We start from the raw sequence: 72089 nt of genomic DNA, 5'->3' as shown, positions 1-72089 counted from the left end.
ACAAGGTAATCACAGAGGTAAAACATATATTAATATAACTGTGCTGGTTGGTTATGCAAAACTGGGGAATGGGTAAAAGCAAGTGAGAGTGCTATTGTGCACCTAGGGCTGTGAATGTTGCAGGGTCATGGGATGTGTACCCAGTCCAGTCTGAGAGTGCAGTCCCCTTCCGTGTTTTGTATATAGGGTGATTACATAAGCCTGTGCACCCTTCACTTGTTCCCAGTTTGATGGATTGAGAGCTTGCATTGTGTGGCTGTTTAGGGACTCAGGTTTTGGAAGAGACCTTGAGGTGGTACATGGGCTTGTCCCATTTGGCCAGATGCGGTAACTAACTCTTCTATTTTTGCTTTTAATCTTAGCTGAGAGCTTGTGAGTGAGTGCTGGACTTTTTCTGTGTGCTATACTAATTTGTTTTGTAATTTTCCCTATGGGCCTTGCACCCAGACCTGTCTGGGGTTAACTGCCTGTGACTCTGGGGACAGTGCAGCTTCCTGAGAGTGCTATTGTGCAGGGTCATAGGATGTGTACCCTGTCCGGTCTGAGAGTGCAGTCCCCTCCGTGTTTTGTATATAGGGTGATTACATAAGCCTGTGCACCCTTCACTTGTTCCTAGTTCGTTTGATTGAGAGCTTGCATTGTTTGGCTGTTTAGGGACTCAGGTTTTGCAGACCTTGATGTGGTACCTGAGCTTGTCCCATTTGGTCAGATGCGGTAACTAACTCTTCCATTTTTGCTTTTAATCTTAGCTGATAGCTTGTAAGTGAGTGCCGGACTTTCTCTGAGTGCTATATATATATATATATATATATATATATATATCTTTAGAATAAAGATGGCAGCTACAGTAATTGGCTTTTTTCACCTAAAGTACTATATTGTAACATCAAAATGGTTAATAATGCAGTGGTGCAAGAAATTATGTAACAGTAGATGAGGAATAGTAAACCACATTACCTAGAATATAAGTGGAGCTCAAAATATTTGCGATATTGAGTGTTAACCCCAGTCAAGTTAAATAACTATACTATTCTTGCATGCTACAAAAACCCTGTTCTAACTTTTGTTCTAGCGGTAACGTGAAGGTGTGCTAAGCCAAAGTGCGCTAAAGCTGAATGTGCGCTAAGAAATAGTTTAAAATGTTACTTTTATTTTAAATAAACAGTATATATATAAAATCCACAAGAGAGTGCACTCCCACCTCCAAATTCAGCTACTAGGGTGCAAGCAAAAAATAGTGTAATAAAAAAATAAATAGTATAAAACCCCAATTCCAAAAAAGTTGCGACAGTATGGAAAATGCAAAAAAAAAAAAAAAAAAGAAAAAGTAATTTGAAAATTCAATTCACCCAAAACACATTATTAACACATTATTTGATGTTTTACTTTGTGAATTTAATGTATTTTTAAAAATATACACTCATTTAAAATCTCATGAGTGCAACACACTCCAAAAATGTTGAGATAGACGACTGCTTACCACTGTGTAACATCACCTTTTCTATTAATAACACTTATTAAGCGTTTGAGCACTGAAAACACCAGCTAGTTTAGTTTTGCAAGTGGAAATTTCCCCCTTTCATCCATTATGCATCTCTTCAGAAGCGCAATTGTACGGGGCCTTTGTTGCCTTATTTTGAGCTTCATAATATGCCACAAATTCTCAATCGGAGACAGATCAAGACTGCAGGCAGGCCATGCTAGCACCTGCACTCTCTGCTTATGCAACTATGCTCTTATTAGCCGGGCAGAATGTGGTTTGGCGTTATCCTGCTGGAAAATGCAGGGAAGTCCCTGGAAAAGACACACCCATATACCATGACAGACTCTGGCTTTTGGACCTGACACTTATAACAGCTTGGATGGTCCTTTTTCTCTTTGACCCGGAGAACACGACAGCTGTTTTTTCCAAAGGCTATTTGAAATCTTTACTTGTTGAACCACAAAACACAATTCCACTGTGCTACTGTTCATCTCAAATGAGACCGAGCCCAGAGATGTAAGGCGCGCTTCTGGACAGTGTTGATGTAAGGCTTTTGCTTTCCATAGTAAAGCCTTAACTTGCATCTGTGGATGCAGAGGCGAATGGTGTTGACTGACAAAGGTTTATCAAAGCGTTCCTGAGCCCATGTCAGGATATCCATTACAGAGTCATGACGGTTTTCGAGACAGTGACGTCTTAAAAATAGAAGATCATTCAGAGGTAGTTTTCAGCCTTGCCCTTTACACACCAAGATTTAACCTGATTCCTTGAATCTTTTAATTTTATTGTGCACTGTAAAAGGTGAAATGCACAAAATCCTACAGATTTTCTTTGGGGAAATTTGTTCTCAAAGTGTTGGTTTATTCACTGATGCACCTGTTGGCAGATTGTGAGCCTCGACCCATCCTTGCTCTTGAAGGTCTTTTGTAGGCTCCTTATATACTATGATTAGACGATTGCTTCACCCATTTCAAATCGCCTTCTTATTTCAACTTGTTATTGCCACATTACTATTAGTCATAAATTGACCTTGTCCCAACTTTTTTGAAATGTGTTGCAGTCATCAGATATGAAATGAGTGTATATTTTCAAAAATACATTAAATTCACAAAGTAAAACATGAAATAATGTGTTAATATTCGGCTAGATTATGAGTTGTGCGTTAGGATTAAAAAACAGTGTTGGCCGGGCCCAACGCTGCTTTTTAATGCACGCTGGTATTACGAGTCTTGCAGGTACAGGTGTACCGCTCACTTTTTTGGCCAGACTTAGAAATACCACAAATCCACTTACGTAAATTGCGTATCCTATTTTTTCAACGGGACTTGCATAGCGCCGGTCTGACAAAAAGTGAGTGGTATACCCTCTCCTGTCATGACTGATACTGCATTTTAAAGTCAGTAGTTAAGAGTTTTACACTACAACGCCTTAGCATAAAACTCTTAACTAAAGTGCTAAAAAGTACACAAACACCCATAAACTACCTATTAACCCCTAAACCAAGGCCCCCCACATCACAAACACTAAAATACATTTTTTAACCCCTAATCTGCCAAATTGGATATCGCCGCCACTATAATAAATATATTAACCTCTAAACCGCCACACTCCCGCTTCCCGCAAACACTAGTTACATTTTATTAACCTCTAATCTGCCATTCCTAACATCGCCACAACCTACCTACATTTATTAACCCCTAATCTGCCGCCCCCAACGTCGCCGCCACTATATTAAAGTTATTAACCCCTAAATCTAAGTCTAACCCTAACCCCCTAACTTAAATATAATTTAAATACATCAAAATAAAATTACTATTATTACCTAAATTATTCCTATTTAAAACTAAATACTTACCTATAAAATAAACCCTAAGCTAGCTACAGTATAACTAATAGTTACATTGTAGCTAGCTTAGGGTTTATTTTTATTTTACAGGCAGTATTTGTATTTATTTTAACTAGGTAGAATAGTTATTAAATAGTCATTAACTATTTAATAACTACCCAGTTAAAATAAATACAAAAGTACCTGTAAAATAAAACCTAACCTAAGTTACAATTACACCTAACACTACACTATAATTAAATAAATTAAATACAATTAAATACAATTAAATAAAATTATCTAAAGTACAAAAACAAACAAACACTAAATTACAGAAAATAATAAACAAATTACAAGAATTTTAAACTAATTACACCTAATCTAATCCCCCTAACAAAATAAAAAAGCATCCTCTTCCTTCCGACGGCTAACACTGAATGAAGATTCCTTTAAATGACATCATCCAAGATGGTGTCCCTTCAATTCCGATTGACTGATAGAATTCTATCAGCCAATTGGAATTAAGGTAGAAAAATCCTATTGGCTGATGGGTTTTAGAGTAGGGTTGGTTGTGTGGGTGGTGGGTTTTAATGTTGGGGGGATTTGTAATTTTTTTTACAGGTAAAAGAGCTGATTATTTTGTGGCAATGCCCTGCAAAAGGCCCTTTTTAAGGGCTATTTGTAATATAGTGTAGGGTAGGGCTTTTTTATTTTGGCGGGGCTTTTTTATTTTGTTAGGGGGATTAGATTAGGTGTAATTAGTTTAAAAATCTTGTAATTTGTTTATTATTTTTTGTAATTTGTTTATTATTTTTTGTAATTTAGTGTTTTTTTGTACTTTAGATAATTTTATTTAATTGTATTTAATTTAGGAAATTAATTTAATTATAGTGTAGTGTTAGGTGTAATTGTAACTTAGGTTTTATTTTACAGGTACTTTTGTATTTATTTTAGCTAGGTAGTTTACTAAATAGTTAAAGGGACACTGTACCCAAATTTTTTCTTTTGTGATTCAGATTGAGCATGAAATTTTAAGCAACTTTCTAATTTACTCCTATTATCAAATTTTCTTCATTCTCTTGGTATCTTTATTTGAAATGCAAGAATGTAAGTTTAGATGCCGGCCCATTTTTAGTGAACAACCTGGGTTGTCCTTGCTGATTGGTGGATAAATTCATCCACCAATAAAAAAGTGCTGTCCAGAGTACTGAAACCCAAAAAAATTCTACCTAGTTAAAATAAATACAAACTTGCCAGTAAAATAAAAATAAACCTAAGATAGATACAATGTAACTATTAGTTATATTGTAGCTAGCTTAGGGTTTATTTTATAGGTAAGTATTTAGTTTTAAATAGGAATTATTTAGTTAATGACAGTTATATTTATTTAGATTTATTTTAAGTTAGGGGGTGTAAGGGTTAGGGTTAGACTTAAATTTAGGGGTTAATATGTTTATTATAGTTGCGGCGACATTGGTGCGGCAGATTAGGGGTTAATAAATGTAGGTCGTTTCGGTGATGTAAGGGACGGCAGATTAGAGGTTAAAAATATTTAACTAGTGTTTGCGATGTGGGAGTGCGGCTGTTTAGGGGTTAATATATTTATTATAGTGGTGGCGGTGTCCGGAGAGGCAGATTAGGGGTTAATAATTATAATGTAGGTGTCGGCGATGTCGGAGGCAGCAGATTAGGGGTTAATAAGTATAAGATTAGGGGTGTTTAGACTCGGGATTCATGTTAGGGTGTTAGGTATAGGCATACATTTTATTTCCCATAGGAATCAACAGGGCTGCGTTAAGAGCTAAACGCTGCTTTTTTGCAGGTGTTGGGTTTTTTTTCAGCCGGCTCTCCCCCATTGATTCCTATGGGGAAATCGTGCACCAGCTCACCGCTAACTTAAGCAGCGCTGGTATTAAGGTGAGATGTGGAGCAAAATTTTGCTCTACGCTCACTTTTTTGCGGTTAATGCCGGGTTTGTAAAAATCCGTAATACCAGCACTGTCTGTAAGTGAGCGGTGAGCATAAACTGCTCATTAGCACCGCACCCCTGTTAAGGCAAAACTTGTAATCTACCTGATTGTGTTTTCAATATAGTACAGAGTGAACTGAATTTTAAAATAACTCTTTTTGTTTGTTTTTTTGCATTTTTCATACTGTCCCAACTTTTTGGAATTGGGGTTGTATCTATCTATCTATCTATCTATCTATCTATCTATCTATCTATCTATCTATCTATCTATCATCTGTCTTTCTCTCTCTCTCTCTCTCTATATATATATATATATATATATTCCTGATACAATCTATTGAGTATCTGCTTACTCATAATTTTTTTATGTTTGAGGGGTATTACTATCTCCAAAGACGTGGAACGGCTATGGGGGGAAATTTTGTAACCTCATATGCAAACCTTTTTATGGGGTTTTGTGAATTGTTCCATGTCTTTGGGAAACGTAATCCCTTCCAGGAGAATATTATATTTTTTGGCAGATACATTGACAACCTGTTGGTGGTATGGAATGGAGGAGAGCAAACAGTAAATAATTTTCATGAATATATTGATTGCAACAATATGAATTTAAAATTTACTTTAGAATAGGATCCTAATAGGATACATTTTTTGGATATATCTTTACAAGTAAACAGTGATAAAAAAAGTTTGGAATTTGAGCTATTTAGGAAAGATACTGCAGGTAACACCATTTAAAGGTATGATTCGTGTCATCCAAAACACCTGTTGAAATCGATCCCTAAATGATAGTTTATAAGAGCTAAGAGAAATTGTACCCAAGATGATACCTGTATCAGACATCTTAAAGATACCAGTAATAGATTAAAACATAGGGGTTACACTCAACAGGTTTTGGACCTCAACTTAAATAAAGTTGATAATCTGTCCCGAGAATCACTCTTAAAGTACAAAACAATAAAAAGCACAAGAGTTTTAATTATAGGAGAAGACCATGTTTTGTAACAGGTTACAGTAGAGATTATAAGTTATTATTAAATTATTATTATTGATGATCTGTATATATATAAGTATTTAATTTCACTATTGATTATATGTAACTGAGTGTCAGCATAGTATAATATAATGTGCATTTAAGAGTTTTAAATATGTAGTCATTGTAATACGCCTTTAAGTGAAATAAGGGGTTAACATAGTCATACACCTTTAAAAGGTGCTCACTTGAGAGATTAGAATACAGATGGTGAGCAAGAGCTGGGAGGAGCCTGAAACGCGTACGGCTTGCTACAAGTGTTTGTTTTACTTGTCTTTCATTTTTTAGGGATCCTATGCTTTCAGATACTAGTCACTAAACATATCTATGATAGACATTGAAAAGTGCCTTTACGGTCTGTGTGTGTTCACAGAAAATATATATATGTATATGCTTATATACATATATATTTATGTGTTAATATATTTATATACATATATATTTACACTTTGCTGCCACAAAGTGTAAATATATATGTATCACTCATTGCGCTCAACTTGTAATACCAGCGCACATTAGCGTGCGCTGGTATTACTCAGTGGAGCACTAATATTGCTTTCTCTAAAGCGATATTTAGCACTCCACTTGTAATCTGGCCCTTAATTATCACTAATATGTTGTACATGATCGTTTGATCTATTATCACACTGTATGAGTCATGTGTCATTTGGATACTAAATACACAAAGAGATAAATCACTCACAGGAACAAAGAACCGGCTCAATAGCATTGCTATTCTGTTCTATGGCGATTTACCACCTGGGTGTGGCTTCTTTTAGCCTATTAATGCTTTTCACAGAGTAGAACTTTCCTGTAGTATATCAGTCTGATCCCGCCTATTACGGTCAGTCCAGCGCCGAAATATAAGGCAATTCCTCTCTTAACAAGAAACACAGCAACCCCAGACAATCATTTCGGCCTTCATCGTCCTCGTCAGTGAGTTGTAGCCATATTCCTCTAAGCACACTGAGCAAGGACTACAGGTCTGGTTGCCCCTTTTTCCCATAAGGAGACTAAATACTCACAGAGAGAAGCAACTCACAGGAGCGAACAACCATGTCATTTGACATATAGAGCCAGATTATAAGTGGCGCGCTATTTAGCGTTTTTGCTCAAGCATAAATTTTGCTATAAATTATGCTTTTACATATGCAGGCATAAACATATTCTCCCTATAGAACACAATGAAGAGCACAGAAGAAAAAAAACTTACACCTATTGATCGCACGCTAACCCAACAGGAGTTATTCATATTTCGCATTCTAATGTTCTTTACTTACAGAACTATGTTATTTTTATTGAAAATACACATTTCTTTATATATCTATATAGACCTGTACCTGTGTATCTATTTCTATAAATATAGATGTATAGACATCTATTTTACATTAACATTAACAGATATATATAGAAATATATATTTAATATTAAATATTAATTTTTTTCCCTATGCAAAGAACAAAGGAATGTAAAATATGCGTGACTCATTTTACATTTTGTAAATTTAAGTATAACGCTGTGTCTGGTTAACGCACATGAACAATTGCTAACCTCAATGTGAGTTATTGAATTATTATATAGCTGAGAATGTTAATGTAAAATAAATATCTATACCTATATATCTATATACCTATATCTCTATAGGGTAGTTAATCAGGTATAGGTATATACAGATATATCTATATATATATAAATATATATTTACAATAATTATTACATTATTTGTCATGTGAAATATGTACAGCATATATAAGTATGCATAACAAAACACATGTAACAAATACAGGGAGTGCAGAATTATTAGGCAAGTTGTATTTTTGAGGATTAATTTTATTATTGAACAACAACCATGTTCTCAATGAACCCAAAAAACTCATTAATATCAAAGCTGAATAGTTTTGGAAGTAGTTTTTAGTTTGTTTTTAGTTATAGCTATTTTAGGGGGATATCTGTGTGTGCAGGTGACTATTACTGTGCATAATTATTAGGCAACTTAACAAAAAACAAATATATACCCATTTCAATTAATTATTTTTACCAGTGAAACCAATATAACATCTCAACATTCACAAATATACATTTCTGACATTCAAAAACAAAACAAAAACAAATCAGTGACCAATATAGCCACCTTTCTTTGCAAGGACACTCAAAAGCCTGCCATCCATGGATTCTGTCAGTGTTTTGATCTGTTCACCATCAACATTGCGTGCAGCAGCAACCACAGCCTCCCAGACACTGTTCAGAGAGGTGTACTGTTTTCCCTCCTTGTAAATCTCACATTTGATGATGGACCACAGGTTCTCAATGGGGTTCAGATCAGGTGAACAAGGAGGCCATGTCATTAGATTTTCTTCTTTTATACCCTTTCTTGCCAGCCACGCTGTGGAGTACTTGGACGCGTGTGATGGAGCATTGTCCTGCATGAAAATCATGTTTTTCTTGAAGGATGCAGACTTCTTCCTGTACCACTGCTTGAAGAAGGTGTCTTCCAGAAACTGGCAGTAGGACTGGGAGTTGAGCTTGACTCCATCCTCAACCCGAAAAGGCCCCACAAGCTCATCTTTGATGATACCAGCCCAAACCAGTACTCCACCTCCACCTTGCTGGCGTCTGAGTCGGACTGGAGCTCTCTGCCCTTTACCAATCCAGCCACGGGCCCATCCATCTGGCCCATCAAGACTCACTCTCATTTCATCAGTCCATAAAACCTTAGAAAAATCAGTCTTGAGATATTTCTTGGCCCAGTCTTGACGTTTCAGCTTGTGTGTCTTGTTCAGTGGTGGTCGTCTTTCAGCCTTTCTTACCTTGGCCATGTCTCTGAGTATTGCACACCTTGTGCTTTTGGGCACTCCAGTGATGTTGCAGCTCTGAAATATGGCCAAACTGGTGGCAAGTGGCATCTTGGCAGCTGCACGCTTGACTTTTCTCAGTTCATGGGCAGTTATTTTGCTCCTTGGTTTTTCCACACGCTTCTTGCGACCCTGTTGACTATTTTGAATGAAACGCTTGATTGTTCGATGATCACGCTTCAGAAGCTTTGCAATTTTAAGAGTGCTGCATCCCTCTGCAAGATATCTCACTATTTTTGACTTTTCTGAGCCTGTCAAGTCCTTCTTTTGACCCATTTTGCCAAAGGAAAGTGTTGATGTCATTAGACCACACCCCTTCTCATTACAGAGATGCACATCACCAAATATGCTTAATTGGTAGTAGGCTTTCGAGCCTATACAGCTTGGAGTAAGACAACATGCATAAAGAGGATGATGTGGTCAAAATACTCATTTGCCTAATAATTCTGTACTCCCTGTACAATTAAAGCATTTCAGTCATTTATTTTATTTAAATACATTTTTTAACACTAAAGGGATATGGCACATGGCACGGTGCTGGGAAGGGCTCAAATGTGTCCGCCCAAAAGATTTGTTTTTGTATTTTTTCAAACGTTCAATTTACCTGAATTTCATCCATGCAGACATTTAGGGGCTTATTTATAAAGCTCTGTATGGAGCTTGATGCCCCTTGTTTCCTGAAGGCTCGCCGGAAACAGAAGGCATGATGCATAGTCTAAAGACCTTTGCTCCATAACTTTTCCACCTGCTCTGAGGTGGCAGACAGAAATCAATCCGGTCGAATACGATTGGGTTGATTGACACCACCCCTGCTAGTGGCCGCAAATCTTCAGGGGTGGCATTGCACCAGCAGTTCACAAGAACTGTTGGTGCAATGATAAATGCTGACAGTGTATGCTGTCGGCATTTATCGATGTGCAGCGGACATGATACGCTACTTCGTATCATGTCCACTCACACATTGATAAATATGTCCCTTAGTTTGGACAAACATTGGATTCAAATGTGTTACCCTCATTTCCAATGGGAACAGCAAATATAATCAATTAATATTGACAAATATCTTACATTATAGGATTAAAACAATTAGAAGAATGTATGTTTCAATTTTAAAAGAAATTACACCTCTGTGTGACTAAAATCCAGCATTTAGTTCCCGACCAGCTGTCCCTAACATCAGTCATTAGTAATACAGCATAGAGAGAAAGTCCAGCACTCACTTACAAGCTCTCAGCTAAGATTAAAAGCAAAAATGAGGTGCGGAGCCAACCGCCATAGCAGCTGGACGCATATCTGCAGAGCTCCTGACTGGTTTATTACCATTTATTACCATTCTCAAAAGTGCAGAAACTATCTCTAATTGGGCCAGATAATTTATTAAGGCTGTGGACACTGATGCACGAAACCAGAACTTTTCTAGCATTTTCAGATGCATATCTAGAGAGGGGCTGGTGTCACACAACAGAAGCGCGATTCGCCATCTTGGTTTTAAGCTGAGCTGTCGTACACGCAGTAAGCCTTTCTGCAATTTGTTGAAACCATCTAACCCAGACATAGCTACTTTTCAAGATCTACCCCCCCCCCCCGGTGTACCGGGGTAAGTAGCATTTATATAAGCTATCTGGTTCTCCTCCTAATATAGCTAACTTTAGGAAACCACCCAACTCAGCAAAGCAGCCATATACTCCATTGGGGTGTATAAAGCCGCACATACTGATCATGGAAGCAGTGAGCAGATGGGAGATTAGGATGGACCAACTCCAACAGAACCACTTTCAGAGCATGGAGGCTGAGATTAGTCAGCTCCTTCTCATAGCGCAATCTGCTAAGGAAACACTACAGACAAGAATAAAGGAACCGACTTCTAGGACATTGCCTACCGAAACAGGTCTGCCTAACATAAGGATCCTCCCTCCCCACAACCTGATGTCAGATGAGAGATCACTACTCAATAGGGAGCCCCAACCAGAGAGCTATATGACATCGAAAGTCCGGATTGACATGGAAGGAGAGATCATATTTGTAGGTGATCCCCAAGTAACATTTAAAGCTACAATTAAGTGGAGTCGGTTTCAGATTGGACATGCAACACTTGAACCTCCTAACATACATAGATACTACAGCTCTGTAGGAATGGACTGATCACAAGGAATTAACCCATGGGCCTGGCGCTCTACATATACAGGACTGTGTAATCAAGTGAACGCTCTTCCTGACGAAAGACATGGAGTGGGATAAGTAAGAAATGAGACTTAACACCTAGGTCTCATGAACAGAACTGTTAAGCTTTAATGCACTTTCATGATCATTGTAGGACACCCATGTAATACTAGAATTGAGTATATGTAGTAAAACTATTGTATAAATGATGTCCTCTTGACGGAAGCTGCATGAGACTCCTACAGCTATGTCCCAATGACTATATCCTAAATGCCTTGAGAGTTGAAGTTGGTTAGAACTCTCAGTATAGCCAGTGTTCACCGGAGTTTAATGTTTATCAAAATATGTTATTGATTTCTCTCCTTTAATATTTGTTATTTATCCTGTAGTAAGCTCATATAACAGTGCCTTGATATCCTTAGTTCACTTATTTGTTAATATAAAGGAAGCTAAACTCTAGACTGGCCAAGGTAAGATGCTTCACTTAGAAGAGATTATGGGAACCCTGGGTAGGATTCTTATCTCAAAAAACCACTATACTCTTTTCACCCCCTCCTGTATAAGAAACCTTAAGCTTGAATTTTTGTGCATAACTTATTGTTTTTTTTTCTGTTATTACATAATATTTCTCCACACTAGCCTGGTTACTCATTGGCCCCTCTGTCAGCGGCCGAGACAGTGGGGACCACTGTGACTAATGTTAAATACTCAATCCTGAACAGAAATTCACCTCTCACACAGTAAGTTAAATAAGGAGCAACCCCTTCATAAAGCTTGCATATTATCCACTATAAATGCTTCAATCCTATAGGGGACCCTGTTAGCAGTATTATACTCCTTTGCTATCATCCATAAGGGTGCAGTTGGGTAGTACTAGGGTATCTTCACTTTTTAGATCTCAACCAGACTCTTCATATGCTATTGCAAATTATTTTGCATCCAGTACAGAGAGTAGTGATCCGAGTTTAACATATGGAACACCTCAGGAAGCTATGGTTTATATTATAGTATTTGTGCAGTAGGAGTTTATTCCACATAATGTCAAATATTATACAGTTCTTATCTACTATACTCATGACTGTTCTTATTCTTGTCTTTGTAAACAATACATTGCCCTGGGGTAATAACACTATCTGTGGGTCACTTTATACTTGGACATGAGTTAAATAACTAAGATCAGATAGATACATCTTGCCCAGTCCAGAGCCATGATGACACCCAAAATATTGCAATATCCAAGTGGAAGGAAACTTCCTACTAGTCTTGATACCATAACCTCACGGTAATTTATATTACATAGCTCGCTACTCATTACGTTGCACATTGTGCTAATTTCTCCTTGGTAACCAAGCCCAAGTATGTCAACCTCATATACTAATTTTGATTATGTAATTTTTCTTGGGTCCAAGAGCAGCCTCCTATGTTAACGGAAGAAAGTGTTCCATACTGTGATATAGTTTAGAGGTTTCGGATGGCTATACATTTTGAATCATAGTTTTGACTTCTTTTATGTCTATAATTGTTTTTAAACTACAACCTTTGTGGATATGTATAATACTTTAAATGCTATTTAACGAATGTCTGGTTTGCTCAATCTTAGATCTATACCACCGTAATATATAATAGCCTACAATGTTCTTACCCTAAAGGAGATTTTAGTAAAGTGGACGCAGTATATAGACTTAATATAATTAACTCATAGTGCCCATACCTACCCGTAAATCCCTACCTTGGGGTAAAAACTTCCCCACTATTATTACTACATGCCCCTCCTTACTATGTTTGGTTATTATTGAAGGCTCCGCCCCCCTCATCTCTGATAAAAGCGGCATTAGTCTGCTGTATTTACTCCCCCCCATATACTATGGCCCAAGAGTGGCCAACTCATAAGCTCCCTCCCAGTGTACTAATTTCTTTAATTTACATGGGTCCAAGAGTGGCCCCTCTAACATTGTGGAGAGCATCTGTATTGTGACATATTATTTAAAAAAAAAAAAAAAGTCCCATCTTTCTTAGTCCAACCCATTTTTCACACAGTAACTACATTTGTCTGTCCTTCATGTTTATTTCATATGGTAGACTTTCATATACTTTCACAGATAATTGCATCATCAGCTATAGCTCTAAACACTATGGTGATGACCCCACCACTCGCCTAGCTAAATCATCTTGGTTAACAAAGGGAGCCTATGATAATGTCTGTAATATCTGTATGATACCAATGCATATCCTGTCCCTGTGTTATTGTGGCCTATGGGCCATATTTTGTAACCTGGTTCCATGACTTCAATAAAAAATTATAATAAAAAAAAAAAAGCAAAAATGTAAGAGTTAGTTACAGCATCTGGCCAAAATGGGATAAGCCCAGGTACCACGTCTCTTCCAAAACCTGAGTCCCTAAAACAGCCACACAATGCAAGCTCTCAATCCAACAAACTGGGAACAAGTAAAGGGTGCACAGGCTTATGTAATCAGTCATTAGTAATACTATATCAGCATTGTACAGGGGAAGTTGGACAAATGAATGGTCAGTCCCCTATACATTATTACAAAGTAGCTAATTAATTATACAATATACTGTAACTCCTTTCAACCATTCCTGCACCTTTTTTTGACGCCAAACGGCATGAGCGAATAAACAAATCTATTTTGTCAAGCAATCATTCAGCCCATTTTGTCCTGTAATGCATTTGACTGTTCTTATATCAAAAACTCAACAAATCATCGAAATTTGAATTTGGTGAATTTGCACTCACTGAAATGCACATCTTTAGTATGCATATAGGTCTGTGTTTGTAGGTATGTATACAGTGTTTTAAACATGCATTTCAATACAAAATTATCATTTAAAAGTTAGTGAAGAAAATCATGAATTGACCATTTGCTTAGCACACCTTCAGCTTAGCACCAGTTAAAGCCGATATACGTTTTTAATCCAACATCCAAATTTTAGCATGTTCTAGACTTGAGAGCTAATTAAAGTGCAAAATAAAAACACTTTTGATTTAACTTGAGCGGAGTTAGTGCACAATATTGCTAATATTTTTGTGCTGCATTTGTAATATACTCCATTATGTATATTGTTTTCAGCTATACCTAATCTTCATTGTCTCAAGGTGCTTAATACGATTAAAGAGAAGTTAAATTATTTTTTTTATATTAGTGCATAGTACATATCAGCAAATTGTCATAATCCGGTCTCTCACCATTCAGGAGATGGATCCTCGGGCCGGTGGTAGGGAGTTGGAGATACCATTCCTTGACCCAGGAATCAGGATCCTGGACATGAATTGTTGAGATTTTGTGATTCATAATTGCATGGAGTTATTTCAGGGTCCAGAAACTGGAAAACACATATATCCAACATATTCAGTCTCCTTAGAAAACAGGTTGTATTGATCATCAGAATACTTGACTGCAGACTTGAAAAACATAGTGAAAGATCCTGGCAACTGAGACATGCTGCAGGACACAGAGTGTACGCTATGGCCGAGGTGGAAGACTTTGAATAACAATAATTGTTGTAGCATTCAGAATGTATGTTATAGGTGTAGCAAATGACTGAATATGAACAGAAATACAAATTAGTAACTGCAGGATTCAGAGTACATGCAGTATCTAAAGAAAGTAGATGACGGAATGAACACAGCAATACAGACTTGTAACTGAGATTTGTTGCAGAGTTCAGAGCAGAATACTGTTCTAGCAGATGACTGAATGAACACAGCAATACAGACATGTAACTGAGATTTGTTGCAGAGTTAAGAGTATAATAAAGTTGTAGCAGATAACTGAATGAACACAGCAATACAGTCTTGTAACTGAGATTTGTTGCAGAGTTAAGAGTATAATAAAGTTGTAACAGATGACTGAATGAACATAGCAATACAGACTTGTAACTGAGATGTGTTGCAGAGTTCTGAGTATAATAAAGTTGTAGTAGATGACTGAATGAACACAGCAATATAGACTTGTAACTGAGATTTGTTGCAGACTTCTGAGTATACAAAATAGTTGTGTCTAGGAAACAAAGCAGAATATATATGGGTACTTGAGGTTAGTAGAAAACAGGCATAGATCATCACACAGGACTGAAAACTTGAAATCACAAAGAAAAGCACCATGGAACAGACTTCTGCTTTCAGAAACAACATCAATGCTGGTGTATTGAACTTAGGCCTGTGTATTTCCTAAATAGAGGCTGCAGGAATCAGGTGGAGGATCATTAATTATGCAGGTAAGTTCCAGCAGTAGAATGAATGAAGGCTACACCAAAAACAGCCTGTTTGAAAGGAGCAGAGAAGCAACAACATGCAGGAAGGCATGACACAAATAAGCAATGTTTTAAATGGCAGCTCATAGGGGGGGGAGCTTTGAACCAAGTGATGCCTGGGTTGAAGGTTGTGGGCATTTTTTTTTGTAAGGGGAGGTTTTGGATAGCAAGACCAAACTTTTACCATGGTATATTTACCTTTGGAATTTGGAATTATTAGTTTACAGTTACTTTCTAGTACATACTTGTTCTTTTGCTTTATAGGTGCTGATTAAAGTGCTAGAGAGAGTTCAGCTACTAAGCTTGATCTCATTGTTCATATACACCTAATCCCTCCTTGGTTACTGTGTTTAACTTGCAGTGTCCCAGTAAGGGTTTGTGGTGAGTTGGAACTTTCAGCCATTGATTCCATCTTGTTATATTCTTGGACAACAGCATTCCACCCGATGCTAGTGAAGACACAAGCCCTGTGACGTAGCATCTCTATATACTTGTATCTTACATAAAGATGGATTTGAGGCAGTAAAACATTTTTTAGATAAAGATGACTCAGTTAAACCACTCCAGAAATCATTTATTTTAGAGTGTATTAATTTCATATTAACACATAATTATTTCAGATACAACAATGAATTCTATATACAGAAATGTGGAACAGCAATAGGGACCAGATTTGCCCCAAGTTATGCAAACCTTTTTATGGGACTGTGGGAGAAACAATTTTTAAAATCCAGCAGTCTTGCGGCAAATCTGTTCCTCTACAGAAGCTATATCGATGATATAGTATTAATCTGGAAAGGAAGTCAATCAGAATTCACAGAATTTATAACAGAAATGAATACTAATAATAAAAATCTAAAATTTACTAGTGAAATCAGTAATGAGAAAATTTGTTTTTTGGATTTAGAATTATACATCTCCAACAACACTAACAATATTAGAACACACTTTAAGACCGTAGACGCCAATAACTATATACATCAGACCAGCTGCCACCATCAGAAGTGGAAAAATAATATACCTAAGGGACAGCTGTTACGAATTCGAAAAAATTGTAGTAGTGACCAGTAATTTGATATACAATCAGAAATTTTAATGGATACATTTCTAGCCAGAGGTTATAAAGAAACTGATATAATCTACATTAAAGAGGAAATAAAATTAAAGGGACAGTCTACACCTAATAAAACGTTATCCCATATGACTAATCGCAATCTTAGAATTCTAATGATACCCTGCATCCGTTTTTATTTTTATCGCATAACCAACATCGCTTTAATCAAAGTTTGTGTTCCCTGTTGTAAATATGGCCGTCTAACTCCTCCCAATAGCTTCCCCTCCTTTGGTATAGATACCTTCTCCTTCACTGTTACGCTCGTGCACGGAGCTCCCAGTGACATCATCGTTCAGAAATACGCATGCGCATTGAGATTCTCCTAAAAACCGGAAGTCTGTATTAGATTTGTAACGGAAGTCTGTATTCGCTATCACACTCTGCAAAAACCAACTTGTTACCTCTGTGTTTTAGTCGTCAGTGGAAGTAATAGCTTCACTGATTAATATAGTATCGGTAATATCTAAATTAAATATGTAATCTTTTCTATGTTTTCCAAACACATTTTGATCTTTAACATTGTATACTAATTCATATTTACGATTCGTTTTTTTTTTTTTATTGTAAAATGTTCAAATAAATTGTGCTTACGTTATAATTTATTTATTTGCAACATATTATTTTCATTTTTTTATAGGCAATCTGTACCCCAAATAAATAATTTTATATCATAAGTATTGCCGTTTTACCGTACTTTTAATCAAACTATCTGATTTGTTGGAGCTGTTCCTCTGCATTCCTGATTTTATGCTTGTGTTCATGCTCTTAAAATTACACGTACAATTGAACAATTATTAAATTGATGTTTATGAATCTATATTACAGTATACATCAGTGAGTATATGTCTATTTTCCAGCAGTGATTTATCTATATAAAGATACTGAATTAGCTTTGTTTATTTATTATAGCTGTATGTATAGTTTAATTATATACTGTGCTAACTCAATATTACATTAAACTAATTATGTCCCTATATGTATCTTATTGATAATACTAATTAAAAAAATTCTATAATTTTAACATATAAGTATTTTTTTTTCTTATCCTTTGTTGAAGGACGATTGAAGCTCTAATCATTTAAAAAAGAATAAATTTTGTAGACAACATCAACCTCTATATATCAATATGATGACAACAATCAGCAATTTAAATATATATTATCTGCTTCTCATGATCTTACGTCTAACAACATTTAAAGTAGTGTTTTTCCACCAGTGTGCCGTGGCACACTAGTGTGCCATGAGAGATAATCAGGTGTGCCACGGCAGACTGACAACAGTGCAGGGGTGTCCCTCTTTCAAATTATGCAATATTGGGAGCTATGTGACAGGCTCATCAGGCATCATTTACAACCATTATGATTGTTTGTGAATGAATGTCAATATGTGATGTATAGTTTGTAGGAGGCATGACATGACAGCATAGTACAGAGTGTATATATATATCCTGTATTTGGCCACAATGTGTGATTTTTTAAAATCTTGGGATGGTGGTGTGCCACAGGAATTTGTAATGTAAAAAAGTGTGCCATGGCCTTAAAAAGTTTGCAAATCACTGATTTAAAAGGAACAGTCTACACCTTGATAAAAACATTTTTTGGAAGATATATTACAGCTTTATTAGCCATATTACACATCCCACCATTTTGCATAACCAGCATAGTTATATAATTAAAATTCAGAAATATGTGATTAACTTGTATTTAAGTCTCTGCAAAAGTGCTCCTTTAGTGTATATAATCAGTACTTGCTCCCAGATAACTTCACGTGCACGAGCACATTTTTAGGTCCAGTAAATACATGGATAAACACCTGTCTCTTCCTCTCTCTCCCCCTCTCTCTTCCTCCCCCCCCCAAATCTCTCTATCTCTCCCTCTCTCTCTACCACTCTCATTCCCTCTCTCTCTCCCTCTCTTTCTCCCTCTCTTTCAACCTCTCTCTCTCTCTCTCTCTCTCTATGTCTTTCTCTATATGTCTCTCTCTCTATTTCTCTTGCTCTCTATCCCCCTCTTTCGATCACTCTCTCTCTCTCTCAACACCTCTCTCTCTCTTTCCACCTCTCTTTCTCCCTTTCTTTCTTTCTCTCTCCCTCTCTCTATACCTCTCTCTCTCTTTTTTTCTCTCTCTATCCCCCCTCTCTCCTCTCCCTCTCTCTATTTAACTATCTTTCCCTCTCTATATCTCATTCTGTCTCACGTACTCCCTGTTTTTCTCCCTCTATTTCTCGTTCAATTTCTCTCTTTACCCCCCTCTCTCCCTATCTCACCCTCTACTTCCTTCTCTTTCTATCCCCCTCCCTCTCTTTCTACCCCCTTTCTGACTCTCTCTTAACCTCTCTCTTTATCTTGCTTTATCTTTCCCCCTCTATCAATCTCTATCAATCTACCTCCCTCGCTTTTTTTTCTCTCCCTCTCTATCTCTCACTCTATCTCTCCCTGTCTCCCCACTCTATCCCTCACTCTCCCTCTCTAACCCCTCTATCCCTCCCTCTCTCTACCTCTATTTCTCTCTTGCTCACTTTTTCTTCTTCTCTTTCTCCCCCTCTCTCTCTCCCTATCTAACCCTCAATGTCCTTCTCTTTCTATCCAACCGTCTCTCTCTACACCCTATATGAATATCTCTATTTATCTATCTCTTTCTCTCTCTCTCCACCTTTATCCCTCTACCTCCCTCGCTTTTTCTCTCCCTTTCTCTCTATCTCTTTATCTCTATGTCTCCCTCTATCCCCACTCTAACTCTCCCTCTACAAGCCCTCTATCCCTCCCTCTCTCTCTATTTCTCTCTTCCTCTCTTTTTCATAATAAATCTTTCTCTCTCACTATCTGTCTCTCTATACCCCTCTCTCCCTCACTTTATCTTCTTCTCTTTCTCCCTCTCTCTCTCCTTCTATCTCTCTCCCTATCTCACCCTCTCCTTCCTTCTCTTTCTATTCCCTCCTCTCTCTCTACCCCCCTTTCTGAATGTTTGTGTTGGGATTGAGAAAGAGAAATAGAGAGAGAGGTAGATGGAGAATACGAAATAAATAACGTGGTTTATTTGAAAATTTCTTCTCTGATAAAGGCACATATTGAGCAAAAATAGGCTGCATCTATGGTGACAACAAGCCAAGATATTGTGCTCTTTTTATTGTTTGTTCTCCGGTTGAGTGCTTCTCTATTTTATAATTCATTTAATTTACATAATTATTCCAAATAAATGCCTATTAATTAAAGTTGTAACAATTTAAAATGAACATTCTTTAATATTTCATCAAATCTTAATATTTTATTATAATTGTAAAACAAATATACAAAATGCAAAATTGAATTAATGTATGTTAACTTAATCTTTCAGATTTGATAATGGCAGTATGCATTGTGAAAAGTTGTCCAAACTCTAATAGGAAGACCAAGCTAACAACATCTACTTCATTTCACAAATTTCCACCATATGGTGAACTTGTAAGGGAGTGGTTAATTCAAACAAAACAATTTGATGATGATATAGAAGCAATGGTACAGCGAGTTTTAGAAACCAATAAGTATGGCCGATATAGAATGTGTTCATTGCACTTCACACCAAGAGATTTTTTATTCAATTGGTCTGAAAATGTATCTTTATAAACATGCTGTTCCTACAATTTTTGGAGAAAATAAAAAAAAAAGAAAATTTTAGCTCTGCAACAAGTGTCCTCTACGATAACAGCTAACAGCTAACACAGAAGCAAGGAATGTTGTTGTAACATTACAAGAAGGTAATGTAACAGAAACAGTTATTGATCCTGTTCAGCATTCTGCTGCAATCGCTTCAGTTGGAGTATCATATGTTGTTAATTGCCCAACATGTGGTCATCATGTAAACAAAATCTATTTAGATGTTTCTACTATGACTGAGCCAAAAATGGAAGATCAACAAACACAATTTGATCGTTCCTATGGAACATTTCCGAAAAGTACACAAACATTACCCTCCTATGGTATGAAGAATACTTATACATCTACAGTTGGATTAATCACTACGAAAGAGGCTTATACTTGGACCATGGGCAATGTGGAAGTAAACCACCAAAAAATTCTGTTGCTACAAGTACAATCGATGATGGCATCATTGATTTAAATTTTTTGGAGAATAATGATGAAAGAATTATGTTAAATATTTCTCCAATTTATGCTGCGTCTGAAAACTATGAATCGGATCATGTAGACACTGAGTTAGCCGAAGAAATGGACACCATTAATGAAGCTTCAAGTTCCATAGTAGATACTGAACCATCTAATATAAAATACCCTGATTACTCTCCTGAGACTACTCAGCAAACATTGAACGATACCACTATTATTCCTGATCCCTCTTTTGATGATTATGTTAAAGAAAAAAAATTCATTGTATTTGAAAGTTGCCTAGACCAACTACTGAAAATATTGCCATGCAGTTCTATTGGGTGTACTTCACCAATAATAAGTATAAAAAAAATAATACTCGGAACTATCATAGCCATATCTGGGGAATGTTTGTCTGGACACGAAGATATACTATGGCGTAGTCAACCTACAATAGGACAAATGCCAATTGGTAATCTTATGTATTGTGCATCAATTCTGTTCAGTGGTAATCACTATGAAAAAATAAGTGAAATGTGTCAATTTATGGGACTATAAACAGTATGTAAACAAACCTTTTATAAAATCCAAAAAAGTGTCTTTTCCCGACTATACATAGACACTGGATTGAAGATAGAGAGAGGAATGTAAATTTAATGAGAGACAGGGCTATCACTTTGTGCGGCGATGGGCAATGTGATAGCCCTGGATACAGTGCTAAGTATTGCACATACACTATGATCGAGGATGAGTCAAAAAAGATAATTGAATTTAATGTTGTGCAGGTGACGGAGGCTACATCTTCTGTTGCTATGGAGTCTACGGCCTTTAGGAGAACGATGAACAAGATATTATGTGATTCACTTTATGTATTGCAAGTAGCAACTGATCGTCATATTAGTATAAGGAAAATAATCAGAGAGGAATATCCTTTAGTTAATCATCAGTTCGACATTTGGCACTATGGTAAAAACCTACGTAAAAAGCTGCTCTCAGCAAGTCGGAAGAAAAATTGTTGCACAATCTCTCCCTGGATTCAAGCTATAATCAATCATCTGTGGACGTCTAGCTTAAAGTCTAATGGCAATGCTGATTTGATGAAAGAGATCTGGCAATCTTTAATGTACCACATATGCAACATCCATTCATGGCCAGATGGGACATTGATTAAAGAATGTGGACATGAAGAAATCGATGAAGAAGAAGAACGTCAAAGACCCTGGATAGATAAAAAAAAGCGCAGCTTTTCTGGCCTTACATGATATCGTTTGCGATTCAAGGATGGATAAAGACTTTGAATGCCTTTCGCATTTTTGCCATACGGGCGCAATAGAAGTCTTTCACAGTCTAGTCTTAAAATACCGCCCGAAACGCATACATTTTCAGATGGACGCAATGGATGCACGGACCACACTTGCTGTATTAGCTCATAATAATAACACTGAAAGGATCCAGCAAACTATTCGAAGACAAACTATAAAAAGCGGAATTTTTGGCGAACTGAAATTTAAGGCAGTGTATCCAAAAAGCAAACAGGAATGGCAATTGCGTCCAATATATGAATCTATGAAAATGGATCACATTTACCCTATGTTAGGTGATGTACTTCGAATTTATTCTGGACTTTTAGAACATTTGTGGGAATCTAAGAACGCTTTGCTACCAGATAATACAGCCAAAGTTCCACGTCCTCCAAAAGAAACACTTTTGCAGAGCAAAAAATCTCGTTTTTTGTTGAAATAGATGTAATGCAAAAAACCTATTTCTTAAATATTTTTCTGTGATTTTGTAAAGTGGTAGACAGTAATTTTACATTTCACATATATATATATGTTCAATAAAATCAATTTCATTAATATAAGATCAAATCTATTGACATTCTAATTTTTATTTTTGGAAAAAAAAAAAATTTGAACGATTTTTTAAAGTTTTATTTTAAGTTCAATTTGAAGTATTAAAAAATATAGAATGAGATGTTCTAGATATTTATTTCAAAAAAATTGTTTAAAAAAGGTTAAAGCATTGTAAATTTGTTAATCAAACACTCCAATTTTTGGGTTGTGAATACAAAACTTAAGTAAAATTTTTTACATAATGTTAAATTACACTATTTTCAAACTTTATTTTAAATATGTGAAAACAAAATTTAAATAACATCTTTATATAATGTACCTAACAGTTGAAAACAGTTTCCAAAAAAATAAATAGAAGATATAAATGACAAAAATTTTGGAATAACCAACAACATAAGAATAACGTATAATGGAATTTTATAAAAATATAACTTTTAAAATTATTATATATGTTATATCATTTATTCCCATATTAATTCTGACGCTGGGCCATCGTCATCGGCGTATCGGAAACCACAGTAAAGATTATCTGCAGATGGGTAATGTTCTCTAATTTTGTTAACAACACATGAAGGGATTGGTACTCGTACTTTCGGTCCTAGATATCCATAAATTTTGTTTACAAAACGACGATAAGCCACTTTTCTGTAATCACTTTAAAATAATATATAAAGATAGAGTTTTAGAAAGTTTTATGATTTTCATAGAGATATTAAATAAGTAGACACAGATATTGATTTTAATATAGAATAAAAGGACAGTACATACTAGTTAGGACATAAGCAATTGATCATTTTTTTTTTAAAACATTGAACAACAACTATCATAGACGATTTTATTGTTGGTGATTATATGATCGATTGACCATCAACTACTGCTTTAATATATTAAAATAGTGTAAGTAATAATGTGCTTACTAATGACTAAATTTGTACCATATTTGATTATTTCATATATCCACTTACTAATAGAATAACGAAGGTATTGTTTTGCACAATAACATATGCAGGAGTTCATCGTATTAAAGAATCGGAAGCTGTAAAATTGACTGAATAATTGTCAAACACATATTTTGATATATTAAAAAAAAAAATTTAGGCTTACTCTTAGTGATCATTGTTTAGTGACATAGTAAATTAATTCATATTCTAAAATGTACATAGGATAAGTTTTAATTTAACAACAATATAGACAAATATCTCTCTCTCATTGCTCCTTGGCTGTTCTGAGTATTGGAATAAAAACGTATACCATACGCATAGAATTCCTCAAGTAGGGCTTGATTGGCTAATTCAACTGAAACATAGTTTTCATCTGCTATGCAAAAAGAAGAATCTGCTAATTGAGCTTTAACTTCTGTAACTTCATTGCAACAAATACTTTCCACTTCAGTTGGCATGCTTCTGCAATTGCCACAAGTGCACCATCTAATGTTGCCTGCTCGTTTATTTTCCTGATTAGCCTCAGAAACTGACCCTTCACTTTGTATTGAATTGCTATCTTGTGTACTGTCCCTTCTTGGATCCCACGAATGTGACATGTGTCCAATCAAACTTGCATGCCTGTTACGTCTCCTTTCATTCATTTCTTCTCTCTTTTTAAATAAATCATTATTTGGGATACATTATTTAAAAGTATTAATTAATTATATCAATAAAATTAATATTTATATATAATTTTTTGAAAAAATAGAGTAATAGACAATATTTCTTTTGTCTAACCATTATTTTGTTTACATATTTTAAATATTATGTTTGCTATTTTTTTTTTTTTTTTAAAAAGAGAAAAATAATTTTATTTTTATAATCTAGGACCACAAAAATTAAAATTATTAATACTTCAATAAAATTTAAATTTACATAGGCTTTACAATTTTAAATGTAGAGATAATTTAGAGATTATATACTTACCAGTCTTTCTATTTCTTGAATATCTAACTCATAAAGCGTAGGACGTTGATTTAAATCTTGACTGGACATAATACTTTATAAAGTTAAATATAAGAAATTGTTATTAGTGTATCTCTATCTATCTATATATATAACTATCTATCTAGCGATCAATCTACATATTTTATTCATAATAAATAAAGTATGAAATACATTACACTTACCAGTAGTAGAGGTAACTGTTATAGACTTTTTGAATCTTTAAATTGAATTTGGATAACTCAATACTTATTTTATATATTTTTTAATGGCGCATATTATGAAGAATTAAAGAGTGCTACGAAAATCTCATCTGCAGAAATACAGGGAGTGCAGAATTATTAGGCAAGTTGTATTTTTGAGGATTAATTTTATTATTGAACAACAACCATGTTCTCAATGAACCCAAAAAACTAATTAATATCAAAGCTGAATAGTTTTGGAAGTAGTTTTTAGTTTGTTTTTAGTTATAGCTATTTTAGGGGGATATCTGTGTGTGCAGGTGACTATTACTGTGCATAATTATTAGGCAACTTAACAAAAAACAAATATATACCCATTTCAATTATTTATTTTTACCAGTGAAACCAATATAACATCTCAACATTCACAAATATACATTTCTGACATTCAAAAACAAAACAAAAACAAATCAGTGACCAATATAGCCACCTTTATTTGCAAGGACACTCAAAAGCCTGCCATCCATGGATTCTGTCAGTGTTTTGATCTGTTCACCATGAACATTGCGTGCAGCAGCAACCACAGCCTCCCAGACACTGTTTAGAGAGGTGTACTGTTTTCCCTCCTTGTAAATCTCACATTTGATGATGGACCACAGGTTCTCAATGGGGTTCAGATCAGGTGAACAAGGAGGCCATGTCATTAGATTTTCTTCTTTTATACCCTTTCTTGCCAGCCACGCTGTGGAGTACTTGGACGCGTGTGATGGAGCATTGTCCTGCTTGAAAATCATGTTTTTCTTGAAGGATGCAGACTTCTTCCTGTACCACTGCTTGAAGAAGGTGTCTTCCAGAAACTGGCAGTAGGACTGGGAGTTGAGCTTGACTCCATCCTCAACCCGAAAAGTCCCCACAAGCTCATCTTTGATGATACCAACCCAAACCATTACTCCACCTCCACCTTGCTGGTGTCTGAGTCGGACTGGAGCTCTCTGCCCTTTACCAATCCAGCCACGGGCCCATCCATCTGGCCCATCAAGACTCACTCTCATTTCATGAGTCCATAAAACCTTAGAAAAATCAGTCTTGAGATATTTCTTGGCCCAGTCTTGACGTTTCAGCTTGTGTGTCTTGTTCAGTGGTGGTCATCTTTCAGCCTTTCTTACCTTGGCCATGTCTCTGAGTATTGCACACCTTGTGCTTTTGGGCATTCCAGTGATGTTGCAGCTCTGAAATATGGCCAAACTGGTGGCAAGTGGCATCTTGGCAGCTGCCCGCTTGACTTTTCTCAGTTCATGGGCAGTTATTTTGCGCCTTGGTTTTTCCACACGCTTCTTGCGACCCTGTTGACTATTTTGAATGAAACGCTTGATTGTTCGATGATCACGCTTCAGAAGCTTTGCAATTTTAAGAGTGCTGCATCCCTCTGCAAGATATCTCACTATTTTTTACTTTTCTGAGCCTGTCAAGTCCTTCTTTTGACCCATTTTGCCAAAGGAAAGGAAGTTGCCTAATAATTATGCACACCTGATATAGGGTTTTGATGTCATTAGACCACACCCCTTCTCATTACAGAGATGAACATCACCTAATATGCTTAATTGGTAGTAGGCTTTCGAGCCTATACAGCTTGGAGTAAGACAACATGCATAAAGAGGATGATGTGGTCAAAATACTCATTTGCCTAATAATTCTGCACTCCCTGTAAAATGAACAATTAGATTATATTATCACTATTATTATTATCTGTTGTTTGTAGAACACAATACAAATTCCACTGCGCTATTAACAAAGACATATTACAATAAACAGTTATAGGTATCCAATGGGTAGAGTGCCATGCCAAGAGTTGCACTTTTGTAGTCAGTTCTTGAGAAGGTGATCAACAAACAGATGGACTCTTAAGCTTACATGCTAGGGTGGTTCAGGGGATAGCAATGGAGGAGAGGAACTGGTATAAAGAAAGGTTAGCGTAGGTAGTATAAAACCGTGAACAGTAGAGTCTTTAGTGAGCACTTTCAAGCTTTTAAAAAATAGAAGATATTCTTGTGGAGCGAGCCATAGAGTTCAACAAGATGTGCGCCAGTCTAAAGAAGTCATGTAAATGGGAATGTGATGAGGTGACAAGAGAGGAGGAGAGTAGGAGGTATTGACCAGAGCAAAAGGGAACGGGAGGATAGAGTATCTGTAGACAAGGTCTGAGATATAGGGGGGATCAGTGCAGTTTAGCGATTTGTATGTCAGGGTTAGATTTTACAGATTGATCATAGAGGAAAGACGAAGCCAGTGAAGGAGTCGGAAGAGAGTTGCAGAAGGTGAAGAGCGACGTGTGAGGAAGATGAGTCTGACAGAGACATTCATTAAGGATTGTAAAGGAGATAGGCGTTATTTGGGGTGACCAGAGAGGACAGAGTTTCAGTAATAGGATGAGAGAGTGCATTTAAATATTAGTTGTGTCTTGTGTAATGAATTGTCTAATTTTAGAGATGTTTTTAAGGTGGAAGCGGCAGGCTTTAGACAAAGACTGAATGTGAGGAGTGAAAGAAAGATCTTCGTGAAATGTGACCCTGAGACGTCGGGCATGCGGGGTAGGGTTAATGATGGAGTTGTCGTCAGTTATAGAGAGATTGGGGGTGGAGAGTGTAGAAGAAGAGGGGAAAATATTGCAGTTTATGTGGAGTGATGGGACGAAATCCAGATTGCAATGAATCAAAAAGGAAGTTTATTATAATGAAATGGGATAGGCGTGCATAAGCTATTTTTTAAACAAGATTTGATGCAAGATGGAAGATGGAAATACGGCATGAATTGGATGGGGATATAGGATCAAGGGAATTTTATTTTAGAATAGGTGTGACAGGGCATGTTTCAGCGATGACGGAAATATAACGGGGCTGAAGGTGATTTTTAAAGTGTGTGTGAGTATAGGGATAAGGGTGGCAGAGAGGGAGGACAGTAGCTGTGAGGGGATAGGGTCAAGAGGACAGTTAGTGAGGTGAGAGCGCAGTCTAAGTGCCTAAACGTATTCCTCATTAACAGGGGAGAATGAGCTAAGTTTAAGGATATGGGGGTTGTGGTTGATTGAGAGCATTTGAGGGGGTTTGATAATGGGTTTATGTTGAAAACTGAATTCATTTATGATGGAGTCGATTTTGTTATTGAAGTGGTTGACAAAGTATTGAGATGACAGAGAAGTTGTATTAGGAGGAGGTTGATGTCTTTGAAGAGTATTGAAAGTTGAGAACATACGTTATGTGTTTGAGGAAAGATTATAGATAAGAGTAGAGAAGTAGTGTCGGTTTTGGAAATATACTATAAATATTAGAAAATTGATTATTGTGAAAATAAACTATAAATGTTATAATGTATATTATACATCCGTAGTAAACTGTTACATTTACGTTTATAAACCAGTAGTTAGACATTATACAAGACTATACAATATGTGCATTAATATATTTTGTTAATAAGCTAATACCATGGTAGATAATACGTTAATAGATCAATGTACCTTCTATTACATGTATATATGAAATATTATCATAAATATTAATGCAAATATATATATATATATACAAGTAGATTAAAAAAAAATTAAAATACATTCAAGTTTGTCTTTTATTGATAAAAATAATTTGTGTCTGATTTATTTAAAGGGCCAGTCTACTATTACAACAACCATCTACCACCCGTTTTATTAACTTAAGATTATTTATATATATATATATATATATATATATATATATATATATATATATATATATATAGTTATATACATATAGAAAGAAATGAGTACACTATATTTTATCCTCCTTGTTTATGTGAAAATAAAGAGCATCTTCAACAGCATTTTAAATACTGCAGCTACTCAGAGAGCCTAATGTGCTTGGAGCATCTTGAATTGAATCATTTGTTTACTTGCGGACATGATACAAGCCCTATTTGTGATCTGAGCAGCTACAGTAATTAAAATGTAGGAGCAATGAAAATATCTAGCTATTAATGATAACGCAATTGGAAGCGAAAAAAAAATAAATGAAATATAAAAAGGCTCATTATCTGCTCTGTATATACGAAATAATCATGTTTGTTTTCTGCTCTGGAGGGCCAGACTATAAAGAATTATTTGATTTATCAGTTATAAACAGAAAAGGGAAGAAATAAGCTTGAAATTGGAAACATAAACTGACTTATTCAATAGTTTCAGATGCTAAGCTGAAATTAAAAAACTTTTTATAATTAAAAAAAAGAATATAAATATATATATATATATATAATTATAGAACATGTAATGATCAAGATAGAGATATAGAATAAGCAAAAGCAGTTTTTGTCTTTAGCAGATCCTAGAGGAAAAAAAAAGTAACGACAAATTGGTGTAGGTGGTCTGTCATAGTTAATACTCGCAACCAATGATACATCATAAGTTTAGAATGCCCACAAAAGGTGGAGATTGTAGTTTGGGCTTCCGTAAGGTACATTATGCACCTAGAGGACTTATCAAATTATGATTAATTATTGTAAAAATGAAAGACACTTTGAATAACAAACAAAAACATTTTATCTTTGTGTGAAACAAACAGGTATTGTAGTTGCACATAGCAACCAATTATTAGGTTGCTTCTCAAAAAAGAACTTTTTCTAATTATCCATTTTTTTATTTTTTTGGATCATATAAACAGGCAGCAGAATTAAATAATTTAAAAAATGACGTTACAAAATAGAGCATGTAATGTTTCGCTGTTGAAGTAGGACTATTTATTCAACCGTGATAAATATCTACTATAACATTAAAATTCAATCAATATTAGCTAATGATAGCTATTTCATTTATATAAAGCCGGAGAAAAAGGTTGAAAGGAAAAAGAAGGCTGGATTTTTAGGGAACAATTCACGATCGCAGACTGCACTAATACTTACTGGACAAATTAACAGGTACTGGCGATAATGAGAAGCGTAAGAAAATGTCTTCAAGCAAATCGGCATCTTCAATCTTCTTTCTTCGCTCCTCCACCGCGGAGCATCCTTCCGGCACGACGACTTCCCGACGAATGAGGTTCCTTTAAATGACGTCATCCAAGATGGCGTCCACTGAATTCCGATTGGCTGATAGGATTCTATCAGCCAATCGGAATTAAGATAGAAAAATCTGATTGGCTGATTGAATCAGCCAATCAGATTCAAGTTCAATCCGATTGGCTGAACCAATCATTCGTCGGGAAGTCGTCGTGCCGGAAGGATGCTCCGCGGTGGAGGAGCGAAGAAAGAAGATTGAAGATGCCGATTTGCTTGAAGACATCGCCGATGGAAGAAGACTCTCTGCCGCTTGCTTCAAGACATCGCCCGGATGAAAGAAGGATTCACTGCCGCTTGCTGGAACACATCGCCTGGATCGGATGAGGAGTTCGGCCCGGCTGGGTGAATACAAGGTAGGGAGATCTTCAGGGGGGTAGTGTTAGGTTTATTTAAGGGGGGTTTGGGTTAGAATAGGGTTATGTGGGTGGTGGGTTGTAATGTTGGGGGGTGGTATTGTGTTTTTTTTTGCAGGCAAAAGAGCAGTTTTCTTTGGGGCATGCCCCCACAAAAGGCCCTTTTAAGGGCTGGTAAGGTAAAAGAGCTTTGAACTTTTTTTAATTTAGAATAGGGTAGGGAATTTTTTTATTTTGGGGGGCTTTATTATTTTATTAGGGGGCTTAGAATAGGTGTAATTAGCTTAAAAATCTTGTAATCTTTTTTTTATTTTTTGTAATTTAGTGTTTTTTTTTTTGTAATTTAGTTTAGTTTATTTAATTGCATTTTTAGATAGATATTTGTAGTTTATTTAATTTATTGATAGTGTAGGTGTATTTGTAACTTAGGTTAGGATTTATTTTACAAGTAATTGGGTAATTATTTTAACTAGGTAGCTATTAAATAGTTAATAACTATTTAATAGCTATTATACCTAGTTAAAATAATTAACAATTTACCTGTAAAATAAATATAAACCCTAACATAGCTATAATGTAATTATTAATTATATTGTAGCTATCTTAGGGTTTATTTTATAGGTAAGTATTTAGATTTAAATAGGAATATTTTAGTTTATAATATGAATTAGATTTATTTAATAAGAATTTAGTTAGGGGTGTTAGGGTTAGATAGAGTTAATATAGTTAATATAAATACTATAGTAACTATATTAACTATATTAACCCAAATATAATTAGGGTTAATATAGTTAATATATATAATGTAATAACTATATTAACTATAATATACTTAGGGTTAATATAGATAATATAGCTGGCGGCGGGGTAGGTAGATTAAATTAGGGGTTAATCATTTTAATATAGATGGTGGCGGTTTTAGGGGTTCACATTAGGGGATAGATCAGTTAGATGGTGGTGGTTTTAGGGGCTCACAGTAGGGGGTTAGTTTATGTAGATGGCAGCGGTTTAGGGGTTAAATACTTTATTAGGGATTGCGGCGGGGGATCGCGGTTGACAGGGAGATAGAAATTGCGCATGCGTTAGGTGTTAGGTTTATTTTAGCAGATCGCGGTTGACAGGGACATAGACATTGCGCATGCGTTAGGTGTTAGGTTTATTTTAGCAGCCAGTTTAGGGAGTTACGGGGCTCCAATAGTCAGCGTAAGGCTTCTTACGGCTGCTTTTTGTGGCGAGGTGAAAATGGAGTAAGATTTCTCCATTTTCGCCACATAAGTCCTTACGCTGTATATTGGATACCAAACTGCGCGGGTTTGGTATACCTGCCTATGGCCCAAAAAACTACGGGCGACGGCAGAAATATACGCGCGTAACTTCTAGGTTACGCCGTATATAGGATACCAAACCCGCGCAAATATTGGCGTCGCCGACTTTTGCGGGCGACGATTTTTATCGGCTCGACCCCCAGATGCTCGGATAAAAATGTAGTCTATCTTTTAGAATGTAAATGTGGCCTGCAATATATAGGTGAGTCTGAAAGGCCCCTTAGGGATAGAATTAGAGAACATCTTCTATCAGTTGAGAACCATGATCAGGAAAGACATAAGGAACTTCCAATTCCAAGACATTTTTCAAGCTGCAATAAAGCAAACACCAAATATTTAAAGTACACGGGAATTGCAAAGGTGGTAAAAAATTGGAGGATATAGATATACATAATAGTTTGCTTAAATTAGAAAATAAATGGATTTTTGAAATGAAGACCCTTACTCTTAAGAGACTTAATCAAGAGTTTGAGCTAAACTGCTTCCGTACAGATTAAATATTTAAAACAATATCTTAAATACTTCTAATTCTAAATATCCATATTTTTAAATATCCATAATTATTTATATATTGTTGAATAGGTTTTTTCCAAACTAAGGATATAATATATAGTTTAATTTGGTTATATTGAAAATAAATAAAAAAAAAATATTGAATATATTAAAAAAGTTAAAAAAACTACAATAACCAAAACGGTATGCATTGGAGAGTTAATGCACAAATTACATCATCTAAAATTAATATTAGCAATATTGGTACTATCAGCTCATATATAATATTACATCCTCTGGATAACACCAACTACTAGAAAAAAAAACATATGCAATATACCTCATTAGTTTAAATGCCTTACACTAGCTATCATAGGTATTAATGAAACATGATGAAATGGGTAAAATTAACTATAATGCACATATTATTTATATCTCAACTATCTAAGTATAATAATCTAAAGTATATATTTTTAAAGTATAAATTGGATCCAACTGTTTATTTTACATTGAAGATTGTGAACATACCGCTACCAGTTTCTTTTATATGGTTAAAATAATTTGGTCACTTAATTTCTATTTAACTTTCACTATATCGATTAATATATTTGATGATACTTATACAACAAATTTATAGTGAGTAATATTTTTGCATTTAAATCTATAAAGTCTAAAAACTGTAATTAAATTCCATAAACCCAAATCAAATAATTAAATAATGAATACCCCTATAAAAGGCTTTGGAATGCGAGTGTGAGATAGAGCTTGAGAAAGGCGTAATAGTCAAAATGTGTTTCTCTATTTTTGGTCCGTTTGAGGATCCATACTTGTGAGTTTCCCGTAACCGATACCCAGATGCAGGAAAGGCAAAAAGCATAGCCAGTGTGTTTGGTCCTAATCAGAAATATCCCCCTGTGGTTTAGCAAAATCCATACCTGGCATGTTTGGGAGAACTTTCGGATCCACCACAGCATCTGGATGGAGAGACGTCCAACAGCGTCCGGTGTAAGTAAGACGTTAATTACCATTCTTGTACTATCTGCCGTACTTGTGACAAGTTTTCTTGTTTGTTTCTCTTTCTACTAAATTATCTAACCTCAGAAAAAATCCTAAATACTTTATTAAGACTGTGGTTAGCAACATTATTGTGTGAAACTTATTCACCAACGGAAGATTCATTTGCCTCAGGCTTTTTTGCTTAGTACACAACTTATGCAATATACCTGGATATTGCTTTTCGTAAACTGTTTTTGTTGTTGTCCTGTTTCTTTATTGTCCTATTTTTAACCTTGTCCTATTGACCTGTTTTTAACATTATTTATTAGCTATTTTGACACTAAGGAATATCTATGAATTTTACTGTTGTTTTTTATGCTGATGTGTTTTTTTTATACTGATGTGATTTCAAATTGATTTTGTTTAGTTTACTATATTAACCTTTTTTTAATTGTTCCTATGTATTAAAATATATCTATTTTTAATATATATTGACTGCCATTTGACGCCATTAATTCATTATTTCCATATTTTTTCGAATTTATATATATATGGAAATACCCTTATATAATTCACTCTAGGCCCTATAGTTTACTTTAAGCTGCAAAGCGCCATAGATTATTTAGTAAAGTTTGAGTTTCATTCTATCTAAATTTGATCCCCATTTGCTATTTTGGGCTTTTTGGAAAAAAATGCCTATATCTATTGGCATTGTATACTTTTTTACTAGCGCAGATTTAAACCCATTGAAGTCACAAGCCCTGCCAAGAAATGAGTTTGCTACTTGTTACATATTGCTTGTATATAACTGTATGTTTAACCCCTGTACAACTGAGTGGTAACTAAAAACATTTGGTGAGACTATGACAAGAGCCCCAAATGTGTAGCCACCGATCACCAGCTAGCTTCCAGTAGTGTAAAATATGCACATATTATTTTTCAACAAAGGATACCAAGAGAGCAAATTAAATGTGAGAATAGAAGAGAATTTAAAAGTGTCCTAAATCTGCATGATCAGAATCTTTAAAGTTAATAGTTTTTGGTTCTTGAATATGGCTGGATGAAGTGCAGTAGTGACTGGAGGCCACTTATGGACTTATGCTATTTTTGTAATGGCTTACTATATTATTACAAATCCCCATTAGTATAACAAGAGGTTTATTGGTCTGATACACAGAAGACTTAGTCAGTTTGTCTGTATAAATGATGTCTGCACAGGGATGCGGCCCAGGGGGTTTGTGTTTGAAGGGATATGTTTAAGACTGAATATATATATATATATATATATATATATATATATATATATATATATATATAGAGTATATATATATTAGCTGAAAAGGTAGACTTCAATTAAACCTTCCATAGTTTTCTATCTGACAGCTGGAAACACAATTTTCTACATTATTCATCCTCTGAGGACAGCTTTATGGCCACTGTGTCTAGTCAATTGTTAAATTAGTTTACCTTTTATGGTTCCATTCAACAATCCTTTATTTGCTTGTACCCCTATAAAAGTTGTGAAAAAAAATCCTTCTCAACGTGCTCCTACTGATTGCCAGACCACCCTTGCATTTTACAGTGTATTAAGAAACAAATAAATATGTTTTGCATTTTATTTTACTTAACTACATAGCATTACCCTCTAGGCTTTAGATATCCTTTATTGTATTATGCGATACAAGATCTGATCAGTAGGACATCTGTGCTAATTAAGGCTAAGAACAACTGTTCGGCACATATATTTGTAATGTTTAATTGGGCATAACAAGCAGTTGTTGATTGTATTTCTATTTTATAACCCAGGTCCTTGTTCTTTTCTTCTCATGTTATGTTTTTTAATCACAGTCTTAATTATTGAGTACTGCTTGCATTGCATATCGACACATTAAACATGTTATTGTTGGCTATTTTTATATTGCTACATGGGCATAACAAAATATTCTTTCCTCTCTAGATTTTTTTACTTCCCCCATACTTAAAAGGACACTGTACTCAAATATTTACAACATCAATATGACACAGCAGCATTAAAATATGTTCACATTTTTTGTCGGAAAAAATATAAAGTAAAAGTTATTTAAGTTTAATTTGAGGCAACGGACTCCATTTATCAAATGTTGAGCAAACATAATTTGCTGTAGCGATTCATGTCTGCTGGACATTGTTGCAGGCAGGCAACATATACTGTTCACATTTATCATTGCACAAACATTTCAGTCATAAGTTTGTTCAATTCCACCCCCTGTTTACTCGGACACTAGCAGGGGCTGTCAATCCAGAGGCGGGCAAGTTAAGGAGCAGAGGTCTTACGACCGCTGCTCCTTAACTTTCGTTTAGGTGAACCTGAAACGATGGGCCTAAGGAGCAACCACTGCTTGATAAATGGAGCCCAATATATCAATATCATGTGTGAACTTTGCCACCTTTTCTAATTGGCATATAGGTCATTCCTACTAATGCTCAATGTGGAAGTGCTTATTAAGCAATGAGCATTTACAAGAAGTATAGATCGGAGAATTAGTAGCAAGTGCAGAATGGCCGAAGAAACGTTTACTTCAAGGTATAAAATAGTAATAAATAGACATTTGTACAATTTCTTTAGTGTAGATGATGACTATGTGTTGTCCTTTGAGGGGGGCACTTTTAGAGCAGATTCTGGGCCCCCCTGAACCCCAGGTGGTTACAAGGTGGCCAAATATTTTCAGCATCGCCAGGGGAACCCAGGATGCCAGTAACATCACCACTCATTGGAAATAATAGACTGCTGAAGCCTATAGAAGAGAGCTGGAAGGGGGTGAGTATTAAAACCCCTTGATATTAGCTCCCTTAAGACTTAGGGCCCGATGATCTAAACTTCGCTTTTTTTAGACATGGATTTTCTCATCCCCCCTCGCAGTCGCTGCCCTGGTGAAATCACTGGAATAATAAATTATACATAAAGTTTAAGGAAAATCTATAAAATAGAAGGAAGTAACAAATATCCTGAACAGCAATTAGGAACATATAAAGCAGACTTTCTTAAATTGTTTCAAAACAGATTGTGCATAATATAGGGTTAGATTTATCAAAGGCTAGACGAACTCTGTATGTGCTTCGCCTGTAACTGCACCCCAGCTCGCCTCCGGAGAAGCGCACATGTCTGTCTGAATTCATCAAAAAAATAGACATAACTTTGCGCAGGCGAGCTGGGGCATAATAATGATAAATTTTGCCTGTTGGAAAAAGCATTTACTCCGTATTTACTCCCTATTTATCACAGTATATCCCTATAAATATTTACGCCGCCATGTTTTGATTATTAAAAAAGCATTTTTTAGGTAACTATTTAGCTTATATTTATATTATATAATGTTCCTGTGCTGTTTTTGCCATAGGTTGATAATTTAAGATCGCAAAAATAAATATATCAATATATCGATATTTATATATAAAACTGTTGGTACCCATATGCGCCTGTGGAAGTACAAATTTCTAGCAATAAAAGTCTTGGCTTGGCGCTGAGCCTTTGAAATATTTGTTAAAAGAAGAAAGTACTGCATCACAAGATGTAAAAACATGTATTATAATAGTGTTCGTCTCAGTCTGTATGGCAAAATATACTACAAGCAATTGAAGCCGAAATTTCAGTTCCCTATCGGCGCCAAGAAATGATAAATAGGAAACTGGGCGTATTTGTAGGTCGGGCAGTTTAAAATGTCTCTGTGTTCATAAATCCTACCTGTTGCTTCAGTTTTAAACTGGTTGCCTGGTGTAAGAACTTCACAGGCCTTACAAGTAAGAATACTACATCTAAATACTCCCTACATGAAAACTAGGAATTTACATGGGATATCATGGAAAAGAGCTTTGTAGGAGAAATTATATTTGCTATGGTCTTTGCTTTTCTGAATAAGAACCTGCATCCCTTTGACACTGTTGCCACAAATTCATCATCTGTCATCAAAAGGGGCAGATGTTTTTTGACAATCTGGCAAACTTATTGATCACTATAGTTGGTTACAAACGTAACACCACAATTTGTAGATTCCATTGATTTCTTTGGGCTTCAAAGTAGATCTTCCTTTCTCAAGTGTTTAACCTGTTCTCTCACTCTCTGTACCAAAGAAGTATTATAGCCTCTAGAGATTAAACGTTTAAGTCAAACCTTTTGCATGGACAGTATAATCTTCCAAATGTGTGCAGTTCCTCCTTACATGCAAAACATTTCCTTTAGCTACTGCGCTAAATACTCTTTTTGGCTGAAAGCTTTTGGTGTTCAACAAGGTATTGCCAGAGATGGGTTTCCTGTAAACTTCAGTTCTAATTTCACCCGTGTCCATGCCTGATAATCTCACATCCAAATGATCTATAGTTTTCATTGTGATTTCAAAAGTAAAGTTGATCCCCAATTTGCTGTTGTTTAAATGGTCAACAAAGAGATGAGTTGAAAGTTCGGAAATGAGGATGAAATTGTCTATGTAGAGCTTATAAAAGGCCATATTGGCTCTATAAGGATTCATATCTCCATATATGTGGGACAGCTCCCACCAACCCATTTATATGACAAGTTCAGCTTTTTATCAGTAACTAGGTTTATACTTCATCCAGAGGCACTCCTCTCTGTTTGGGGCTTTCAAGAATGCCTGGGATAAGCATAAGGCTTTCCTATGAACTAGATAAGTTTACACTTTTAGTAAATTTTGGGCAGATTTCTTGGGCCTATGTTTTTTTTATCTGCCATAAAAATCTGTTTCTAAGTTTCTTTTAGAAATCGCCAAGACCAAATGCTTAAAAAGCAATTGTCTATTGTGTGTGTCTTGGAGTATAAGCATTTAAAAAACAAAACAAACAAAAAAACACTTGTTTTGCAGGCTGGGGGTCTCTAGGCAATTAAATCAGGTAATCAAGTATTTTGATACAAGCCATGCATATATAAAATCTAATTTAATTGTCTCTTTAACTACCAAAATACCAAGAGTATTGCATTAAATAATGATACTTTTTTATTAGACTAACTATACATTTACAAGCAGACAAGCTTTCAAGAGTTTCCGCTCTTTCTCAGGTCTAAGTTATGCAAACCTTTTTATGGGACTGTGGGAGAAACAATTTTTAAAATCCAGCAGTCTTGCGGCAAATCTGTTCCTCTACAGAAGCTATATCGATGATATAGTATTAATCTGGAAAGGAAGTCAATCAGAATTCACAGAATTTATAACAGAAATGAATACTAATAATAAAAATCTAAAATTTACTAGTGAAATCAGTAATGAGAAAATTTGTTTTTTGGATTTAGAATTATACATCTCCAACAACACTAACAATATTAGAACACACTTTAAGACCGTAGACGCCAATAACTATATACATCAGACCAGCTGCCACCATCAGAAGTGGAAAAATAATATACCTAAGGGACAGCTGTTACGAATTCGAAAAAATTGTAGTAGTGACCAGTAATTTGATATACAATCAGAAATTTTAATGGATACATTTCTAGCCAGAGGTTATAAAGAAACTGATATAATCTACATTAAAGAGGAAATAAAATTAAAGGGACAGTCTACACCTAATAAAACGTTATCCCATATGACTAATCGCAATCTTAGAATTCTAATGATACCCTGCATCCGTTTTTATTTTTATCGCATAACCAACATCGCTTTAATCAAAGTTTGTGTTCCCTGTTGTAAATATGGCCGTCTAACTCCTCCCAATAGCTTCCCCTCCTTTGGTATAGATACCTTCTCCTTCACTGTTACGCTCGTGCACGGAGCTCCCAGTGACATCATCGTTCAGAAATACGCATGCGCATTGAGATTCTCCTAAAAACCGGAAGTCTGTATTAGATTTGTAACGGAAGTCTGTATTCGCTATCACACTCTGCAAAAACCAACTTGTTACCTCTGTGTTTTAGTCGTCAGTGGAAGTAATAGCTTCACTGATTAATATAGTATCGGTAATATCTAAATTAAATATGTAATCTTTTCTATGTTTTCCAAACACATTTTGATCTTTAACATTGTATACTAATTCATATTTACGATTCGTTTTTTTTTTTTTATTGTAAAATGTTCAAATAAATTGTGCTTACGTTATAATTTATTTATTTGCAACATATTATTTTCATTTTTTTATAGGCAATCTGTACCCCAAATAAATAATTTTATATCATAAGTATTGCCGTTTTACCGTACTTTTAATCAAACTATCTGATTTGTTGGAGCTGTTCCTCTGCATTCCTGATTTTATGCTTGTGTTCATGCTCTTAAAATTACACGTACAATTGAACAATTATTAAATTGATGTTTATGAATCTATATTACAGTATACATCAGTGAGTATATGTCTATTTTCCAGCAGTGATTTATCTATATAAAGATACTGAATTAGCTTTGTTTATTTATTATAGCTGTATGTATAGTTTAATTATATACTGTGCTAACTCAATATTACATTAAACTAATTATGTCCCTATATGTATCTTATTGATAATACTAATTAAAAAAATTCTATAATTTTAACATATAAGTATTTTTTTTTCTTATCCTTTGTTGAAGGACGATTGAAGCTCTAATCATTTAAAAAAGAATAAATTTTGTAGACAACATCAACCTCTATATATCAATATGATGACAACAATCAGCAATTTAAATATATATTATCTGCTTCTCATGATCTTACGTCTAACAACATTTAAAGTAGTGTTTTTCCACCAGTGTGCCGTGGCACACTAGTGTGCCATGAGAGATAATCAGGTGTGCCACGGCAGACTGACAACAGTGCAGGGGTGTCCCTCTTTCAAATTATGCAATATTGGGAGCTATGTGACAGGCTCATCAGGCATCATTTACAACCATTATGATTGTTTGTGAATGAATGTCAATATGTGATGTATAGTTTGTAGGAGGCATGACATGACAGCATAGTACAGAGTGTATATATATATCCTGTATTTGGCCACAATGTGTGATTTTTTAAAATCTTGGGATGGTGGTGTGCCACAGGAATTTGTAATGTAAAAAAGTGTGCCATGGCCTTAAAAAGTTTGCAAATCACTGATTTAAAAGGAACAGTCTACACCTTGATAAAAACATTTTTTGGAAGATATATTACAGCTTTATTAGCCATATTACACATCCCACCATTTTGCATAACCAGCATAGTTATATAATTAAAATTCAGAAATATGTGATTAACTTGTATTTAAGTCTCTGCAAAAGTGCTCCTTTAGTGTATATAATCAGTACTTGCTCCCAGATAACTTCACGTGCACGAGCACATTTTTAGGTCCAGTAAATACATGGATAAACACCTGTCTCTTCCTCTCTCTCCCCCTCTCTCTTCCTCCCCCCCCCAAATCTCTCTATCTCTCCCTCTCTCTCTACCACTCTCATTCCCTCTCTCTCTCCCTCTCTTTCTCCCTCTCTTTCAACCTCTCTCTCTCTCTCTCTCTCTCTATGTCTTTCTCTATATGTCTCTCTCTCTATTTCTCTTGCTCTCTATCCCCCTCTTTCGATCACTCTCTCTCTCTCTCAACACCTCTCTCTCTCTTTCCACCTCTCTTTCTCCCTTTCTTTCTTTCTCTCTCCCTCTCTCTATACCTCTCTCTCTCTTTTTTTCTCTCTCTATCCCCCCTCTCTCCTCTCCCTCTCTCTATTTAACTATCTTTCCCTCTCTATATCTCATTCTGTCTCACGTACTCCCTGTTTTTCTCCCTCTATTTCTCGTTCAATTTCTCTCTTTACCCCCCTCTCTCCCTATCTCACCCTCTACTTCCTTCTCTTTCTATCCCCCTCCCTCTCTTTCTACCCCCTTTCTGACTCTCTCTTAACCTCTCTCTTTATCTTGCTTTATCTTTCCCCCTCTATCAATCTCTATCAATCTACCTCCCTCGCTTTTTTTTCTCTCCCTCTCTATCTCTCACTCTATCTCTCCCTGTCTCCCCACTCTATCCCTCACTCTCCCTCTCTAACCCCTCTATCCCTCCCTCTCTCTACCTCTATTTCTCTCTTGCTCACTTTTTCTTCTTCTCTTTCTCCCCCTCTCTCTCTCCCTATCTAACCCTCAATGTCCTTCTCTTTCTATCCAACCGTCTCTCTCTACACCCTATATGAATATCTCTATTTATCTATCTCTTTCTCTCTCTCTCCACCTTTATCCCTCTACCTCCCTCGCTTTTTCTCTCCCTTTCTCTCTATCTCTTTATCTCTATGTCTCCCTCTATCCCCACTCTAACTCTCCCTCTACAAGCCCTCTATCCCTCCCTCTCTCTCTATTTCTCTCTTCCTCTCTTTTTCATAATAAATCTTTCTCTCTCACTATCTGTCTCTCTATACCCCTCTCTCCCTCACTTTATCTTCTTCTCTTTCTCCCTCTCTCTCTCCTTCTATCTCTCTCCCTATCTCACCCTCTCCTTCCTTCTCTTTCTATTCCCTCCTCTCTCTCTACCCCCCTTTCTGAATGTTTGTGTTGGGATTGAGAAAGAGAAATAGAGAGAGAGGTAGATGGAGAATACGAAATAAATAACGTGGTTTATTTGAAAATTTCTTCTCTGATAAAGGCACATATTGAGCAAAAATAGGCTGCATCTATGGTGACAACAAGCCAAGATATTGTGCTCTTTTTATTGTTTGTTCTCCGGTTGAGTGCTTCTCTATTTTATAATTCATTTAATTTACATAATTATTCCAAATAAATGCCTATTAATTAAAGTTGTAACAATTTAAAATGAACATTCTTTAATATTTCATCAAATCTTAATATTTTATTATAATTGTAAAACAAATATACAAAATGCAAAATTGAATTAATGTATGTTAACTTAATCTTTCAGATTTGATAATGGCAGTATGCATTGTGAAAAGTTGTCCAAACTCTAATAGGAAGACCAAGCTAACAACATCTACTTCATTTCACAAATTTCCACCATATGGTGAACTTGTAAGGGAGTGGTTAATTCAAACAAAACAATTTGATGATGATATAGAAGCAATGGTACAGCGAGTTTTAGAAACCAATAAGTATGGCCGATATAGAATGTGTTCATTGCACTTCACACCAAGAGATTTTTTATTCAATTGGTCTGAAAATGTATCTTTATAAACATGCTGTTCCTACAATTTTTGGAGAAAATAAAAAAAAAAGAAAATTTTAGCTCTGCAACAAGTGTCCTCTACGATAACAGCTAACAGCTAACACAGAAGCAAGGAATGTTGTTGTAACATTACAAGAAGGTAATGTAACAGAAACAGTTATTGATCCTGTTCAGCATTCTGCTGCAATCGCTTCAGTTGGAGTATCATATGTTGTTAATTGCCCAACATGTGGTCATCATGTAAACAAAATCTATTTAGATGTTTCTACTATGACTGAGCCAAAAATGGAAGATCAACAAACACAATTTGATCGTTCCTATGGAACATTTCCGAAAAGTACACAAACATTACCCTCCTATGGTATGAAGAATACTTATACATCTACAGTTGGATTAATCACTACGAAAGAGGCTTATACTTGGACCATGGGCAATGTGGAAGTAAACCACCAAAAAATTCTGTTGCTACAAGTACAATCGATGATGGCATCATTGATTTAAATTTTTTGGAGAATAATGATGAAAGAATTATGTTAAATATTTCTCCAATTTATGCTGCGTCTGAAAACTATGAATCGGATCATGTAGACACTGAGTTAGCCGAAGAAATGGACACCATTAATGAAGCTTCAAGTTCCATAGTAGATACTGAACCATCTAATATAAAATACCCTGATTACTCTCCTGAGACTACTCAGCAAACATTGAACGATACCACTATTATTCCTGATCCCTCTTTTGATGATTATGTTAAAGAAAAAAAATTCATTGTATTTGAAAGTTGCCTAGACCAACTACTGAAAATATTGCCATGCAGTTCTATTGGGTGTACTTCACCAATAATAAGTATAAAAAAAATAATACTCGGAACTATCATAGCCATATCTGGGGAATGTTTGTCTGGACACGAAGATATACTATGGCGTAGTCAACCTACAATAGGACAAATGCCAATTGGTAATCTTATGTATTGTGCATCAATTCTGTTCAGTGGTAATCACTATGAAAAAATAAGTGAAATGTGTCAATTTATGGGACTATAAACAGTATGTAAACAAACCTTTTATAAAATCCAAAAAAGTGTCTTTTCCCGACTATACATAGACACTGGATTGAAGATAGAGAGAGGAATGTAAATTTAATGAGAGACAGGGCTATCACTTTGTGCGGCGATGGGCAATGTGATAGCCCTGGATACAGTGCTAAGTATTGCACATACACTATGATCGAGGATGAGTCAAAAAAGATAATTGAATTTAATGTTGTGCAGGTGACGGAGGCTACATCTTCTGTTGCTATGGAGTCTACGGCCTTTAGGAGAACGATGAACAAGATATTATGTGATTCACTTTATGTATTGCAAGTAGCAACTGATCGTCATATTAGTATAAGGAAAATAATCAGAGAGGAATATCCTTTAGTTAATCATCAGTTCGACATTTGGCACTATGGTAAAAACCTACGTAAAAAGCTGCTCTCAGCAAGTCGGAAGAAAAATTGTTGCACAATCTCTCCCTGGATTCAAGCTATAATCAATCATCTGTGGACGTCTAGCTTAAAGTCTAATGGCAATGCTGATTTGATGAAAGAGATCTGGCAATCTTTAATGTACCACATATGCAACATCCATTCATGGCCAGATGGGACATTGATTAAAGAATGTGGACATGAAGAAATCGATGAAGAAGAAGAACGTCAAAGACCCTGGATAGATAAAAAAAAGCGCAGCTTTTCTGGCCTTACATGATATCGTTTGCGATTCAAGGATGGATAAAGACTTTGAATGCCTTTCGCATTTTTGCCATACGGGCGCAATAGAAGTCTTTCACAGTCTAGTCTTAAAATACCGCCCGAAACGCATACATTTTCAGATGGACGCAATGGATGCACGGACCACACTTGCTGTATTAGCTCATAATAATAACACTGAAAGGATCCAGCAAACTATTCGAAGACAAACTATAAAAAGCGGAATTTTTGGCGAACTGAAATTTAAGGCAGTGTATCCAAAAAGCAAACAGGAATGGCAATTGCGTCCAATATATGAATCTATGAAAATGGATCACATTTACCCTATGTTAGGTGATGTACTTCGAATTTATTCTGGACTTTTAGAACATTTGTGGGAATCTAAGAACGCTTTGCTACCAGATAATACAGCCAAAGTTCCACGTCCTCCAAAAGAAACACTTTTGCAGAGCAAAAAATCTCGTTTTTTGTTGAAATAGATGTAATGCAAAAAACCTATTTCTTAAATATTTTTCTGTGATTTTGTAAAGTGGTAGACAGTAATTTTACATTTCACATATATATATATGTTCAATAAAATCAATTTCATTAATATAAGATCAAATCTATTGACATTCTAATTTTTATTTTTGGAAAAAAAAAAAATTTGAACGATTTTTTAAAGTTTTATTTTAAGTTCAATTTGAAGTATTAAAAAATATAGAATGAGATGTTCTAGATATTTATTTCAAAAAAATTGTTTAAAAAAGGTTAAAGCATTGTAAATTTGTTAATCAAACACTCCAATTTTTGGGTTGTGAATACAAAACTTAAGTAAAATTTTTTACATAATGTTAAATTACACTATTTTCAAACTTTATTTTAAATATGTGAAAACAAAATTTAAATAACATCTTTATATAATGTACCTAACAGTTGAAAACAGTTTCCAAAAAAATAAATAGAAGATATAAATGACAAAAATTTTGGAATAACCAACAACATAAGAATAACGTATAATGGAATTTTATAAAAATATAACTTTTAAAATTATTATATATGTTATATCATTTATTCCCATATTAATTCTGACGCTGGGCCATCGTCATCGGCGTATCGGAAACCACAGTAAAGATTATCTGCAGATGGGTAATGTTCTCTAATTTTGTTAACAACACATGAAGGGATTGGTACTCGTACTTTCGGTCCTAGATATCCATAAATTTTGTTTACAAAACGACGATAAGCCACTTTTCTGTAATCACTTTAAAATAATATATAAAGATAGAGTTTTAGAAAGTTTTATGATTTTCATAGAGATATTAAATAAGTAGACACAGATATTGATTTTAATATAGAATAAAAGGACAGTACATACTAGTTAGGACATAAGCAATTGATCATTTTTTTTTTAAAACATTGAACAACAACTATCATAGACGATTTTATTGTTGGTGATTATATGATCGATTGACCATCAACTACTGCTTTAATATATTAAAATAGTGTAAGTAATAATGTGCTTACTAATGACTAAATTTGTACCATATTTGATTATTTCATATATCCACTTACTAATAGAATAACGAAGGTATTGTTTTGCACAATAACATATGCAGGAGTTCATCGTATTAAAGAATCGGAAGCTGTAAAATTGACTGAATAATTGTCAAACACATATTTTGATATATTAAAAAAAAAAATTTAGGCTTACTCTTAGTGATCATTGTTTAGTGACATAGTAAATTAATTCATATTCTAAAATGTACATAGGATAAGTTTTAATTTAACAACAATATAGACAAATATCTCTCTCTCATTGCTCCTTGGCTGTTCTGAGTATTGGAATAAAAACGTATACCATACGCATAGAATTCCTCAAGTAGGGCTTGATTGGCTAATTCAACTGAAACATAGTTTTCATCTGCTATGCAAAAAGAAGAATCTGCTAATTGAGCTTTAACTTCTGTAACTTCATTGCAACAAATACTTTCCACTTCAGTTGGCATGCTTCTGCAATTGCCACAAGTGCACCATCTAATGTTGCCTGCTCGTTTATTTTCCTGATTAGCCTCAGAAACTGACCCTTCACTTTGTATTGAATTGCTATCTTGTGTACTGTCCCTTCTTGGATCCCACGAATGTGACATGTGTCCAATCAAACTTGCATGCCTGTTACGTCTCCTTTCATTCATTTCTTCTCTCTTTTTAAATAAATCATTATTTGGGATACATTATTTAAAAGTATTAATTAATTATATCAATAAAATTAATATTTATATATAATTTTTTGAAAAAATAGAGTAATAGACAATATTTCTTTTGTCTAACCATTATTTTGTTTACATATTTTAAATATTATGTTTGCTATTTTTTTTTTTTTTTTAAAAAGAGAAAAATAATTTTATTTTTATAATCTAGGACCACAAAAATTAAAATTATTAATACTTCAATAAAATTTAAATTTACATAGGCTTTACAATTTTAAATGTAGAGATAATTTAGAGATTATATACTTACCAGTCTTTCTATTTCTTGAATATCTAACTCATAAAGCGTAGGACGTTGATTTAAATCTTGACTGGACATAATACTTTATAAAGTTAAATATAAGAAATTGTTATTAGTGTATCTCTATCTATCTATATATATAACTATCTATCTAGCGATCAATCTACATATTTTATTCATAATAAATAAAGTATGAAATACATTACACTTACCAGTAGTAGAGGTAACTGTTATAGACTTTTTGAATCTTTAAATTGAATTTGGATAACTCAATACTTATTTTATATATTTTTTAATGGCGCATATTATGAAGAATTAAAGAGTGCTACGAAAATCTCATCTGCAGAAATACAGGGAGTGCAGAATTATTAGGCAAGTTGTATTTTTGAGGATTAATTTTATTATTGAACAACAACCATGTTCTCAATGAACCCAAAAAACTAATTAATATCAAAGCTGAATAGTTTTGGAAGTAGTTTTTAGTTTGTTTTTAGTTATAGCTATTTTAGGGGGATATCTGTGTGTGCAGGTGACTATTACTGTGCATAATTATTAGGCAACTTAACAAAAAACAAATATATACCCATTTCAATTATTTATTTTTACCAGTGAAACCAATATAACATCTCAACATTCACAAATATACATTTCTGACATTCAAAAACAAAACAAAAACAAATCAGTGACCAATATAGCCACCTTTATTTGCAAGGACACTCAAAAGCCTGCCATCCATGGATTCTGTCAGTGTTTTGATCTGTTCACCATGAACATTGCGTGCAGCAGCAACCACAGCCTCCCAGACACTGTTTAGAGAGGTGTACTGTTTTCCCTCCTTGTAAATCTCACATTTGATGATGGACCACAGGTTCTCAATGGGGTTCAGATCAGGTGAACAAGGAGGCCATGTCATTAGATTTTCTTCTTTTATACCCTTTCTTGCCAGCCACGCTGTGGAGTACTTGGACGCGTGTGATGGAGCATTGTCCTGCTTGAAAATCATGTTTTTCTTGAAGGATGCAGACTTCTTCCTGTACCACTGCTTGAAGAAGGTGTCTTCCAGAAACTGGCAGTAGGACTGGGAGTTGAGCTTGACTCCATCCTCAACCCGAAAAGTCCCCACAAGCTCATCTTTGATGATACCAACCCAAACCATTACTCCACCTCCACCTTGCTGGTGTCTGAGTCGGACTGGAGCTCTCTGCCCTTTACCAATCCAGCCACGGGCCCATCCATCTGGCCCATCAAGACTCACTCTCATTTCATGAGTCCATAAAACCTTAGAAAAATCAGTCTTGAGATATTTCTTGGCCCAGTCTTGACGTTTCAGCTTGTGTGTCTTGTTCAGTGGTGGTCATCTTTCAGCCTTTCTTACCTTGGCCATGTCTCTGAGTATTGCACACCTTGTGCTTTTGGGCATTCCAGTGATGTTGCAGCTCTGAAATATGGCCAAACTGGTGGCAAGTGGCATCTTGGCAGCTGCCCGCTTGACTTTTCTCAGTTCATGGGCAGTTATTTTGCGCCTTGGTTTTTCCACACGCTTCTTGCGACCCTGTTGACTATTTTGAATGAAACGCTTGATTGTTCGATGATCACGCTTCAGAAGCTTTGCAATTTTAAGAGTGCTGCATCCCTCTGCAAGATATCTCACTATTTTTTACTTTTCTGAGCCTGTCAAGTCCTTCTTTTGACCCATTTTGCCAAAGGAAAGGAAGTTGCCTAATAATTATGCACACCTGATATAGGGTTTTGATGTCATTAGACCACACCCCTTCTCATTACAGAGATGAACATCACCTAATATGCTTAATTGGTAGTAGGCTTTCGAGCCTATACAGCTTGGAGTAAGACAACATGCATAAAGAGGATGATGTGGTCAAAATACTCATTTGCCTAATAATTCTGCACTCCCTGTAAAATGAACAATTAGATTATATTATCACTATTATTATTATCTGTTGTTTGTAGAACACAATACAAATTCCACTGCGCTATTAACAAAGGCATATTACAATAAACAGTTATAGGTATCCAATGGGTAGAGTGCCATGCCAAGAGTTGCACTTTTGTAGTCAGTTCTTGAGAAGGTGATCAACAAACAGATGGACTCTTAAGCTTACATGCTAGGGTGGTTCAGGGGATAGCAATGGAGGAGAGGAACTGGTATAAAGAAAGGTTAGCGTAGGTAGTATAAAACCGTGAACAGTAGAGTCTTTAGTGAGCACTTTCAAGCTTTTAAAAAATAGAAGATATTCTTGTGGAGCGAGCCATAGAGTTCAACAAGATGTGCGCCAGTCTAAAGAAGTCATGTAAATGGGAATGTGATGAGGTGACAAGAGAGGAGGAGAGTAGGAGGTATTGACCAGAGCAAAAGGGAACGGGAGGATAGAGTATCTGTAGACAAGGTCTGAGATATAGGGGGGATCAGTGCAGTTTAGCGATTTGTATGTCAGGGTTAGATTTTACAGATTGATCATAGAGGAAAGACGAAGCCAGTGAAGGAGTCGGAAGAGAGTTGCAGAAGGTGAAGAGCGACGTGTGAGGAAGATGAGTCTGACAGAGACATTCATTAAGGATTGTAAAGGAGATAGGCGTTATTTGGGGTGACCAGAGAGGACAGAGTTTCAGTAATAGAGGCGTGAAAGGATGAGAGAGTGCATTTAAATATTAGTTGTGTCTTGTGTAATGAATTGTCTAATTTTAGAGATGTTTTTAAGGTGGAAGCGGCAGGCTTTAGACAAAGACTGAATGTGAGGAGTGAAAGAAAGATCTTCGTGAAATGTGACCCTGAGACGTCGGGCATGCGGGGTAGGGTTAATGATGGAGTTGTCGTCAGTTATAGAGAGATTGGGGGTGGAGAGTGTAGAAGAAGAGGGGAAAATATTGCAGTTTATGTGGAGTGATGGGACGAAATCCAGATTGCAATGAATCAAAAAGGAAGTTTATTATAATGAAATGGGATAGGCGTGCATAAGCTATTTTTTAAACAAGATTTGATGCAAGATGGAAGATGGAAATACGGCATGAATTGGATGGGGAGATAGGATCAAGGGAATTTTATTTTAGAATAGGTGTGACAGGGCATGTTTCAGCGATGACGGAAATATAACGGGGCTGAAGGTGATTTTTAAAGTGTGTGTGAGTATAGGGATAAGGGTGGCAGAGAGGGAGGACAGTAGCTGTGAGGGGATAGGGTCAAGAGGACAGTTAGTGAGGTGAGAGCGCAGTCTAAGTGCCTAAACGTATTCCTCATTAACAGGGGAGAATGAGCTAAGTTTAAGGATATGGGGGTTGTGGTTGATTGAGAGCATTTGAGGGGGTTTGATAATGGGTTTATGTTGAAAACTGAATTCATTTATGATGGAGTCGATTTTGTTATTGAAGTGGTTGACAAAGTATTGAGATGACAGAGAAGTTGTATTAGGAGGAGGTTGATGTCTTTGAAGAGTATTGAAAGTTGAGAACATACGTTATGTGTTTGAGGAAAGATTATAGATAAGAGTAGAGAAGTAGTGTCGGTTTTGGAAATATACTATAAATATTAGAAAATTGATTATTGTGAAAATAAACTATAAATGTTATAATGTATATTATACATCCGTAGTAAACTGTTACATTTACGTTTATAAACCAGTAGTTAGACATTATACAAGACTATACAATATGTGCATTAATATATTTTGTTAATAAGCTAATACCATGGTAGATAATACGTTAATAGATCAATGTACCTTCTATTACATGTATATATGAAATATTATCATAAATATTAATGCAAATATATATATATATATACAAGTAGATTAAAAAAAAATTAAAATACATTCAAGTTTGTCTTTTATTGATAAAAATAATTTGTGTCTGATTTATTTAAAGGGCCAGTCTACTATTACAACAACCATCTACCACCCGTTTTATTAACTTAAGATTATTTATATATATATATATATATATATATATATATATATATATATATATATATATATATATATATATAGTTATATACATATAGAAAGAAATGAGTACACTATATTTTATCCTCCTTGTTTATGTGAAAATAAAGAGCATCTTCAACAGCATTTTAAATACTGCAGCTACTCAGAGAGCCTAATGTGCTTGGAGCATCTTGAATTGAATCATTTGTTTACTTGCGGACATGATACAAGCCCCATTTGTGATCTGAGCAGCTACAGTAATTAAAATGTAGGAGCAATGAAAATATCTAGCTATTAATGATAACGCAATTGGAAGCGAAAAAAAAATAAATGAAATATAAAAAGGCTCATTATCTGCTCTGTATATACGAAATAATCATGTTTGTTTTCTGCTCTGGAGGGCCAGACTATAAAGAATTATTTGATTTATCAGTTATAAACAGAAAAGGGAAGAAATAAGCTTGAAATTGGAAACATAAACTGACTTATTCAATAGTTTCAGATGCTAAGCTGAAATTAAAAAACTTTTTATAATTAAAAAAAAGAATATAAATATATATATATATATATAATTATAGAACATGTAATGATCAAGATAGAGATATAGAATAAGCAAAAGCAGTTTTTGTCTTTAGCAGATCCTAGAGGAAAAAAAAAGTAACGACAAATTGGTGTAGGTGGTCTGTCATAGTTAATACTCGCAACCAATGATACATCATAAGTTTAGAATGCCCACAAAAGGTGGAGATTGTAGTTTGGGCTTCCGTAAGGTACATTATGCACCTAGAGGACTTATCAAATTATGATTAATTATTGTAAAAATGAAAGACACTTTGAATAACAAACAAAAACATTTTATCTTTGTGTGAAACAAACAGGTATTGTAGTTGCACATAGCAACCAATTATTAGGTTGCTTCTCAAAAAAGAACTTTTTCTAATTATCCATTTTTTTATTTTTTTGGATCATATAAACAGGCAGCAGAATTAAATAATTTAAAAAATGACGTTACAAAATAGAGCATGTAATGTTTCGCTGTTGAAGTAGGACTATTTATTCAACCGTGATAAATATCTACTATAACATTAAAATTCAATCAATATTAGCTAATGATAGCAATTTCATTTATATAAAGCCGGAGAAAAAGGTTGAAAGGAAAAAGAAGGCTGGATTTTTAGGGAACAATTCACGATCGCAGACTGCACTAATACTTACTGGACAAATTAACAGGTACTGGCGATAATGAGAAGCGTAAGAAAATGTCTTCAAGCAAATCGGCATCTTCAATCTTCTTTCTTCGCTCCTCCACCGCGGAGCATCCTTCCGGCACGACGACTTCCCGACGAATGAGGTTCCTTTAAATGACGTCATCCAAGATGGCGTCCACTGAATTCCGATTGGCTGATAGGATTCTATCAGCCAATCGGAATTAAGATAGAAAAATCTGATTGGCTGATTGAATCAGCCAATCAGATTCAAGTTCAATCCGATTGGCTGAACCAATCATTCGTCGGGAAGTCGTCGTGCCGGAAGGATGCTCCGCGGTGGAGGAGCGAAGAAAGAAGATTGAAGATGCCGATTTGCTTGAAGACATCGCCGATGGAAGAAGACTCTCTGCCGCTTGCTTCAAGACATCGCCCGGATGAAAGAAGGATTCACTGCCGCTTGCTGGAACACATCGCCTGGATCGGATGAGGAGTTCGGCCCGGCTGGGTGAATACAAGGTAGGGAGATCTTCAGGGGGGTAGTGTTAGGTTTATTTAAGGGGGGTTTGGGTTAGAATAGGGTTATGTGGGTGGTGGGTTGTAATGTTGGGGGGTGGTATTGTGTTTTTTTTTGCAGGCAAAAGAGCAGTTTTCTTTGGGGCATGCCCCCACAAAAGGCCCTTTTAAGGGCTGGTAAGGTAAAAGAGCTTTGAACTTTTTTTAATTTAGAATAGGGTAGGGAATTTTTTTATTTTGGGGGGCTTTATTATTTTATTAGGGGGCTTAGAATAGGTGTAATTAGCTTAAAAATCTTGTAATCTTTTTTTTATTTTTTGTAATTTAGTGTTTTTTTTTTTTGTAATTTAGTTTAGTTTATTTAATTGCATTTTTAGATAGATATTTGTAGTTTATTTAATTTATTGATAGTGTAGGTGTATTTGTAACTTAGGTTAGGATTTATTTTACAAGTAATTGGGTAATTATTTTAACTAGGTAGCTATTAAATAGTTAATAACTATTTAATAGCTATTATACCTAGTTAAAATAATTAACAATTTACCTGTAAAATAAATATAAACCCTAACATAGCTATAATGTAATTATTAATTATATTGTAGCTATCTTAGGGTTTATTTTATAGGTAAGTATTTAGATTTAAATAGGAATATTTTAGTTTATAATATGAATTAGATTTATTTAATAAGAATTTAGTTAGGGGTGTTAGGGTTAGATAGAGTTAATATAGTTAATATAAATACTATAGTAACTATATTAACTATATTAACCCAAATATAATTAGGGTTAATATAGTTAATATATATAATGTAATAACTATATTAACTATAATATACTTAGGGTTAATATAGATAATATAGCTGGCGGCGGGGTAGGTAGATTAAATTAGGGGTTAATCATTTTAATATAGATGGTGGCGGTTTTAGGGGTTCACATTAGGGGATAGATCAGTTAGATGGTGGTGGTTTTAGGGGCTCACAGTAGGGGGTTAGTTTATGTAGATGGCAGCGGTTTAGGGGTTAAATACTTTATTAGGGATTGCGGCGGGGGATCGCGGTTGACAGGGAGATAGAAATTGCGCATGCGTTAGGTGTTAGGTTTATTTTAGCAGATCGCGGTTGACAGGGACATAGACATTGCGCATGCGTTAGGTGTTAGGTTTATTTTAGCAGCCAGTTTAGGGAGTTACGGGGCTCCAATAGTCAGCGTAAGGCTTCTTACGGCTGCTTTTTGTGGCGAGGTGAAAATGGAGTAAGATTTCTCCATTTTCGCCACATAAGTCCTTACGCTGTATATTGGATACCAAACTGCGCGGGTTTGGTATACCTGCCTATGGCCCAAAAAACTACGGGCGACGGCAGAAATATACGCGCGTAACTTCTAGGTTACGCCGTATATAGGATACCAAACCCGCGCAAATATTGGCGTCGCCGACTTTTGCGGGCGACGATTTTTATCGGCTCGACCCCCAGATGCTCGGATAAAAATGTAGTCTATCTTTTAGAATGTAAATGTGGCCTGCAATATATAGGTGAGTCTGAAAGGCCCCTTAGGGATAGAATTAGAGAACATCTTCTATCAGTTGAGAACCATGATCAGGAAAGACATAAGGAACTTCCAATTCCAAGACATTTTTCAAGCTGCAATAAAGCAAACACCAAATATTTAAAGTACACGGGAATTGCAAAGGTGGTAAAAAATTGGAGGATATAGATATACATAATAGTTTGCTTAAATTAGAAAATAAATGGATTTTTGAAATGAAGACCCTTACTCTTAAGAGACTTAATCAAGAGTTTGAGCTAAACTGCTTCCGTACAGATTAAATATTTAAAACAATATCTTAAATACTTCTAATTCTAAATATCCATATTTTTAAATATCCATAATTATTTATATATTGTTGAATAGGTTTTTTCCAAACTAAGGATATAATATATAGTTTAATTTGGTTATATTGAAAATAAATAAAAAAAAAATATTGAATATATTAAAAAAGTTAAAAAAACTACAATAACCAAAACGGTATGCATTGGAGAGTTAATGCACAAATTACATCATCTAAAATTAATATTAGCAATATTGGTACTATCAGCTCATATATAATATTACATCCTCTGGATAACACCAACTACTAGAAAAAAAAACATATGCAATATACCTCATTAGTTTAAATGCCTTACACTAGCTATCATAGGTATTAATGAAACATGATGAAATGGGTAAAATTAACTATAATGCACATATTATTTATATCTCAACTATCTAAGTATAATAATCTAAAGTATATATTTTTAAAGTATAAATTGGATCCAACTGTTTATTTTACATTGAAGATTGTGAACATACCGCTACCAGTTTCTTTTATATGGTTAAAATAATTTGGTCACTTAATTTCTATTTAACTTTCACTATATCGATTAATATATTTGATGATACTTATACAACAAATTTATAGTGAGTAATATTTTTGCATTTAAATCTATAAAGTCTAAAAACTGTAATTAAATTCCATAAACCCAAATCAAATAATTAAATAATGAATACCCCTATAAAAGGCTTTGGAATGCGAGTGTGAGATAGAGCTTGAGAAAGGCGTAATAGTCAAAATGTGTTTCTCTATTTTTGGTCCGTTTGAGGATCCATACTTGTGAGTTTCCCGTAACCGATACCCAGATGCAGGAAAGGCAAAAAGCATAGCCAGTGTGTTTGGTCCTAATCAGAAATATCCCCCTGTGGTTTAGCAAAATCCATACCTGGCATGTTTGGGAGAACTTTCGGATCCACCACAGCATCTGGATGGAGAGACGTCCAACAGCGTCCGGTGTAAGTAAGACGTTAATTACCATTCTTGTACTATCTGCCGTACTTGTGACAAGTTTTCTTGTTTGTTTCTCTTTCTACTAAATTATCTAACCTCAGAAAAAATCCTAAATACTTTATTAAGACTGTGGTTAGCAACATTATTGTGTGAAACTTATTCACCAACGGAAGATTCATTTGCCTCAGGCTTTTTTGCTTAGTACACAACTTATGCAATATACCTGGATATTGCTTTTCGTAAACTGTTTTTGTTGTTGTCCTGTTTCTTTATTGTCCTATTTTTAACCTTGTCCTATTGACCTGTTTTTAACATTATTTATTAGCTATTTTGACACTAAGGAATATCTATGAATTTTACTGTTGTTTTTTATGCTGATGTGTTTTTTTTATACTGATGTGATTTCAAATTGATTTTGTTTAGTTTACTATATTAACCTTTTTTTAATTGTTCCTATGTATTAAAATATATCTATTTTTAATATATATTGACTGCCATTTGACGCCATTAATTCATTATTTCCATATTTTTTCGAATTTATATATATATGGAAATACCCTTATATAATTCACTCTAGGCCCTATAGTTTACTTTAAGCTGCAAAGCGCCATAGATTATTTAGTAAAGTTTGAGTTTCATTCTATCTAAATTTGATCCCCATTTGCTATTTTGGGCTTTTTGGAAAAAAATGCCTATATCTATTGGCATTGTATACTTTTTTACTAGCGCAGATTTAAACCCATTGAAGTCACAAGCCCTGCCAAGAAATGAGTTTGCTACTTGTTACATATTGCTTGTATATAACTGTATGTTTAACCCCTGTACAACTGAGTGGTAACTAAAAACATTTGGTGAGACTATGACAAGAGCCCCAAATGTGTAGCCACCGATCACCAGCTAGCTTCCAGTAGTGTAAAATATGCACATATTATTTTTCAACAAAGGATACCAAGAGAGCAAATTAAATGTGAGAATAGAAGAGAATTTAAAAGTGTCCTAAATCTGCATGATCAGAATCTTTAAAGTTAATAGTTTTTGGTTCTTGAATATGGCTGGATGAAGTGCAGTAGTGACTGGAGGCCACTTATGGACTTATGCTATTTTTGTAATGGCTTACTATATTATTACAAATCCCCATTAGTATAACAAGAGGTTTATTGGTCTGATACACAGAAGACTTAGTCAGTTTGTCTGTATAAATGATGTCTGCACAGGGATGCGGCCCAGGGGGTTTGTGTTTGAAGGGATATGTTTAAGACTGAATATATATATATATATATATATATATATATATATATATATATATATATATATATATATATATATATAGAGTATATATATATTAGCTGAAAAGGTAGACTTCAATTAAACCTTCCATAGTTTTCTATCTGACAGCTGGAAACACAATTTTCTACATTATTCATCCTCTGAGGACAGCTTTATGGCCACTGTGTCTAGTCAATTGTTAAATTAGTTTACCTTTTATGGTTCCATTCAACAATCCTTTATTTGCTTGTACCCCTATAAAAGTTGTGAAAAAAAATCCTTCTCAACGTGCTCCTACTGATTGCCAGACCACCCTTGCATTTTACAGTGTATTAAGAAACAAATAAATATGTTTTGCATTTTATTTTACTTAACTACATAGCATTACCCTCTAGGCTTTAGATATCCTTTATTGTATTATGCGATACAAGATCTGATCAGTAGGACATCTGTGCTAATTAAGGCTAAGAACAACTGTTCGGCACATATATTTGTAATGTTTAATTGGGCATAACAAGCAGTTGTTGATTGTATTTCTATTTTATAACCCAGGTCCTTGTTCTTTTCTTCTCATGTTATGTTTTTTAATCACAGTCTTAATTATTGAGTACTGCTTGCATTGCATATCGACACATTAAACATGTTATTGTTGGCTATTTTTATATTGCTACATGGGCATAACAAAATATTCTTTCCTCTCTAGATTTTTTTACTTCCCCCATACTTAAAAGGACACTGTACTCAAATATTTACAACATCAATATGACACAGCAGCATTAAAATATGTTCACATTTTTTGTCGGAAAAAATATAAAGTAAAAGTTATTTAAGTTTAATTTGAGGCAACGGACTCCATTTATCAAATGTTGAGCAAACATAATTTGCTGTAGCGATTCATGTCTGCTGGACATTGTTGCAGGCAGGCAACATATACTGTTCACATTTATCATTGCACAAACATTTCAGTCATAAGTTTGTTCAATTCCACCCCCTGTTTACTCGGACACTAGCAGGGGCTGTCAATCCAGAGGCGGGCAAGTTAAGGAGCAGAGGTCTTACGACCGCTGCTCCTTAACTTTCGTTTAGGTGAACCTGAAACGATGGGCCTAAGGAGCAACCACTGCTTGATAAATGGAGCCCAATATATCAATATCATGTGTGAACTTTGCCACCTTTTCTAATTGGCATATAGGTCATTCCTACTAATGCTCAATGTGGAAGTGCTTATTAAGCAATGAGCATTTACAAGAAGTATAGATCGGAGAATTAGTAGCAAGTGCAGAATGGCCGAAGAAACGTTTACTTCAAGGTATAAAATAGTAATAAATAGACATTTGTACAATTTCTTTAGTGTAGATGATGACTATGTGTTGTCCTTTGAGGGGGGCACTTTTAGAGCAGATTCTGGGCCCCCCTGAACCCCAGGTGGTTACAAGGTGGCCAAATATTTTCAGCATCGCCAGGGGAACCCAGGATGCCAGTAACATCACCACTCATTGGAAATAATAGACTGCTGAAGCCTATAGAAGAGAGCTGGAAGGGGGTGAGTATTAAAACCCCTTGATATTAGCTCCCTTAAGACTTAGGGCCCGATGATCTAAACTTCGCTTTTTTTAGACATGGATTTTCTCATCCCCCCTCGCAGTCGCTGCCCTGGTGAAATCACTGGAATAATAAATTATACATAAAGTTTAAGGAAAATCTATAAAATAGAAGGAAGTAACAAATATCCTGAACAGCAATTAGGAACATATAAAGCAGACTTTCTTAAATTGTTTCAAAACAGATTGTGCATAATATAGGGTTAGATTTATCAAAGGCTAGACGAACTCTGTATGTGCTTCGCCTGTAACTGCACCCCAGCTCGCCTCCGGAGAAGCGCACATGTCTGTCTGAATTCATCAAAAAAATAGACATAACTTTGCGCAGGCGAGCTGGGGCATAATAATGATAAATTTTGCCTGTTGGAAAAAGCATTTACTCCGTATTTACTCCCTATTTATCACAGTATATCCCTATAAATATTTACGCCGCCATGTTTTGATTATTAAAAAAGCATTTTTTAGGTAACTATTTAGCTTATATTTATATTATATAATGTTCCTGTGCTGTTTTTGCCATAGGTTGATAATTTAAGATCGCAAAAATAAATATATCAATATATCGATATTTATATATAAAACTGTTGGTACCCATATGCGCCTGTGGAAGTACAAATTTCTAGCAATAAAAGTCTTGGCTTGGCGCTGAGCCTTTGAAATATTTGTTAAAAGAAGAAAGTACTGCATCACAAGATGTAAAAACATGTATTATAATAGTGTTCGTCTCAGTCTGTATGGCAAAATATACTACAAGCAATTGAAGCCGAAATTTCAGTTCCCTATCGGCGCCAAGAAATGATAAATAGGAAACTGGGCGTATTTGTAGGTCGGGCAGTTTAAAATGTCTCTGTGTTCATAAATCCTACCTGTTGCTTCAGTTTTAAACTGGTTGCCTGGTGTAAGAACTTCACAGGCCTTACAAGTAAGAATACTACATCTAAATACTCCCTACATGAAAACTAGGAATTTACATGGGATATCATGGAAAAGAGCTTTGTAGGAGAAATTATATTTGCTATGGTCTTTGCTTTTCTGAATAAGAACCTGCATCCCTTTGACACTGTTGCCACAAATTCATCATCTGTCATCAAAAGGGGCAGATGTTTTTTGACAATCTGGCAAACTTATTGATCACTATAGTTGGTTACAAACGTAACACCACAATTTGTAGATTCCATTGATTTCTTTGGGCTTCAAAGTAGATCTTCCTTTCTCAAGTGTTTAACCTGTTCTCTCACTCTCTGTACCAAAGAAGTATTATAGCCTCTAGAGATTAAACGTTTAAGTCAAACCTTTTGCATGGACAGTATAATCTTCCAAATGTGTGCAGTTCCTCCTTACATGCAAAACATTTCCTTTAGCTACTGCGCTAAATACTCTTTTTGGCTGAAAGCTTTTGGTGTTCAACAAGGTATTGCCAGAGATGGGTTTCCTGTAAACTTCAGTTCTAATTTCACCCGTGTCCATGCCTGATAATCTCACATCCAAATGATCTATAGTTTTCATTGTGATTTCAAAAGTAAAGTTGATCCCCAATTTGCTGTTGTTTAAATGGTCAACAAAGAGATGAGTTGAAAGTTCGGAAATGAGGATGAAATTGTCTATGTAGAGCTTATAAAAGGCCATATTGGCTCTATAAGGATTCATATCTCCATATATGTGGGACAGCTCCCACCAACCCATTTATATGACAAGTTCAGCTTTTTATCAGTAACTAGGTTTATACTTCATCCAGAGGCACTCCTCTCTGTTTGGGGCTTTCAAGAATGCCTGGGATAAGCATAAGGCTTTCCTATGAACTAGATAAGTTTACACTTTTAGTAAATTTTGGGCAGATTTCTTGGGCCTATGTTTTTTTTATCTGCCATAAAAATCTGTTTCTAAGTTTCTTTTAGAAATCGCCAAGACCAAATGCTTAAAAAGCAATTGTCTATTGTGTGTGTCTTGGAGTATAAGCATTTAAAAAACAAAACAAACAAAAAAACACTTGTTTTGCAGGCTGGGGGTCTCTAGGCAATTAAATCAGGTAATCAAGTATTTTGATACAAGCCATGCATATATAAAATCTAATTTAATTGTCTCTTTAACTACCAAAATACCAAGAGTATTGCATTAAATAATGATACTTTTTTATTAGACTAACTATACATTTACAAGCAGACAAGCTTTCAAGAGTTTCCGCTCTTTCTCAGGTCTAAAGCAATAACTTATTAATCAGCTGTCACTAATAGGTTACATTTCAAGCCATGGGAATTCTAATCCTCAGTTTCTAATAATTCTGCTTTACATTTGCTTTGAATTTTTTTTGTGGTTAAGCAGCAATGAACACCTTTTTTGACAGATAGATTGAGGGCAACAATTAACCACCTTCTTGCCAGTCATGTAACAAGAAGTGATTTTTTTTCTTGTTAGACACATAGGGGGATATTTATCAAGCCGTCAACGGCAAATACGCCGGAACCGATACGCTTGCGGCTTTTGCGGCCCAGCGTACCTGGTTTTCAATCTGCCACCCTGGAGGCCGCGGATACCATAGGAATCAATGGAAGTCTGAAAGCAGTAAAGTTTACACCTAACACCTTAACATAAGCCCAGAGTCTAAACAACCCTAAGCTGCCGCCCCGACCCTGCCACAACTAAATAAAAGTATTAACCCCTATCCCGCCGCTCCTGGACCCACCGCAAGTAAATAAAAGTATTAACCCCTAAACCCCTGGCCTCCCACATCACTACCACTAACTAAACATATTAACCCCTAAACTGCCAGCCCCCCACATCACCATAAACTAAAATAAGCTATTAACCCCTAAACCTAACAACCCGCTAACATTACATTAAAATTACAACATCCCTATCTTATAATAAATTTAAACTTACCTGTAGAATTAAATTAAACTATATTAAACTATTAATTAACCTACCCTAACTATTATACTAAAATTACATTATACTACCAATTAAATTAACTATATTACCTATTAAAAAAAAACTAACCCTACTCAAATTATTTAAATCTACAATAAAAAATTACTAAGTTACAAAAACAAACAAACACTAAAGGAACAGTCTATTCCAAAAAAAACTTTCATGATTCAGATAGGGCATGTCATTTTAAACAATTTTCTAATTTACTTTTATCACCAATTTTGCTTTTTTCTCTTAGTATTCTTAGTTGAAAGCTTAACCTAGGAGGTTCATATGCTAATTTCTTAGACCTTGAAGGCCACCTGTTAGTTCATGTGTTTGATATAGATAACACTGTGCTCATGCACGTGAAGTTACCTGGGAGCCAGCACTGATTGGCTAAACTGCAAGTCTGTCAAAAGAACTGAAATAAAGGGGCAGTTTGCAGAGGCTTAGATACAAGATAATCACAGAGGTAAAATGTATATAAATATAACTGTGTTGGTTATGAAAACTGGGGAATGGGTAATAAAGGGATTATCTATCTTTTAAAACAATAAAAATTCTGGTGTAGATTGTCCCTTAAATTACAAAAAATAACAAACCACAGTATCAAAAATTAAAAAGAATTACACCTAATCTAATAGCCCTATCAAAATAAAAAAAGCCCCCTCAAAATAAAAAAAACCCTAGCCTGCAATAAATTACCAATGGCCCTTAAAAGGGCCTTTTGCAGGGAATTGCCCTAAAGAAATCAGCTCTTTTACCTGTAAAAAAAAAATACAAACACCCCCCAAACCTAAGCTCCCCATTGCCCTGAAAAGGGCATTTGTATGGGAATTGCACTTAAAAGGACATTTAGCTCTTTTACTGCCCAGACCCTACTCTAAAAATAAAACCCACCGAAAAAAACCCTTAAATAAACCTTACACTAACCCCCAACGATCCACTTACAGTTCTTGAAGTTCCGCTTGAAGGATCCATCCAGCTGGCAAGAAGTCTTCATCTGGACGGCACGAAGTCTTCATCCGGGTGGCCTCTTCCATCTTCATACAGTCGGCAAAGTCTTCATCCATCCGGCGCAGAGCGGGTCCATCCTGAAGACATCTGACGAGGAGCTCCTCTTCAATACAGTCTCTGCCGTAAACTGGATCTTGAATGCAAGTGATGTCATCCAAGATGGTGTCCTTTGCATTCCTATTGTCTGAAAGGTTCCAATCAGCCAATAGGATTAGAGCCGCTAAAATCCAATTTTATTTATTTATTTATTATCATGTATTTGTAGAGTGCCAACAGGTTCTGCAGCACTATGAACCTGGGTGGTATATAAAAAAATGATTACAGGGATTAAATGGGTAGAGGGTCCTGCCGAGAGTTGCACTGTTGCAGTCGGCTCTTACGAAGGTGAACTACAAACAGCTGGGCTCATAGGCTTACATGCTATGGGGTTTTAGGGGATAACAGTGGAGATAGGAAGGTTAGTGTAGGTTGTAAGTATCCCTGAATAGTAGAGTCTTCAGAGAGCACTTGAAGCTTTTAAAACTAGGGGAGATTATTGTGGAGCGAGGCAGATAGTTCTATAAGATGGGAGCCAGTCTTAAGAAATCTTATAGACGGGAATGTGAGGAAGTAACAAAAAAGGAGGAGAGTAGGAGATCATGAGCAGAGCGAAGGGGACAGGAGGGAGAGTATCTGGAGACAAGGTCTGAGATGTAGGGGGGAACAATGCAATTGAGGGCATTATGTGTCAGAGTGAGAATTTTGTGTTTAATCCTGGAGGCAAGAGGAAGCCGGTGAAGGGATTGGCAGAGAGGTGTGGCAGAAGAAGGGCAACGTGCAAGGAAGATGAGCCTGGCAGGGGCATTCATTATGGATTGTAAAGGAGCTAGGTGGCAGCTAGGGAGACCAGAGAGGATAGAGTTGCAGTAGTCGAGGCGGGAAAGATTGAGAGAGTGGATTAAAATCTTTGTTGTGTCTTGTGTAAGGAAATGTCTAATTTTAGCGATGTTTTTAAGGTAGAAGCGTCAGGCTTTAGCCAAGGACTGAATGTGAGGAGTGAAAGAAAGATCTGAATCAAGTGTGACCCCAAGACATCGGGCATGTGAGGTTGGGGTGATGATTAAGTTGTCAACAGTTATAGAGACATGGGGAGTGGAGATTTTGGAAGAAGGAGGAAAATGAGGAGCTCAGTTTTGGAGAGATTTAGCTTGAGGTAGTGAGAGGACAAACAAGATGAGATATGAGAGAGACAGTTAGTGACACGGGTTATCAAGGAAGGAGATAATGCTGGTGCAGAGAGGTAGATTTAGGTATTGTCGGCATAGAAATGATAATAAAACCCATGGGACTTTATTAAGGAACCTAGTGAGGACGTGTAGATTGAAAAGAGAAGGGGACCAAGGACAGAGCCTTGTGGTACCCCAACAGAAAGAGGTAACAAGGCAGAGGATACCCCAGAGAAGGCTACTTTAAAGGTACGGTTAGACAGATAGGAAAAGAACCAAGAGATAGCTGTGTCACAGATGCCGAAGGATTGGAGGTTATGGAGCAAAAGAGGGTGGTCTACAGTATCAAAGGCTACAGACAGATAGGTAGAGAGAAGTGGCCTTTTGATTTTGCTGTAAGTAGGTCGTTGGTAACCTTAACAACTGCTGTCTCTGTTGAGTGAAGGGGGCGAAATCCAGATTGCAGTGGGTCAAAGAGGGAGTTTAATGTACGGAAATGGGATAGACGTGTATATACTAGCTTTTCAAGAAGCTTTGAAGCAAGAGGTAGCAGGGAGGGCGATAGTTGGATGGGGAGGTTGGATCGAGAGAAGGTTTTTTGAGGATAGGTGTGACTAATGCATGTTTAAGAGATATGGGAACTATACCAGTGCTGAGGGAGAGGTTGAAGATGTGTGTGAGTATAGGGGTAAGGGTAGAAGAGAGGGAGGGGAGTAGTTGTGAGGTGAGGGGGTCAAGGGGACAGGTAGTGAGGTAATAGGATAGTATAAGGGCACAAACTTCATCCTCTGTAACAGGGGCAAAAGAGTTACATTTATGTGGGTTTTGGATGATTGTGAGCTTTTGAGGGGGTGGGAGACCAGTAGTATGTTGAGAGCTGATTTCAGTTCTGATGGAGTCGATTTTGTTGTTGAAGTAGCTGGCAAAATCTTGGGCTGAGAGAAAAGTTGTGGTGGGAGGTGGGGGTGGGCGGAGAAGAGTATTGAATGTGGAGAACAGATGTTTTAGGTTTGAAGAAAGAGTAGAGATAAGAGTAGAGAAGTAATGTTGATTATATAGATTAAGGGCAGAATAGTAAAAGTTCAAGATGAACTTATAGTGAAGAAAGTCAGCAGAACTCTGAGATTTCATCCAGTGTCGCTCAGCAGTATGGGAACATCTGCATAGGTAATGTGTCAGAGGAGTATGCCAGGGCTGAGGATGAGTGTATGTTTTCCAAGCTATGGTAGGTGAGGCCAGTTTATCAAGGACCGATGTAAGGGTGGAGTTATAGTGGCAGATGGATTCATCAGGACAGGAAAAGGAGGGGATGGAAGAGAGAAAAGGTTTGAGAGAGCTAGCGAGCTGTTGCTGATCTAATGACTTAATTATTCTGTGAAGTTTAGTGTGAGGGATAGAAGGAGGGAGAGTTGTAGGGAGGGAGGTGATGGTACTAGTGAGGAGGTGGTGGTCAGAAAGAGGAAAAGGTTAGTTTGTGAAGTTTGAGATCTGTTATAATCAGCCAATAGGATTTGAGCAGCTCTCATCCTATTGGCTGTTCCAATCAGCCAATAGGATTGAGCACTCATCCTATTGGCTGATTGGAACAGCCAATAGTATTTTAGAGGCTCTAATCCTATTGGCTGATTGCAACAGCCAATAGTATTTTAGAGGCTCTAATCCTATTGGCTGATTCAGCCAATAGGAATGCCAGGGACGCCATCTTGGATGATCCAAGATCCAGTTTATGGCACAGACCGTATTGAAGAGGAGCTCCTCGTCGAATGTCTTCAGGATGGACCTGCTCCGTGCAGGATGGATGAAGATAGAAGAGGCCGTATTAATGAAGACTTCGCCGGCTGGATGAAGATGGAAGAGGCCACCCGGATGAAGACTTCTTGCCGCCCGGATGAAGACTTCTTGCCGGCTGGATGGATCTTTCAAGTGGAACTTCAAGAACCTTAAGTGGATCGGCGGGGATTAGTGTTTATTTAAGGGTTTTTTGGGTGGGTTTTATTTTTACAGTAGGGTCTGTGCAGTAAAAGAGCTAAATGCCCTTTTAAGGGCAATGCCCATACAAATGCCCTTTTCAAGCAATTGGGAGCTTAGGTTTTTCAGATAGGGTTTTTATTTGGGGGGGTTGGTTGTGTGGGTGGTGGGTTTTTACTGTTGGGGGGTGTTTGTATTTTTCTTTACAGGTAAAAGAGCTGATTTATTTGGGGCAATGCCCCTCAAAAGTCCTTTTTTTATTTTGATAGGGCTATTAGATTAGGTGTAATTCTTTTTTATTTTTGATACTGTGGTTTGTTATTTTTTGTAACTTAGTGTTTGTTTGTTTTTTGTTAATTAGTGGGATTTTTTTTGTAACTTAGTAATTTTTTTATTGTAGCTTTAAATAATTTGAGTAGGGTTAGGGTTTTTTAATATGTAATATAGTTAATTTAATTGGTAGTTTAATGTAATTTTAGTATAATAGTTAGGATAGGTTAATTAATAGATTAATATAGTTTAATTTAATTCTACATGTAAGTTTAGATTTATTATAAGATAGGGATGTTGTAATTTTAATGTAAAGTTAGTGGGTTGTTAGGTTTAGGGGTTAATAGCTTAAGTTAGTTTATAGCGATGTGGGGGGCTGGCAGTTTAGGGCTTAATAGTTTTAGTTAGTGGTAGTGATGTGGGAGGCCAGGGGGTTTAGGGGTTAATGCTTTTATTTAGTTGTGGTGGGGTCCGGGAGTGGTGGGATAGGGGTTGATACTTTTATTTAGTTGCGGTGGGGTCCGGGAGCATATAGTGACGGCGTTTAGTGACAGGGTATAAATAAAGTTGGTAAAAAGCCGAATAGCAGCGAGATCGATGACTGTTAGTTAACAACAGTCCGCTGCTCACCGCCCCGTACTTGGTGCGTGGCTTTTTGCCGGCTTTTTTATAAATATGGAGATCGTATTCAGGTCCGCAAGCACAATATTAGGTGATGTTAGGCAAGCGTATTTTTGCCATTGAATGCAACAAAGTTGACGGCTTGATAGATATCCCCCATAAAGGCCAACTAGTAAACACTTCGTTTCAGATACAAAGGGAGCAGTTAATAATGTTTTCCTATTCGATCACAGAATGCATTTATTAACACCTTAATGCTTTACACATTGGGATCAGTAAAATAAGAGTTAAAGGGTGTGGATGTAAAATGATAATAGTAATTCAAATTCAAGATAAAGAGTGACTCTGTAAATACTCATCAACTTCTAAGGCTTGGATAATTATGCCATGAGCCATTTTATTTTTGGAGAAGGTTGATTCCTACAATTGTTGCTGATATTGGCACAATAGTATTGTACTTCTGGACAATAAGTTATTTAGACAATTAAGGCAATTAGGTAGTATAAGGCAGAAAAATACTACAGACTACTCCAAAATTTTCATAGTTTAAAAATATAGATAAAGCCTTTACTACCCATTTCCTAGCTTTGCACAACCAACATTTTTATATTAATATAGTTTATAACCTTTAAACTTCTTCATTTCTGCCTATTTCTAAGCCCATGAAGGCTGCATTTATCTGAAGGCATTTTTATAACTTTTCACAGCCAGACAGCGTGTGCCATATAGATAACTTGCTCACTCCCGTGGAGTTATTCATGAGTCAGCACTAATCAACTAAAATGCAAGTCTGTAAATAGCACTGCGATAAGGAGGCAGTCTGCAGAGGCTTAGATACAAGGTAATCACAGAGGTAAAAAAGTATATTAATATATCTGTGTTGGTTATGCACTGGGGAATGGGTAATAAAGGGTTCTTTATTAATTATTAATTAATGTTCTCATTTATGATATTCCATGTTGACAGTTTCAAGCTTGCTTAAAGCCAACAGTTACATACTAAAGTAATTAAAAGAGGTTCTGAAGGATCATGTGTCTGTTTCTTATTGAGAAGTTAAAGAGACATGAAACCCAAAATATTTTCATTCATGATTAAAATACAGCATACAATTTTAAACATCTCCCCAATTTAATGTCATCAAATTTGCTTCATTATCTTACTATCCTTTGTTGAAGGCGCAGCACTGCACTACTGGAAACAGCTACACAATGGGTGAGCCTATGGCAAGAGACATATATGTGCATAACCCAATCAGCATTGCTTATCCTGCATATGTATGTTTTTCAGCAAAGTATACCAAGAGAACAAAGGACGTGTGCATTCCTTTACGAATAAATGCACCAACTAAAATTAAAGAAAATTAAAAATACTTTTTTTTTTAGAGTTAAATACCTTAACGTGCTGGAGAGTTCGCTAACCTGATCCTCTTGTTTCCAGAGCCCCGGCCGCACTAACAGGAGCTTAGAGCATTTGTCTCTGAGGACCTGCACTTAAAGGAATACTAAACCCAATTTTTTTTTTCATGATTCCGATAGAGCATGCAATTTTAAGTAACTTTCTAATTTACTCATATTATCAATTTTTCAGAAATTAAAGCTTAGGAGCCAGCCGCACCCTGGATAGTGCTTGCTGATTGGTGGCTACAGTAAGCTGAACCTAAATTGTGCCGGCTCCTAATCTTTCATTTCTGCTTTTTCAAATAAAGATACCAAGAGAACAAAAAAAATTTGATAATAGGAGTAAATTAGAAAGTTGCTTAAAATTGCATGCTGTGTCAGAAAAACTTTGGGTTTAGTATCCCTGTAAGTTAGTGCAGGTCCTGGGAACCGAGAAAATTAAGTATTTTCTTAGCAACAAACAAAACAAAAATCGAATAGTACAGGCAACGAATATTTGGGGAAATAAATTTACTTAAATATATCCAAAACTAAAATTAAGTTTGAAAGGAAATTTTCTGTCCTGCACATGTCTATTAGATAATACAATTAGAGGGTTGTTTAAAATTACATGTTCTTTCTGAATCATGAAAATTAATTTTGGCTTTACTGTTGCTTTAAAATAGAAAGGAAAAAAAAATTAAATTCTTTTGGAATGTGAAACAAGTACAAAATTAATTTGAAAAAGCAGTAAATGAAAAAAAAAAACAGGCAAAATGCAATAAAAGTCTTTTAATCATATTGTTATGAACATAAAAGATGCTATAAAAATAGGTAATATTCTGATGGCTTTTGTTCAGGATACACCATGGGGAATTTTGTTCCTGCCTTCTGTTATACAGTATGAATAGATTTTTATCCTGCTGCTAAAATAAAGAATTTGTGTAGGTAGTAGCTCAATAATATTATCTACTGGAAAAAAACAAAAAAACTTATGCCTACCCACACAGGCTTGTGAATACCTGACTTACTTTAATCCCTGCTTGTGAACAGTTTTAAAGCAATGTACAACTGTGTATCAGACCAAATAATACATTGCAAATTGCCATTTCAGTTTTAGGACAGAAATACTGATTGTATCTATAAAGCAAAGACCTTTCAGATAGAGGGAAAGTTACAATGATATAACGAGATGCTGTTAGCATCTTTGTGTTCTCAGAAAAGAGTCTGTGTGGTTATATACCCCATCTGTAAAGAGGTCATTCATTTTAAAATTAACTAGGGTATTGATTTAAACATAACAAATCATTTAACTACAAAAATCCCCAAAAGTTGTAAAGTTATTTTTTTTTGTATATATTTGTATCGCTTTATAATATTTTATGCATAATGAGATATCCAATAGACACATTTAGCTGAATACGTTTTCAACACTGTGTAAAATATATAGGAAATTTGTTTTATATAATAGTAAATATCAGCAATTAATTTCTGCAGTGTAAAATATCTATCTATCTATCAAAACCATTTAAAGGGATTGGAAAGTTAAAATTAAACTTGCAAGAATCAGATAGAGCATGTCATTTTAAGACACTTTTAAGATCACTTCAATTTTCAAATGAGCTTGTCTTTTTGTATTCTTTGTTGAAAATGAATATGCATATATCCTACAGTAGTGGGAGCTAGCTGGTGATTGGTGCATACATTTGTTTCTTGTGATTGGCTAACTAGATGTGTTCAGATAGCTGCCAGTAGTGCAATGCTGTTCCTTCAGAAAAGTTTAACAAGAGAATGAAGCATATTTGATAATAAAAGTAAATCTGAAAGTTTAAAGTTGTGTGTTTTACCCGAATCATGACATTTTTTGGGTTTCCTGTCCCTTTAAAAACTGACAGTACTGCTAATTCTTAGGGTCAGTTGAAGTAAACGGTGTGCGGACAAGGTTCTCAAGCACAGCTTCATGGAGTACATGCAGTAGACCTTGTTTGTTTGCTGCCTGGCTGTATGTATCTTTACACAGTCAAGCAACTGAGTAATGAAGTCCCCTTTACCCTCAGTGATCGTATTCAGGATTATTTGTCTCTGCCAACTCAGAGGTGGTGGATAATGTAAGAAACAGTGGTATTATGAATGCTATTTCTCACATACAAGAAGCATGCTTGCAAATCTGCACTGAATGGTGCCCTTAGTATTTTGAACGGCATCCTAAACCCATTTTTTTTTTTCTTTCATGATTCAGTTAGAGCAGGCAATTTTAAGCGACTTTCTAATTTACTCTTATTACATTTTCTTAATTATCTTGCTATCTTTAATTGAAAAAGCAGAAATATAAGGTTAGGAGCCGGCCCATTTTTGGTTCAGCACCTGGGTAGTGCTTGCTGATTGGTGGTTACATTTAGACACACCAATCAAAAAGCGCTACCCAGGTGCTGAACCAAAAATAGTCCAGCTCTTAAAGGGACGGTCTAGTAAAATTTAAGCTTACATGATTCAGATAGGGTATGCAATTTTAAACAACTATCCAATTTACTTTTATCATCAAATTTGCTTTGTTCACTTGATGGTATTTTTGAAAAGCTAAGCCTAGCTAGGCTCAAACTGATTTCTAAACCGCGGAAAACCACCTCTTAGCTCAGAGCATTTTGAAGGTTTTAAACAGTTAGGCAGTACTAGTTCATATTTGTTATATAGATAACATTGTTATCACTCCCATGGAGTTATTTAGGAGTCTGCACTGATTGGCTAAACTACATGTCTGTCAAAAGCACTGAGATAAGGGGGCAGTCTGCAGAGGCTTAGATACAAGGTAATCACTGAGGTAATATGTGTATTAATATAACAGTGTTGGTTATGCAAAACTGGGGAATAGGTAATAAAGGGATTATCTATCTTTTTAAACAATACAAATGTTCAAATACACTGTCCCTTTAAGCTTACATTCCTGCTTTTTTAAATAAAGATGGCAAGGGAATGAAGAAAAATTGATAATACGAGTTAAATAAAAAGTTGCTTAAAATTTCATGCTCTATCTGAATCATGAAAGAAAAAAAATTGGGTTAGGATCCCTGTAACTGTGTTTTCCTTGCTTTCTTTGCTGTAGCCAGAGACTAGAGAAACTAAAGCTTCAGTGCCGATCCAAGCAATCACTCTGCATGATTTACCTCAGACAGGATTATCTGCAGGATGCTTACATATTTTGGAGTAGAAAAAAAACAGATGGAAATGATGGAAAATGATGAAAAAGATTGCAGATAATTATGACTGAAAGTCACAGTTTTACTTTATGCTTAGAGGGACAGTCTATTTAAAATGAAACATGATTTAAAAAGAGCATGCAATTTTAAACAACTTTTCAACATTTTTTTTTCATCATATTTGCTTTGTTCTTTTGGTATTCTTCGTTAAAAGGACAGTCATCACCAGAATTTTTGTTGTTTTAAAAGATAGACAATCCCTTAATTACCCATTCCTTAGTTTTGCATAACCAACACAGGTATAATAATGCATGTTTTACCTCTGTGATTACCTTGTAGTTAAGCCTCTGCAGACTGCCCCCTTATTTCAGCTCTTTTGACAGACTTGCATTTTAGCCAATCAGTTCTCACTCCTCAGTAAATTCACATGCATAAGCTCAATGATATCTATATGAAACACATGAACTAACACCCTCTAGTGGTGAAAAACTGTCAAATGCAGAGGCGGCCTTCAAGATCTAAGAAATTAGCATATGAACCTCTTAGGTTTAGCTTTCAACTAAGAATACCAAGAGAACAAAGCAAAATTGGTGATAAAAATAAATTGGAAAGCTGTTTAAAATTACATACCCTATTTGAATCATGAAAGTTTTTTTGGACTTGACTGTCCCTTTAAGCTACACCTAGGTAAGCTCATATACTAATTTCTAAGCCCTTGAAGGCTTTTATCTCAGTGCATTTGGACAGTTTTTCCCAGCTAGAGAGTGCTAGTTCATGAGTGCCATATAGATAACATGCTCATTCTCGTGGAGTTACCTATGAGTCAGCATTGATTGGCTAAAATGCATCTCTGCCAAAAGAACTGAGATAAGGGGACAGTCTGCAGAGGCTTAGATACATGGTAATTACAGAGGTAAAACGTATATTAATATAACAGTGTTGGTTATGAAAAACTGGTAAATGGGTAATAAAGGGATTATCTATCTTTTTAAACAATACAAATTATTGAGTAGACTGTCACTTTAATTATACTTTTTGGGTTAGATTATAAATGGAGCGCTAATTTACTGTGTGCCTGTAAGGGGCAAATTTGCTTGTTTACAGTCACACATTAAATAACCAGCCATTACAAGTTGCTGGTTAATGCTACAGCAAGCTCGCAGTAGCACTTTGCGCTAAGCAACATTAACCAGAGGTCAGAATTTAATTAACGAGAGATTTATTTAAAAAATGTTTCCAATTGCCCCCAAATAAAGTGGACAATTCATTTTATTTAAAAAAAAAAAAAAATCAGCAACTTTATTTTTTAAAAACAAATAACTGCACAAAGCAGTCATCAGGTGTTAAAGTGAGGGGATGTGGTCTTAGAAAAAAAACAGCACTGAAAGTGCCTTTATATAGCGGTCTATGGGGACTGTGTATTCACTGTATATCCAAAGAAAGAAAAAAATAGTAAAATCTTTATTTGAGCTTGTTTAAAAGAATCATCAGTAACAGAACGTCCAGCGTGTCTGCCAGATCAGATGACGCATTTCGGATTCATGCCGTAGTCTTACCTTGATCTGGTGTAGCCACACTGGTTTATTTAAACACCCAACTGTCTTAAATTGTTAAAAACACATCAGACATCATTGGCAAGTTCTGTCACTTAAAGCAATATAGCACTTATTATCCCCATAATTTGTTAGCATCCAACATGTTAAAATGTCAAAAATCTCAAAAATGATTATAAACCCATCAGCAATCACTCATGGATATGCTAAATCAACATCCAAAGTTATGTCAGTGTATCCTGATTTGTTCTTACTATATCCATCACAATGTATTATTAATAATTATTTTACTCATTCATTAAATAATTTTAAAACACTGCAGG

This window comes from Bombina bombina, chromosome 6 (assembly GCF_027579735.1).
Source record: "Bombina bombina isolate aBomBom1 chromosome 6, aBomBom1.pri, whole genome shotgun sequence".
Classification (NCBI taxonomy): domain Eukaryota; kingdom Metazoa; phylum Chordata; class Amphibia; order Anura; family Bombinatoridae; genus Bombina; species Bombina bombina.
Note: the sequence above shows the minus strand (reverse complement) of the source record.